The sequence below is a fragment of the Glycine soja genome, chromosome 1 (genome assembly GCF_004193775.1).
Source record: "Glycine soja cultivar W05 chromosome 1, ASM419377v2, whole genome shotgun sequence".
Taxonomy (NCBI): domain Eukaryota; kingdom Viridiplantae; phylum Streptophyta; class Magnoliopsida; order Fabales; family Fabaceae; genus Glycine; species Glycine soja.
This window is the reverse complement of record NC_041002.1, coordinates 41,366,456-41,438,544: the sequence shown is the minus strand read 5'-3', so window position 1 is coordinate 41,438,544 and position 72,089 is coordinate 41,366,456. Positions and strand designations below refer to the sequence as shown.

The 72,089-nt window shown below is 33.7% G+C and overlaps 3 protein-coding genes, 1 non-coding gene and 1 pseudogene across 4 annotated transcripts; 2 read left to right on the top strand and 3 right to left on the bottom strand.

The window, feature by feature from the left end:
* Nucleotides 1-6,227: 6,227 nt before the first annotated feature.
* On the top strand, nt 6,228-6,334 carry LOC114369050. The gene has a single exon (XR_003657517.1). It is a non-coding gene; the product is annotated as a small nucleolar RNA R71 (small nucleolar RNA).
* A 4,846-nt stretch (nt 6,335-11,180) lies between these two features.
* On the top strand, nt 11,181-17,197 carry LOC114377478. Its single transcript, XM_028336044.1, has 7 exons — nt 11,181-11,419; nt 11,504-11,643; nt 12,555-12,683; nt 12,901-13,038; nt 13,709-13,801; nt 16,202-16,264; nt 17,123-17,197. Exons 1-7 carry the CDS (start codon nt 11,242-11,244, stop codon nt 17,195-17,197), a joined length of 816 nt encoding a protein of 271 aa, XP_028191845.1. The 5' UTR covers nt 11,181-11,241.
* Nucleotides 17,198-22,230: 5,033 nt separating this feature from the next.
* Nucleotides 22,231-27,332, bottom strand: LOC114377402. The gene is made up of 6 exons (XM_028335922.1): nt 27,327-27,332; nt 26,705-26,833; nt 26,351-26,488; nt 25,587-25,679; nt 23,126-23,188; nt 22,231-22,266 (listed from the first exon to the last, which is right to left on the bottom strand). The coding sequence occupies exons 1-6, from the start codon at nt 27,330-27,332 to the stop codon at nt 22,231-22,233; spliced, it is 465 nt and encodes a 154-aa protein (XP_028191723.1).
* Nucleotides 27,333-27,622: 290 nt separating this feature from the next.
* LOC114405094 lies at nt 27,623-28,127 on the bottom strand (annotated as a pseudogene).
* Nucleotides 28,128-50,361: 22,234 nt separating this feature from the next.
* On the bottom strand, nt 50,362-52,449 carry LOC114416106. The gene is made up of 2 exons (XM_028380987.1): nt 51,380-52,449; nt 50,362-50,811 (listed from the first exon to the last, which is right to left on the bottom strand). Exons 1-2 carry the CDS (start codon nt 52,311-52,313, stop codon nt 50,501-50,503), a joined length of 1,245 nt encoding a protein of 414 aa, XP_028236788.1. The 5' UTR covers nt 52,314-52,449; the 3' UTR covers nt 50,362-50,500.
* Nucleotides 52,450-72,089: the final 19,640 nt, after the last annotated feature.

Here is a 72,089-nt window from a genome sequence, read left to right as displayed (position 1 = left end):
ACTTAATTATATGCATTTGCTTATTCTGATCATTGTGTGTTGTGTGATTATTTCTTCCATGCAGGTACATGATTCCTATTTGTTGTGAGAGTGAAATGATGGGCAGCAGCACCAAGTGAGGTGAGTTTATATTTCCTTTTTTTTGTCTTTATCTTTGTTAGTTTGTTATATATTTTTTATTTTATATGTTTGAGTTTTAAATGTGTAAAAAATAGAAATAGAAAGGTATGTTGATTGCTTATTAAATAGAAAGTAGGATATTTTGGTTGTAGAGTTAAATTATCCCCCAGCCACATAATAGATAGGCTTCTTTGCTTCCATGTTGCCCCCCATAGATAGTAAATAGATAGGTAAGGCTGATAAAACTGAATTAATGAGAGTGATTCTGCCTCCCATAGATAGGCTTCTTTCCTCGAATCAGGAAATGTGGGCCTTTTGCTGTCTACTTATCAAGAAAAACTGATTATATTTCTGCTGAAGAGTGTAATATACACAACTGGGATCAGCTTTCCAGACCATAATATCCTGCATATGAGCCTGGATTTGTATATCAGTAATTGCTTCCATAAATGCCATAGCTATATGTTGCTCATAATCAAATAGATTCCTTCTCCACTTTAAGCCCCAACACCAATTGCCTTGAGAGAAGCTTCCCATGTTCGAGATGGTACTATTCTGCTGACCACTAATCAAGAACAACTGATTATATTGCTGTTCAAGTTGACAATCATCCCCCAACCATTTATCTTTCCAGCATTTAATTTTTTCCCCTCCCCCTACCATCCATACCATCTGCTGATGAATAAGAGTGAACTCAGGCTGCTGATATAGCTTTCGGAGGTCCTTCCATCATTGAGAATGCCAAGCTTTGTCCCTTCCATTACTAAGATCTGACCAGCCTCCATATTTTGACATTAGTATTTTGGCCCACAACTGGATTGAATTTACAAATATCCTTGACCCCAAGGCCCCCATCCTCCTTGGGGAGACATATGACATCCCACTTCACCCAAGGGATTTTCTTATGCCCTTGATCACCCCCCCCCCCCCCCGCAGAAAGTTCCTTTGCAAGGACACAAGTTTGAGAGCTATTCTTCGTGGGAGCTTGAAAAAAGATAAAATATATATGGGTAGGGCAGTCAAGACAGAATTAATCAGAGTAACCTTCCCAACCATAGATAAAATTTTCTGATTCCATTTAGATAGCTTAGCTATATTTGCTGATCAGAGGTTCCCACACCAAGCTGTTGGTAGACTTTGCCCCAATGGGAAAGCCCAGATAATGGAAAGGAGTCTCCATATGTCTACAGTTCAGAAATTGTGCTACTTCATGAATCCAATTAGCCCCAGCTCCAAAAATCCCAAATTGGCTTTTTGCAATATTAATCTTCAATCCAGATGCCAATTCAAAACCCCTCAGCATAGGCTTCAAAACAATGACATTGTCCCATGAAGCATGCCACACAAATATTGTATCATCTGCATATTGCAGAATATTTACAGGCTGACTTTGCTTCCCTACCATGAAACTTCTGTACAGGTTCTTGGCTGTTGCTACCCGCATCATTCCTGTCAAACCTTCAGCCACTATATTAAAGAGCAAGGGGGCTAAAGGATCCCCTTGTCTCAAACCTCTAGTGGGAACAAATTCCTTTGTAGGGCTGCCATTTACTAGGATTGATATTGTGGCAGATTGCAAACAAGCCTTGATCCATTTTCTCCATGTAAGGTTGAAGCCCATCCTATCCAGCATGTAATCCAGGAAAGACCATGAAACAGAATCATACGCCTTCTCGAAGTCCACCTTGAATCCAAGAAACACACACTAAGCCACCAGCTGTGTTTATTGATGGCTGGAATTCCCATCCAATATCTGCATTCCCCTATAAGGCCTGGCACGTAGCCTTGTCAATCACCAGTTTCCCAACCTTTTTCTTATCATCAATTGTCTCTTTTTATTCTCACTTCCTTAACTCAGTATCTGCCAACTGAGATACATTAGGAATAGCAAAGGGAAAGTGGCCATGCATATGCAAGCACCCACAATCAGTCTTAACACTGCAAGGTCCCCAACATAGGGAAATAGGATACAGCTCTGCACTATTATCTTATGTAGTTTTCTTTCAGCTTGTATAATATCAAGGCTTGTTAGAGAATCAGCTATGATTCGTACTTATACAAATATGTATCAATTTAGTACGTCTGGTACTTATTAATGAATATATTATATTTTTGGCTGATAAAAAAAAACACACACACAACAATCTTATGCTCGTGTTGATAATGATGCAGGTATATTTACAATGACAGGACCCCCTTTGAGAAATTGGTTGATAAATTCTTTTGTCCTGGTAATTGATTACTTTTTTTTACTTCACCTCCAGTGTTACTAATATAGAAATTAAAGGAAATTCAATCCAAAAGAAAACTTGCTGTCATGCTTTACAAGTGATATAAATTATCAAAATCTAATGACAATGAGTGCACAGAGCTGCAACTTGGCAGTAGTTTCTGACTAATACATCAGCATTAGGATTCCCAAGCATACAATGAGCTAATCAAGATTTTCACGTATCATTTTTGCTGTTTCTGCTGCTATATGGAGAACAATGTTATCATCATCATCCTAAGACAAAATAAACAGCTTAGAACTTTAAATTAGAAACATAACACACAGAGACACACACACTCATGACACACACACACACACACACACACACACACACACACACACACACACACACACTCATCATAGAAACACACACAGACACACACACACACACAAGTTTGATAACAAATTTGTTCAATTATACATGTAGAAATTTCTTCAATTCTTACTTATTAGGTGTGACAAGGTAGCTGGCCTCTTCATAAGGTACTTATCTAAATTTAACTTAAATTCTACTGCAGTGGTGATGACCTACTAATATTAGTGAAAACAAATTTGCCAAGTGTACATATAGTAGGGAAGTAATTAGAGTGAGCCTTTGATTCAAATTTTCATGTAGTTCCATCCTATCCTCTTTCCAAGCTTGGGTATAATTTATGTATCTTGCTCTTAAACTATGAATTGCATGAATTGTTTTGGTAACTAAACCTCAAACCTGCCTTATTTCTGCATGCCATATTGTTTCAAGTGTCTCTACAATCTGTATTGATTATGCCCCAAATTTCCTGCTCATGAGCTGAGTAGTACTGTAGCTATGTTTGAAGCCGGTGCTAAATAGAAGGCTGTGAAATATGATTAGTCCTCGACTCTTAATTAATAGATCTGTAGAAAACATAGGGCCCTAGGAAAGCAAGTGTTTATAATAAGAACTAATAATCCAATGCCTCTGTTTGCATATAGCAAAGTGAACAAATAGAATCTACTCAATCTAGAGAAGGTGGTGTACCTGTAAATGTACACTGTGGGAATGGGCTTGTTGAAGATTGCCCATTTGGTGTTATAGAAACCAAAAAAGGAAAAGGTGAAAATTTAAGGAAGAAATTCTAATAATACAACTAATCACTAGCTATTCAAAGATGAAGAATGGTATAATATAAAATTATTACACACGACTATTTTTGCCATAAGAAGCAGGATTTTAATGTCCTTTTGAATGCTTAAGTATCTCATACCATCTTGTAACTGATTCTCATTTAAGGATGGATGGTTGACAGTGACATTTTATACAGGAATGCTCACCACAAAATAACATTAAATTTTTTTTACATATATAGTCATATAAAATTGTCAACAGGGTTCTCATCCCTACACGATCTTGTTTTGTTTTTAGCTATTCAAATCAGAAATTAGAAGCTCTAATATCTGGTTACCTGGTTCGGCCTCCTATAATCAATGCAAACTTGCTAGTTGTTCTGCACTCTTGTGGGGATAAGCTTATCCCTTTCATTCTTAATCACTATGAGGCCTGTCTTCTTAGGAACCACTTGGACTGGAATCACCCACTGGCTATCAGAAATGGGGTAGATGATTCCAGCTTGTAAGAGCTTGGTTACTTCCTTTTTCACCACATCTTGAATGACGGGGTTGAGTCGCCGTTGTGGCTGCCTCACTGGCTTAGCTCCATCCTCTAAAAGTATCCTATGCATGCAGGTAGATGGGCTAATGCCAGGAATGTCTGCTAAAGTCCATCCAATGACTTTCTTGTGCTTCTTGAGAACTAACAACAATTTCTCCTCTTGCTCAATAGCAAGGGAGGCAGAGATGATCACTGGAAATTTTTCCTTGTCCTCGAAGTAAGCATATTTGAGGGTTGCTGGTAAGGGCTTCAACTCTAGTGTGGGTGGTGGCTGAACAGTGGGAGGAACCATGGTAGGAGAAGAAGAAGGTTCCTCAGCCTGTACCTCATAAAGCAAGTCAGAAGTATATGTACTTCCTGCAACATGGTTAGTGCATTCTGACTCTAAAAAATCAACATCAAGAGGTACAACACCAGACTCAAATTCAAATTCACTCTTAGCATAAAAATCAGATACAGGATCAAATTCAAACTCAGGTTCAGAGTCAATGCATAAGGAATGACAAGTATACAAATCAGATAAAAATGGATGTTTCCTATCATGAAGAGGATCAAAATCAAACATATAATCATCGACAATCTGATCAATTATCCCAGCACGAAAAACAGAATGATCCTCAGATGGATGTTTCATGACATCAAGAATGTTAAAATGAACAACAATATCACCAAATTCCATAGACAATGTGCCAGCATAAACATCTATCTTGGTCCGGGTTGTTTTCATAAATGGCCTGCCTAAAATAATTGGAACTGAACCATGGGAAAATCCCTCTTCCATATTAAGAACATAAAAATCAACAGGAAAAATAAGTTCACCAACCCGAACAGCACATCCTCTATGAAACCTACGGGGTAAGCAACACTTCTATTTGCCAAATGAATCACCACATCTGTAGATTGCAAAGGTCAGAGAGATAAAGAATTGAAAATGGACAGAGGCATGACACTAACTGATGCTCCTAGATCTAGCATGGCATTCTCAAATTTATTGTTCCCAATAATGCAAGGTATATAGAAAGTACCTGGGTCCTTACATTTCTCAGGAATGTGAGGAACAGATTTACCTATCAATGATGACACATTTCTGCCCATGCTAATCCTTCCATTGCCTTTGAGCTTCCTTTTGTGGGTGCACAACTCCTTTAGAAACTTGGCATATCTTGAAATATGCTTGATGGCATCTAGCAGAGGTATGTTCACCTCTACTTTCCTGAAGGTCTTTAAGATCTCCTTTTCCACTTCTTCCATTTTTTTGTTTGGAATTGCTCTAGGTGGGAGTGGAAGAGGGATAGGAGGCTGCGGTAAGTCAGAATTACTAGAAGAAGGTCCACCTGCATGAAAAATTTTGTTAGGAAGCTTCCTCTTTTGTGCAACTGTCTCATCCTCTTTTTCAGGTGTAGAATGAAGCTTAACAGGTTCAGGTGCAGGTGCTGCTACTGGTGGAGGCACTTGAATTTGGTTGCCAGACCTCAAGGTGATGGCATTCACATTTTTCGGATTCTGCACAGTTTGTGAAGGCAATTTGTCAGAATTTTGGGACTGAGCTTGGTTCAACTGAGGAGCCATATGCCCCATCAGATTTTTCAGACTCTAAATGTAGGCTCTTGTCTCTTGCTAAAATTGCATATTCTGGATGGTCATTTGCCTCACTAACTCTTCTAAGGAAGGTTGAGGAGGAGCCTTAGTTGCTTGTTGTCTTTGTTGTGACTGCTGCTGTTGTTGCTGCATTGGAGGAGGAACATATGGCTTGCTTGGACCAACAGCATTCTGGAAAAGAGGGACATGATGTTGTTGTTGTGGAGGACTTGTCCATCTCAGATTTGGATGATTCCTCCAACCTGGATTGTATCTGTTGCTTGAAAGGTCATAATGATTTTGTTGTTGTTGGTTTTGCTGTTGAAGAGGTCTATTATAAATGTTTGCAGCATAAGCTTCAGGTTGCTCATTGACTCCAGATTGCTACAAAGAAGGACAAAGATCTATATGGTGATCTGTATGGCCACCTCATGGACTCCTCTAAGGACAATAGCATCATTTCTTGCACTGAATTGTTGGGAGTTGGAAACCATCTTCTCAATCAAATTCCTAGCCTCAGCGAGGGTCATATCACCAAGAGCTCCACCACTGGCAGCATCAATCATACTTCTCTCCATGTTGCTAAGTCCTTCATAGAAATATTGAAGAAGGAGTTGACCAGAAATCTGGTGGTGAGGGCAGCTTGCACACAATTTCTTGAATCTTTCCCAGTACTCATACAAGCTTTCTCCACTAAGTTGTCTGATGTCTGAAATGTCTTTTCTGATGGCAGTGGTCCTAGATGCATGGAAGAATTTCTCCAAGAACACCCTCTTAAGGTCATCCCAGCTGAAAATGGACCTGGGAGCAAGGTAGTATAGCCAATCTTTTGTCACTCCCTCCAGAGAAAGAGGAAAACCTTTAGAAAGATATGATCTTCTTGGACATCAGGGGACTTCATGGTGGAAAAAACAATATGGAACTCTTTAAGATGCTTATGAGAATCTTCACCTGCAAGACCATGAAACTTGGGCAACAAATGTATTTGTCCAGTCTTGAGAACATATGGAACACTCTCATCAGGATATTGAATGCATAAGCTTTCATAAGTGAAATCAGGTGTAGCCATCTCCCTAAGAGTCCTCTCACGAGGTGGAGGTTGAGCCATGTTCTCAATATGAAATTAGTAATGGAATGCTCAAAATCAAAATATTTAGAATCACCCTCAACAGAATGCTCAAAATGCTCAAAATGCACAGAATGACTAGGATGCACACTATGCCTAACTAATCTATGAAAGGTTCTATCTATTTCAGGATCAAAGGGTTGTAAATCACTTGGATTGCCCCTAGTCATGCACTATATGTAGCAAACAATGTGTTTCTCAACAAGCACCTAACAAGGGGGTAAAACTACAGCTATACTCAAACGATATCAAAATGAGCTGAAATTTTGTGAGGAACATCCTAAAATCATGAAAAGATATCACAAAAAATTTCAAACAAAAATTAAAAGTCTAACTATGAAAATTACCTAAGCAAAGTTTAGAAAAATAGGACAATAATACTTGAAAAATAAAAAAAAAAACAAACTTAGTAAACAACTGATTTTTCGAGTTTGGGAGACCCCAACCGGCTAAACCGGGTTGCCATAGTATGGGAAATTTTTTCTACCCCAAATGCATATATAATAATAGTCATTCTAATACCCAGAGCAAAAGTTATGGCCGTTTTAAGTTTTGCTAAAAACAAGTTGCCAAAATTTTTGTCTCTCTCAAATTCAACCACACCAAGTGCTCCTGGTATTTTTCACACAAAATATGGATCAAAAGAAACTACCACACAAAAAATTAGCCAAAAATAACAACTCTAACTATCAAAACAAAAATCGCTAATTAAATTGCAAAATCAATCGCTAACTCCCAATCGCTAATCACTGTTCACAGCAAAACACCAACTGAATCAGTCGCTAAACAGGGGACGCGATTGAAATGCAAAACAGAGCGCTACACAAAACAAAACAACTAAACACTATTATGAACCTTTGGCCCACTGCTCCCGGACAACGACGCAAAATTTGATCGAGGCCATACCCGAATCAAATAAACATTAAAAATGCAGTATCTAGGAAGTGATCCTAGGTCGTTTTCCAACGAGCAATAGTCAACCAAACGTTCATAACATATAGTAATAAAATAGTAATGAATTGGGGGGGGGGGGGGGTTGTTTGTTTTTGTAAATTAAAAAGCAAGCAAATTTGAATTAGAAAATAACAGAATTAAAACATGTTGTTTCCCCTTTGATTCACAAGAAAGTCTCTTATTCTAGGTTACGAGAATTTATCCTTAATCAGTTCAACCACTTAATCCAACCCTAAATTAAATTACTAAGCGAAAATTAACATAAGGTTGTCATTATGTGATTAAGCAACACATACACTAATTAATCATGAACGAAACTGATCATTAAGCATGAACGTAAATTAAGCGCAGAGACAATTAATCAAGAACTAAGCATGCATGGATTAATAGCAAAAAATACATAGTAATTGGTGAAGAGGAAAAATTGATTATTATTCAATAGTAATAACAAAACCTCAAATAGAGTTGTGCTTGATCCTCAAGAGAAAACAACGCTGGAGACTTAGCCTTCCATTAATCAGCAGAAAACGAAATTATAAATTGAAGCAGAAACGAAATTGCAAAAAACGAATTTTATTCTACGTGAACAGTGTGCATGAACAGTAATAAAAACTGGAATTGCAAAACCCTAAAATTATTCTCCTCTCCCAAAAAAAACTCCTAAACTAAAACCCTGGTGCTGTTATATATGTCCTCAACCCCAAAGCTTACAAATCTATTTTAAGTCCAAGCCCATAAACGAAATAAAATAAAATTTGGACAAGATAAGATAAGATTGGATGAAATAAAATCTAGACGAAATAAAATCTAGATGAAATAAAATCTAGATAAGATAAAATTGTCTGCTCTCTTCAAGTCCAAGCCCAATTCCGGATTCAAGCCCAATTGCTTATAATTCTCCTGAAATTAAATTAAAAACACAAAATTAGTCAAGTAGGCCCAAATGATAAAACTGCATAATTAATTTGACAATTAAGGCTAATCAGTAATTAAAATGATGACAAAAAAGGTTAAGAAATAGGAGAAAATAATGACACATCACAAGTACATCATGTTCACTATATCACAAGCATAAAAACCATATCAAGATAGCTACTTTTGTATCTAAGAGTTTTGAAATGGGACTGAGATCAATTGCAGCAAAAGGTCATGTGGGAATTAAGAGTTTTGATGTCGAACTAGTTGATCAAGAAGGGAACTCTATACCTTCATATGAAACTTACCTTCATCATGGGTTTGCAATAAAGTACCATGAAAATATTACTATGTCACCCAATCCTAAGAGTCACTGTCACGAGGATGTTGTTTACCAAAGAAATGAAGGCACATGTAATGATGGTATGCTCCCATTTTATTGGGATTTGGAGTTGAATCACAAGGAACTACCTCAAACATTCTCAAGCCTTATGCTATAGAACAAGGTAACCCTACAAAAATTAAAAATGGATATGAAGAGAAATGGTTGCTCAACATCATGGCCATTGATACACGTGGAGCACAAGATAAAAAACCTAGCACTGAATGTAGATGTGACCATATGAATCTCTCGAAGGACTTTCATAATGTCACAAGGGATATACATAAGCAACCATTGTCTACAAATTATAAAGGAGGTTTCTTTTGTTGTCATGAAAACTTACAATGCAAACAAATAGAGGATTTTCAAGGTTCAAAGAGAATGGTTTCCTTAAGATAAAAAATAAGTTGGGTTGATTGGAACAAATACCAAGTACCAGTTAAGGTTTACATACTAGATTCCATCGACCGAGTGAGATCAAATGCTTCCAAAATACTAATTCATGATTGTCAAGTGGAAAAGTTATTAAAGATAGTACTTTGTAGGAAAAAAATCAAGACTTTTCAATCTACATTAGAGTGAGTAACAAAAGTGAATTCCTAATTCCTTGTAGGTAGAGTATACCATTCCCACAAATGATGGTGGTGAATCTCTTCACGCCCAAAAGGCAAACATTGCAATAGAAAAAAGAGGTTATCTCATCTATGGCACTGCTAATATGCATTCAGGCGTTGTAAATGTAACTTTATATGGACAGGTTATGAACAATATTTGTCATCATTCTTATATGCTCCTTACAATTAGTTACATATAAACTTTTATGAAACATTTTTTGTATAATTTTTTTTATTCAATAAATTTTCTAATTCCATGTTATTGTAAGAAGTCATATATTGTAATGTATCTTGAATCTGAAATTTATACTCTCTTATCATTTAGAATGGAATGACATTATGCACTTCAACACCAAAATATGGAACAAGAAAGGAGGCAGGAAATGAAAAATGTAACACCTTAAAATCTGGATTTACAAATACACTTCAAATACCTTTTATTTATCTTTATAAACAAGTGAATTCAAAACCTTTTGATAAGTGTTGAAATAAATTTTTTCATGAAGGCTCCTCAACCCTCTTTTTTCTAATGAAAGTTATCAACTTGGAAAAAAAGTGATCTATTTTCGAAATTGTATGCAACATACATATTTACAAAATGTTGTTTCATTTAAAGCCATAAGTTGATATGTATAAATAATTAAACTTTAAATAAAGCACCTCAGATCTTTGAAATACCATCATGTATATGTATATATATACATATATACATACATAGATTTGAGATGAGTCTCTATGGCCACCATACATAAGTAAATAAGTATCGAAGGTAAATATTAAGTAAGATGACTAAACACATATAAAAGTTCCTAGGGATCCTCCTACACTCAAAGATGCTAACCCACAAACAGATACACTACTAGAAAAGTGGGATTTTACGACAACCATTTTACATCGGTTGATGAAAAACCGGCTTAGAAAGAACATAATGGCACTTTGGTAAATAAATGCAACACCTCTACTACGGTTTTCGGAAAAATGCCTTTAAAAGACCGTAATTCTAAGACGGTTTTTATAAAAACCGCCTTAGAATATGACTCTACATTTTTTAATATTTCATTTTCTCCCTCCAACCTCTCGCGTTCTCACACTTCAACTTCCCTCTCATTCTTCGACTCCGCTTCTAGGGTTTCGCCGTTATCGCTGGTGCCCTCCTTGATGCTCTTCCTCCTCTAGGGTTCCTTAGCCGTCATCGCTAACGCCATCATACCATACATGTAACGTGCTTCATCTTCACTTTTTTTTGTTCTTCTTCTTCTTCATTTTGCTTCTGCCAATTTCGATGTCGGCAATTCCTATTACCTCCAGCTATGCTTCCACCTTTTCTTATTCTGCTGCGTATACTCTTCATGAGAAAGACAAGACACGGTGATGAAGACGGAGAACAGTGGTGTTTGTGTATGTACACTTAATTGTATTTCTGTTTCTGCCCTTTGTCTAGTCTAGTACACTTGTATATGCAAAATCTAGTCTTGTATGCAGTGTCTGTTCTAGCAGTGCGTCTCTCTTTTCCATATATGTAGTTATTTACTTGTAAGTATAAATAGATGCTTATGAAACTAATATTATCTACAACATTTATTTTCTCCTGAATTCTGCAGTGAAGATGTAATTGTAGCTCTGACTGATATCTTGAAGCTACCTCTAATGGATAAAAGCAATGGCTGCAGCTTCTCTAGCATATCTTCAATTGCTGTCTTTTCAAGTGCTGTTTTTGTTGTCTCCTTGATTTTGGTTCGTCTCCTTTATGTCTTATACTGTAGCAGCAAGCCCTTGAGCAAAAGGGCTTCAAAACCTTTTAGTACCCTTATTATTTTAGGATCAGGTTTGCACTTTCTTTTCCTTCTTTTCCATCCATATCAAAACATTTCATGAGAATTCCACAAATTTATAGTTTTATCTGCTGTAGGTGGTCATATTGCTGAGATGCTTAATCTACTAGCAGTGTTACAGAAAGGTAGGTTTAATCCAAGATTCTACATTGTTGTTGCTACTGATAATATGAGTCTTCAAAAAGCTCAGTTGTTGGAGAATTCCCTGGCTGCTGAGGTTCTATTTTTTGCTATGTCTCTCAAAGTACCTTTTATTCAATGAACTATATTTTTCTTCTTTTTTCTTTGGTGTGTGTGTGGGTGTTTTGGTGGGGGTGAGGGGGAGTTCTAAAATATAAATTGGGTAGTTTTTAACTTGGTGCTCCTTTATTGCAACATATGGATCAATATGTTAATGGCTATAGAAATAGGTGTTCAACACTTTGTTTATGCTTTCATTTGATAATTATAGGAAAATTATGGAACTCTTTGTTTGGAGATAGTATATAGGCTGAAGTCCTGTATATTTAGATGTCACAATAATTGGCTTTGACTGATGATTATAAGCATGACTACTGCTAATGATTCAACCTGTTGCTTGAATAGGTAGATCCAAAGCAATGTTGTCTGGTGCTTTATAGTTTTGTTACATGACTGTATCTAGGAATCTAATAATAGCTTATTGCCACAAGAACTTTGTAGTCTTTAATTATCTGCCATTATCCTTGATGAAAATTATTTTTAAATACTAAATTAAAATATCTGTATTTTTTAAATGGTATCGATAATATGTTTTGTTGATTTCTGCCATTCTTTCTGGTTTGCTAATCTCAAACTTTTGCCAGTTGCAGATTTGGGGACAGGAAATAGACAATATATATCTATCTAACTTGTCCTTTTCTGTTTTCCATTTCTTCTATTAACATATATGTAGCTTATCAGTTTTGGAGAGCATCATTACCTGCCAAAATCAAACATGTTAACGAATTTGATTCAATTAAATAATTCTTATTTGACTCAATTAAATAACATGCTAACGAACATATAATGATAGCTATAAGTTTGAACTTAGAATTACATGCAGACTGTCTAAACCTTCACCACTAACACTAACCTATCCTAATGAGTTTAATCTCTTAATACATTTAGTACGTTCATGATGAATCAGAAACTTTATCTGATATTGATGATGAAGAAGTTGATTTGTACATTCATGATGAGGAGGGGAAGCATATCAAGAAGATACTGTGGGAAACAACATATAGGGAGTATCTTGAGGTACATATAACTTTATCTACTATTTTCTTTTTAATAGTGCTAGATCAAGTTGTCCGTTAAGTTTTTTTTTTCCTACTATCTATCGTGATTAGAAGTTCAAATTCAGAACTGGGTGCTTGTACTTTTGTTTGTTCCTGGTTTTCTGTTTAATTTTAGGCTTATTTGGGAGGTTAATCTGCACGGATCTCACTCAATCTTCCTTTTTTTTTTTTTTCAGGAGCAGGCAGCCAAGGAAGCAGCTGCAGCAGCTAGCAAGAAAGCTTTTGAGGCAAAATTTGAAAACTGTTCGGAGGATATACTAGCGGCAAGAGAGCTTGCTGCATCTTCTACTGAAGCTGTGGCAAAATCCAAAAAGGTACTTTCTGAATCTTGTGAGGTTCTTCGTGTGAAATTAGACCATAAGTAACTTAAGATAAATATTTCATTAAATCCACTATTAGATTTTTATCTCTCATTACATAAATTATGTCAAGAAGTGTCATGTCAACTTGATTTTAATCCTTTATTAGTACATCATTTAATTAACATAAATATGATTTCCATAATTTATAAAACTGACTACTAGATTTTGGCTTATCAATAACCAATTTATTTGAAATTTGATATTCACGAACACTATATTTCTCACAATTCAATGGTAAGATTGATGAAGATCACATAAAATAAGTTACTCAATTGTCGAAGTGTTTCAATTCTTTATAATGTCGTTCATGTTTTACTAACATGGGCATTAGTTTGGAATTAGTTGCTATGAAATAAAAAATTGGGACTTCATGGCTAGTGCAAGCAGAAAGTGCTAATTACCACTGAAAAATATATTTGTGATTGACAGAATTTTTTTTAACTGCTTTATTTTCAAATTGATGATACTCCTCGATATACTTTTCAATGGCTGTGCTTTCGTAGAGTGGATCCAATAGTTATGCACTGTTTTTTTTTGTTTACATAGTATCATTTATGCTGCATAAACTACTGCAAGACTTCAAGCGTATAATTTTTTTTGTTTGTTGAATACACTATTGCAGGAAATGAGACAGAAACGAGCTTATGAGGCAAAAAATACAAGGCCAGCTCAATCTGCTGCAGAGGCCTTTGGCCAAATGTCTAATAAAAAAAGGGTATTTATTCAACAAGAGACATACATTTTCTTTAGATATTCTTATAGCCCAATACATTGTATATTTGTAAAATGTCCTGTATATTCTACTTGGTTGTATGTATTTTTTAAATTCCTAGTTTCTTTTTTTAGGAGATTTTAACATTGATGTAGTTTAGTCTATATATTGACGTTATGTGCAGTCTTTTGAAATGAGGAATAAAGTTAAGTTGATCTATTTTGTCACTCCTACCCTTTATAACTAAATTATTGTAACAAAGTTCTATTTCATAAATTATATTTGGTTAAGATAATGATAAATATAAGATTTGAGTAAGACCTTAATTATTATGTTAAAACTTATCGTGAGAAAATTTATTTCTACGTCTACATTTAATATACATTGAGCTTATATGATCCTTCATAATAAAAGTATTGAATTATATTCCTTTAAATCAAGTTAGTTGATTAAATTATAGAACATAAATTGTAAGTACGTGTTTTGTTTTTTTTTATTCACTTATTCCTTTTTTTGGTTCTATATTTCCTTATTCTTTCTGATTCCCTCCATTCTTTCCTTTGCAAGACATTATGAGCCTCCTTTTTGAAAAAGAATATAAAATTGTATATATAAGTGTGCAACTTAGAAATAAATGGTATGAATGAATTGTGGCACAATAAATTACAATATTAAATGCAAAAATAAAACTGCATTCCCTTAAGCATATTAAATTGATTAAATTACAGAACATTAATTGTGACTATGCAATGTGCTTATCTTTTTTTTTTACTCCCTTATTTCTTCCCTCCTTCTTACAAGCCGAATTATGAGTCTTATTTATTTAATTTAAATATAATATAAAGGGAAGGAATGATGTCCAATTCAAAGCAAAGGAAAACCTGTAGACTCAAATATCAATTAGGAGGTAATCTTTTTATTCTAAAATAAATATTTTTTTAGGTTATTTTACACATATAAAAATTAATAAATAAATAAAAGAGAATAATATTAATATTAGATTAAAAACTGGGTGCTTGTACTTTTGTTTGTTCCTAGTTTTCTGTTTAATTTTAGGCTTATTTGGGAGGTTAATATGCACGGATCTCACTCAATCTTCCTTTTTTTTTTTCAGGAGCAGGCAGCCAAGGAAGCAACTGCAACAGCTAACAAGAAAGCTTTTGAGGCAAAATTTGGAAATTGTTCGGAGGATATACTAGCGGCAAGAGAGCTTGCTGCATCTTCTACTGAAGCTGTGGCAAAATCCAGAAAGGTTAGAGGTGTTCATGTTAGAGGTTATGGTGTTCATGTTCGATTTATAGTTATAGACCATTTTTTGGCTAGTACCTAGTAGCATAAGATTTTAGAAGAGTTGGTCCTCAACATGGTATATCAAAGTGCTTATGGCCAATAGGTTAGAGGTTTCCTGGCTTCAAGCCTAAAGATTTTACACGTGAGGGGGAATCTGAGGTATAAATTGTTCCTGACACAATAGCACTGCACTAGCTTAAACTCTTCAGATAGTTGCTGCTTGAGAGTTTGACTTAAACTTGTTCGATTGAGTCTGCAATTTTTGGGACCTACTTTAGGAAGGAAGGAAGGAAATGTTCGTAGGCATACATGCTCCAATAAGTCATGAGTCATGTTCCTTATTTTTCTTCCTCCCTTTTCTTTTTATTGGTCCGTCATCTGTCATCTCCTTACTTCTACTTCCTATGTTATTGGGGGTTGCTAAAGCTTTCTTCTACTTCTGTTCAATGCATTATGCATAACTCATCTTTGAATCAGTCATGCTTGTGTGTGTATACATAGTCTAAAAATCCCATGGGATTCCTTTGTAAAACCCCAGGATCAAGGGATTAGGTTAATCCAAAAATTACTAGGTTATGATACATTTGTAATTATTAAGAGAATATTTGTTTTTGTATTTTCTAGTAGGATCTTATTATTAAATTTTTCTGGAGTTTGTTCTCTTTTAATGCATATTTTCCTAGTTGATAGGGGATGTTGATGTGTGATTGGTTGGATTGTTGCTGGGTGGGTGCTTGGGTGACTTGGCCTGTTAAAGCTAATGGTATGTTTGATTAGCACGGTTTAGCCCAATCCACTGTTAGGTGGGTGGTTTGTAACTGTCTAGAACAGACGAGTAGAAAAGGAACTCAAAAGTGAACTTTTGCTCCCTAGGGTCCATATGGGCGATAGAACTATCATTTGGAACTCTAATTTCAAATCCTTGAGAATTCAGGTTTAAGGCTTCTTTGTTGACATCTTTTTAGATAAAGATGATCTTAGATTTTTTGTGATTTAGGGTTTTTTTATGTGTGTGCAGCTTTGTTGGTCAAATTTTTTAGATTCATTTTAATTATTCACATAAGATCTTCTGAAATTGTTAATAAATTACTGACAATACTTGTTTGCTTGTAGAATTTGCAGGGTCTCAAATCTAAAGTCAATTTTAAACTCCTGAATGAATTGTTTGATGAAATGGTAATTCTCTCTAGAACTGTTTTTTCTTTTTAATGCATGTAATAATATTGATACTTTTTGAGTTTCACCAACACAAGAAAATATCTCATATTAAAACCTTGTTTGGATAAACTTCTCATTAGCTACTTAAAAGAGAAGAAAATAAAAGGATAAAATGAATAAATTTCCTATAAGTTAAAAATTAGGTTATGCATATGCTAACTTATAGAAAGAAGGATATCCCATTTAGCTTCTCCTAAACCTGATTTTAACGGATACATAAGCTAATTTTAACTTATTAGAGACCTTCAATTCATTTTATCTTTTTTTTTTCACAAGTGTTTCTTAAGTCCAAAGAGGACCTAGGTTCTTGTTTGGATAAATTCTTCTTTAAGAACTTACAGGGGATGGAAATAAGAAGTTTAAATAAGTTTTTTCTCCTACGAATATTGCTAAGGGCATTGGTTAAGAAATTAAAAAGAGAAAGTATTTATTATGAAGAATCATAGGAGAGTGCAAAAAATATCATGGGTATTGTAATTTTATGCCTCCCAATAAAAATATTTCTATTTTTAGTTCCTTAACCAATAATATCCTTAGGACACTGGTTGACATTTGTCTTCTCCTACAATCTAAAATTAGCTTATGGGAGAAGTTTATTTCATTTTTTCTTCTTATTTTCCTCTATATCGAAAAACTTATGCAAATAGGCCTAAATGATTTTGCTTTACCTGCCTGACATTTCATTCTTGATTTACTGGATAGTTTGACATTGCTTTATCTCAACATGTTTAAAAGACAAATTTGGAAAATAGTACCTATATTATAGTTCTTTAAATCAAGATGTTGGACTTCATTTAAATGTTCTATCATACGCAGGATACGCAGGAAAATACCGATGGTCTCAAGAAACAGAAGAAAGTACCTATAATTTGTTTTCGGAGCATTCTTTAACACTGTTTAATTGCCTAAAAGGATTATAAAACTATATTATGTATATACATAGTTAATAGTAATAGAGTTTCCAGTTTTTTCATTATTCTACATCGGTTGAGTGATAAACGATGTAGAAACCTTGCCATTTCTACCCATTCTACATCGGTTCAGTAATAAACGATGTAGAAATCCTTCAAATTCTACATCGGTTAACTTATAACCGATGTAGAAACCTTGCCATTATTACCCATTCTACATCGGTTGATTGATAATCGATGTAGAAACCCTATCATTCAACATCGGTTTCAGTCTTAGAACCGATGTAGAAAGCTTACATTCTACATCGGTTGAGCTACACAACCGATGTAGAAAGGTCATCCTTCAAAGATGGTTCTTGAACCGATGTCGGTATTCAACGACACTGTGTTACCACCACGCATCATAACCGATGTAGAAAGTCCATTAGAACCGATGTAGAAGGCCTTTTTTTTAGTAGTGATAAGTCCTTCGCTCACTTAGAAGAAACAAACAAAGAATTATCACACACAACCTACACAACCACCATTTGTGGCTCACTAGCAAACAACATTCACGGTATCCTAGTCCGCACATCTATCTCATGCATTATCACATCTTGGGTCCACACTGCCAATAAGTTGCACTGGCATTAATGGTCTTTTGCAAACATTGCTACTAAGCCTCGTAGGCCTTAATGGTTTTACACAATATATGGATGACGATTAGGAGGACACGTCTGTTGTCGATACATAACATGACACTTTCACCAACCATGGATATAACTTCACTATAGTCAAGAATGCCAAATGAGGCCCGCAAGTCCCCCGAACTAACCAGAAATGCCCTTAGTCAGATTATCAGCACTCAACATTCCCACAGGTTCCTTTGAATCATTTGGATTGTCCCCCGGTGTACCTACTACATGTCATCCACCCATTCTTAACAAATGTTCACTCATTCTTCATGATGAGAGGTATCAATCCTCAAATGATGGTCGTGTTGGTACATAATGAGAAGTATCAATCCTCATTTTAGCAGTCCAAATCATCAGATTCTAACAGAATAATTCGTAGTGCCAAACAGAACCAAATACGAAATTTATCACAAACTAACAACACCATTGAGAAACTTAGCTTCACCCATTAGACCAATAGGTTCCAAGAGTAAGGAAATACTCTCCTGTAACTTGTAGGCTTCTATAAAAATGAGATCCAAAATTAAAATGAAAACCATCCTCGTGTAGCTCTTGATGCCCTCTACAACATACTTGAATTTGGTTGGATATGGTTAGTGGTTGTGAAAATATTCTAGAGAGAAGATTATGCATTATAGAGAGAAGGAGGAAGGAGGCTAGGTTGTTTGTAACATGAATGAAGAGGAGAGTAAAGTAGCTTTTATAAGGGCTCCAAATTAAGTCTAGGGGCTCTTCAGTCATTCCAAAAATGTGATTTGAAAAAAATGTTGCCAAGCATTAGGATCTAATGGGACACGCACCTGAGCCGACCTCCGACGCATACTCTCCAATTCAAGGTTCTAAGTAACAAATAATTGTAAAGTTACCAATCAGACCTCTAGTATTCATATCACCAAAAAGACCTCATGTAAATCAATATTAAAATTTAAAAACAAGAAAACTATGGAAAACAACAAGTTAAAAGTTATGCTAAATTTTTCATTTGAACGTATAGTCATTCTTTTTTGTGTTTAGCAAGTGACAATCCAAGAACATTAAGAATTCTCAATAAATATATTTATTCATTTGAGTTTAACAATGAAGTACATGAGCTTTGGAATAAAAAGTCTCCAGAGTAGCAGTTCAATTCACTGATTGGTGACAAAGTATTGTCATTTTCTTACCTACTGCCAATTTGTTACGGTGTCTTTCACATGGTCATGGTCACTTTTATCTAGAGTAATTTTTGTGAAAAAGAGACTTATTGATTCAGTAAGTAACTTCATAAAATCTAAAATTTATAAATCATTAAAAAATATCAGAGAAGGAATAGCATCCAACATTATAGCAAATAAAGGCTCAAATTGAAAATTTTGACAAACCATAATACCAAAAAAGCATTTTAATCAACAAAATTAACCAGATTCCTGCTACATTTAGCTTGAAGGATAGTAAGAAATTACACCAAAAAACTGTTGCTTGTTTATCAATTTTTTAAGGTTTCCAGCACAGTGAATGGCCTCAAAAGAGGGGGGGGGGGAGGGGATAACTTTCATAGAGGCGTTGTGTACATGAAGGAGCAGACATTTTATTCATTTCTACTATCATCATCCATCAATTATTTCTTGACTAACCAAACTCAAATCACATGAAACCTACAAAAATAAATTATACGATCACAAATTGCTCACTTCAATGATACCATTATATCCATACCCCTTGAACATAAAACTGAAGACTGAATTCCAGCAAAATAGACAGGACCATTCAACTCTAAAAACGAAGATTGACTTGATCAAAACAAACAAAGCCATATTAAATAAGATACAGCACAAAACACTGATACAAACATGACTATAACAGAACCCTACGAAAGTCAAACTCAAAACAAAATTCCAGTAAAACACACAGACTAATTCAACTTCTTAACGAAGAAGACTGTCTCAGATGAAAAATCTCAGGCATAAAAAACATGAACCCACACAAACAAATTGATACACAGCCATATTCATATGAATCAACACAATCCACGATCAGAGAATGAAAAAAGTAACAAAAAGATTATTAGAAAAAAAAACAGAAACAATATCAACAACAATAACGATGATCGGAAACCCCTCAATAACATTCATAGTTGCGGTGTGGTGTTTTTTCTCATTTCGAGCAGCAATGCCAACAACGGCGTTTAAAGGAACCCCTTTCCAATTCTTCTACTATACTACCTTCAATTGACCTAAAATTGAAGCAATTAAAAAATATTTGCGAAAGTTGAACTAATTTACTAAAGGAAGCAAATTAAGAATAAACTTCAAGCTTGTCATAACCTCAGGGAAACTGCACAGGATACCCCAAGCCAGAACAATAAATAAAAATAAAATTAATTAACAATTTTATAAATAAAAAAGTTTTCTTGTCCAATAAAATATTTAAGCTGTGATAATTTAGTGACTTTCCCTTTTTTTATGTTTTATATTAACGTAACAATTAATTTGATAGATAGTTAATTTGATGTAGAACAACGATTTAATTTTCTAAATTTTTTAAGTACTAATTAAAATTTTATTTTCATCTTTTTCTGAGAGAATATATGAGAAAGTGAGGTTAGTGTAGTAGGTATAATTTTGAAACATAGTTGTGAAACCAACCAAGTCGGACTGGTCCAACTGGGATCCGGTGTCTAACTGATAGGATTTAGTCAGGTTATCTTGGATCAATTGTGTGACTGATACAATAAGAGAATCGATCTAGTTAGGCTATCAGATCTCGATGGGACCGGTTCAACCGACCGGATCGAATCAGGTTTCACAACTATGCTTTGAATCTTTTTCTCTCTTAACACAAATTCCTAACTCATTTTTTTGAGTTAAAATCCCTCATTCATTAAGAAATTAATTATATTATTTAAATCTACCAGAACTTTTAACATAAATTGCAAATGGAATGGAATTGTAAAATAGGTAAATATCATAAATTATTGCATTTTATTATCCCATTTGTATTATCCACTCATGACATATTAATAAATTGTGGATATGTATTAAATGAGGAGTGATCAAATTACACCGATATAATTTTAACAATTATTACACCTTTTTTATAACTTGATATAGAATATGATTTTTATCGATCTAATAATTGAATATACCTTCATATTATCAACATCTTTTGTGTCAAAATTTAACAACAAGAATAAGATAATCAAATGATCCATATTTTAGTATATTTTAAAATATTTATATTAATATATATGAACAAGGTAACAAATGATTTAGATTAATATAAAATTTTGTATATGTGATATATGTGAAAGAGATTTTTAATCTAACGGTGAATTTTAAGAAAATATTATTAAGTTGAAAGTTATAAAATAGTACAATAGTTATCAAAGTTACATCGATGTAATTTGATCCAGCTTGTATTAAATATATACAAACTAATAAATCCAAGAAATGATATTATTCATCTTTTATATACCATAAACTTATGAGACTAAATAATATGAAAATAAAAAAGGTTACTATAATAATGAATTTTAAGTTTTACATAGAACTAAAATCAAAAGATCTTACCAAAAGAAAAACAGAAGCAAACCTTGGTACAAATATATAATCAAAAGTGATAGATAACATAACAACCTAAGGGGGTGTTTGTTTGACTGTATTCAGTTTTTATTTTCACTGAAAACAGAAAATGGTGATGAAAATGTGTTTGGTTGGATTTTTGAAAATATTTCCGGCGAAAATAAAAACAGGAAACACTACTAAAAAAAAGGCCTTCTACATCGGTTCTAATGGACTTTCTACATCGGTTATGACGCGTGGTGGTAACACAGTGTCGTTGAATACCGACATCGGTTCAAGAACCATCTTTGAAGGATGACCTTTCTACATCGGTTGTGTAGCTCAACCGATGTAGAATGTAAGCTTTCTACATCGATTCTAAGACTGAAACCGATGTTGAATGATAGGGTTTCTACATCGATTATCAATCAACCGATGTAGAATGGGTAATAATGGCAAGGTTTCTACATCGGTTATAAGTTAACTGATGTAGAATTTGAAGGATTTCTACATCGTTTATTACTGAACCGATGTAGAATTTGAAAGATTTCTACATCGTTTATTACTGAACCGATGTAGAATGGGTAGAAATGGCAAGGTTTCTACATCGGTTATAAGTCAACCGATGTAGAATTTGAAGGGTTTCTACATCGTTTATCACTCAACCGATGTAGAATAATGAAAAAACTGGAAACTCTATTACTATTAACTATGTGTATACATAATATAGTTTTATAATCCTTTTAGGCAATTAAACAGTGTTAAAGAATGCTCCGAAAACAAATTATAGGTACTTTCTTCTATTTCTTGAGACCATCGGTATTTTCCTGCGTATCCTGCGTATGATAGAACATTTAAATGAAGTCCAACATCTTGATTTAAAGAACTATAATATAGATACTATTTTCCAAATTTGTCTTTTAAACATGTTGAGATAAAGCAATGTCAAACTATCCAGTAAATCAAGAATGAAATGTCAGGCAGGTAAAGCAAAATCATTTAGGCCTATTTGCATAAGTTTTTCGATATAGAGGAAAATAAGAAGAAAAAATGAAATAAACTTCTCCCATAAGCTAATTTTAGATTGTAGGAGAAGACAAATGCCAGCCAGTGTCCTAAGGATATTATTGGTTAAGGAACTAAAAATAGAAATATTTTTATTGGGAGGCATAAAATTACAATACCCATGATATTTTTTGCACTCTCCTATGATTCTTCATAATAAATACTTTCTCTTTTTAATTTCTTAACCAATGCCCTTAGCAATATTCGTAGGAGAAAAAACTTATTTAAACTTCTTATTTCCATCCCCTGTAAGTTCTTAAAGAAGAATTTATCCAAACAAGAACCTAGGTCCTCTTTGGACTTAAGAAACACTTGTGAAAAAAAAAAAGATAAAATGAATTGAAGGTCTCTAATAAGTTAAAATTAGCTTATGTATCCGTTAAAATCAGGTTTAGGAGAAGCTAAATGGGATATCCTTCTTTCTATAAGTTAGCATATGCATAACCTAATTTTTAACTTATAGGAAATTTATTCATTTTATCCTTTTATTTTCTTCTCTTTTAAGTAGCTAATGAGAAGTTTATCCAAACAAGGTTTTAATATGAGATATTTTCTTGTGTTGGTGGAACTCAAAAAGTATCAATATTATTACATGCATTAAAAAGAAAAAACAGTTCTAGAGAGAATTACCATTTCATCAAACAATTCATTCAGGAGTTTAAAATTGACTTTAGATTTGAGACCCTGCAAATTCTACAAGCAAACAAGTATTGTCAGTAATTTATTAACAATTTCAGAAGATCTTATGTGAATAATTAAAATGAATCTAAAAAATTTGACCAACAAAGCTGCACACACATAAAAAAACCCTAAATCACAAAAAATCTAAGATCATCTTTATCTAAAAAGAAGTCAACAAAGAAGCCTTAAACCTGAATTCTCAAGGATTTGAAATTAGAGTTCCAAATGATAGTTCTATCGCCCATATGGACCCTAGGGAGCAAAAGTTCACTTTTGAGTTCCTTTTCTACTCGTCTGTTCTAGACAGTTACAAACCACCCACCTAACAGTGGATTGGGCTAAACCGTGCTAATCAAACATACCATCAGCTTTAACAGGCCAAGTCACCCAAGCACCCACCCAGCAACAATCCAACCAATCACACATCAACATCCCCTATCAACTAGGAAAATATGCATTAAAAGAGAACAAACTCCAGAAAAATTTAATAATCAGATCCTACTAGAAAATACAAAAACAAATATTCTCTTAATAATTACAAATGTATCATAACCTAGTAATTTTTGGATTAACCTAATCCCTTGATCCTGGGGTTTTACAAAGGAATCCCATGGGATTTTTAGACTATGTATACACACACAAGCATGACTGATTCAAAGATGAGTTATGCATAATGCATTGAACAGAAGTAGAAGAAAGCTTTAGCAACCCCCAATAACATAGGAAGTAGAAGCAAGGAGATGACAGATGACGGACCAATAAAAAGAAAAGGGAGGAAGAAAAATAAGGAACATGACTCATGACTTATTGGAGCATGTATGCCTACGAACATTTCCTTCCTTCCTTCCTAAAGTAGGTCCCAAAAATTGCAGACTCAATCGAACAAGTTTAAGTCAAACTCTCAAGCAGCAACTATCTGAAGAGTTTAAGCTAGTGCAGTGCTATTGTGTCAGGAACAATTTATACCTCAGATTCCCCCTCACGTGTAAAATCTTTAGGCTTGAAGCCAGGAAACCTCTAACCTATTGGCCATAAGCACTTTGATATACCATGTTGAGGACCAACTCTTCTAAAATCTTATGCTACTAGGTACTAGCCAAAAAATGGTCTATAACTATAAATCGAACATGAACACCATAACCTCTAACATGAACACCTCTAACCTTTCTGGATTTTGCCACAGCTTCAGTAGAAGATGCAGCAAGCTCTCTTGCTGCTAGTATATCCTCCGAACAGTTTCCAAATTTTGCCTCAAAAGCTTTCTTGTTAGCTGCTGCAGCTGCTTCCTTGGCTGCCTGCTCCTGAAAAAAAAAAGGAAGATTGAGTGAGATCCGTGCATATTAACCTCCCAAATAAGCCTAAAATTAAACAGAAAACTAGGAACAAACAAAAGTACAAGCACCCAGTTTTTAATCTAATATTAATATTATTCTCTTTTATTTATTTATTAATTTTTATATGTGTAAAATAACCTAAAAAAATATTTATTTTAGAATAAAAAGATTACCTCCTAATTGATATTTGAGTCTACAGGTTTTCCTTTGCTTTGAATTGGACATCATTCCTTCCCTTTATATTATATTTAAATTAAATAAATAAGACTCATAATTCGGCTTGTAAGAAGGAGGGAAGAAATAAGGGAGTAAAAAAAAAAGATAAGCACATTGCATAGTCACAATTAATGTTCTGTAATTTAATCAATTTAATATGCTTAAGGGAATGCAGTTTTATTTTGCATTTAATATTGTAATTTATTGTGCCACAATTCATTCATACCATTTATTTCTAAGTTGCACACTTATATATACAATTTTATATTCTTTTTCAAAAAGGAGGCTCATAATGTCTTGCAAAGGACAGAATGGAGGGAATCAGAAAGAATAAGGAAATATAGAACCAAAAAAAGGAATAAGTGAATAAAAAAAAACAAAACACGTACTTACAATTTATGTTCTATAATTTAATCAACTAACTTGATTTAAAGGAATATAATTCAATACTTTTATTATGAAGGATCATATAAGCTCAATGTATATTAAATGTAGACGTAGAAATAAATTTTCTCACGATAAGTTTTAACATAATAATTAAGGTCTTACTCAAATCTTATATTTATCATTATCTTAACCAAATATAATTTATGAAATAGAACTTTGTTACAATAATTTAGTTATAAAGGGTAGGAGTGACAAAATAGATCAACTTAACTTTATTCCTCATTTCAAAAGACTGCACATAACGTCAATATATAGACTAAACTACATCAATGTTAAAATCTCCTAAAAAAAGAAACTAGGAATTTAAAAAATACATACAACCAAGTAGAATATACAGGACATTTTACAAATATACAATGTATTGGGCTATAAGAATATCTAAAGAAAATGTATGTCTCTTGTTGAATAAATACCCTTTTTTTATTAGACATTTGGCCAAAGGCCTCTGCAGCAGATTGAGCTGGCCTTGTATTTTTTGCCTCATAAGCTCGTTTCTGTCTCATTTCCTGCAATAGTGTATTCAACAAACAAAAAAAATTATACGCTTGAAGTCTTGCAGTAGTTTATGCAGCATAAATGATACTATGTAAACAAAAAAAAAACAGTGCATAACTATTGGATCCACTCTACGAAAGCACAGCCATTGAAAAGTATATCGAGGAGTATAATCAATTTGAAAATAAAGCAGTTAAAAAAATTTTTGTCAATCACAAATATATTTTTCAGTGGTAATTAGCACTTTCTGCTTGCACTGGCCATGAAGTCCCAATTTTTTATTTCATAGCAACTAATTCCAAACTAATGCCCATGTTAGTAAAACATGAACGACATTATAAAGAATTGAAACACTTCGACAATTGAGTAACTTATTTTATGTGATCTTCATCAATCTTACCATTGAATTGTGAGAAATATAGTGTTCGTGAATATCAAATTTCAAATAAATTGGTTATTGATAAGCCAAAATCTAGTAGTCAATTTTATAAATTATGGAAATCATATTTATGTTAATTAAATGATGTACTAATAAAGGATTAAAATCAAGTTGACATGACACTTCTTGACATAATTTATGTAATGAGAGATAAAAATCTAACAGTGGATTTAATGAAATATTTATCTTAAGTTACTTATGGTCTAATTTCACACGAAGAACCTCACAAGATTCAGAAAGTACCTTTTTGGATTTTGCCACAGCTTCAGTAGAAGATGCAGCAAGCTCTCTTGCCGCTAGTATATCCTCCGAACAGTTTTCAAATTTTGCCTCAAAAGCTTTCTTGCTAGCTGCTGCAGCTGCTTCCTTGGCTGCCTGCTCCTGAAAAAAAAAAAAAGGAAGATTGAGTGAGATCCGTGCAGATTAACCTCCCAAATAAGCCTAAAATTAAACAGAAAACCAGGAACAAACAAAAGTACAAGCACCCAGTTCTGAATTTGAACTTCTAATCATGATAGATAGTAGGAAAAAAAAAACTTAACGGACAACTTGATCTAGCACTATTAAAAAGAAAATAGTAGATAAAGTTATATGTACCTCAAGATACTCCCTATATGTTGTTTCCCACAGTATCTTCTTGATATGCTTCCCCTCCTCATCATCAATGTACAAATCAACTTCTTCATCATCAATATCAGATAAAGTTTCTGATTCATCATGAACGTACTAAATGTATTAAGAGATTAAACTCATTAGGATAGGTTAGTGTTAGTGGTGAAGGTTTAGACAGTCTGCATGTAATTCTAAGTTCAAACTTATAGCTATCATTATATGTTCGTTAGCATGTTATTTAATTGAGTCAAATAAGAATTATTTAATTGAATCAAATTCGTTAACATGTTTGATTTTGGCAGGTAATGATGCTCTCCAAAACTGATAAGCTACATATATGTTAATAGAAGAAATGGAAAACAGAAAAGGACAAGTTAGATAGATATATATTGTCTATTTCCTGTCCCCAAATCTGCAACTGGCAAAAGTTTGAGATTAGCAAACCAGAAAGAATGGCAGAAATCAGCAAAACATATTATCGATACCATTTAAAAAATACAGATATTTTAATTTAGTATTTAAAAATAATTTTCATCAAGGATAATGGCAGATAATTAAAGACTACAAAGTTCTTGTGGCAATAAGCTATTATTAGATTCCTAGATACAGTCATGTAACAAAACTATAAAGCACCAGACAACATTGCTTTGGATCTACCTATTCAAGCAACAGGTTGAATCATTAGCAGTAGTCATGCTTATAATCATCAGTCAAAGCCAATTATTGTGACATCTAAATATACAGGACTTCAGCCTATATACTATCTCCAAACAAAGAGTTCCATAATTTTCCTATAATTATCAAATGAAAGCATAAACAAAGTGTTGAAGACCTATTTCTATAGCCATTAACATATTGATCCATATGTTGCAATAAAGGAGCACCAAGTTGAAAACTACCCAATTTATATTTTAGAACTCCCCCTCACCCCCACCAAAACACCCACACACACACCAAAGAAAAAAAAAGAAAAATATAGTTCATTGAATAAAAGGTACTTTGAGAGACATAGCAAAAAATAGAACCTCAGCAGCCAGGGAATTCTCCAACAACTGAGCTTTTTGAAGACTCATATTATCAGTAGCAACAACAATGTAGAATCTTGGATTAAACCTACCTTTCTGTAACACTGCTAGTAGATTAAGCATCTCAGCAATATGACCACCTACAGCAGATAAAACTATAAATTTGTGGAATTCTCATGAAATGTTTTGATATGGATGGAAAAGAAGGAAAAGAAAGTGCAAACCTGATCCTAAAATAATAAGGGTACTAAAAGGTTTTGAAGCCCTTTTGCTCAAGGGCTTGCTGCTACAGTATAAGACATAAAGGAGACAACAAAAACAGCACTTGAAAAGACAGCAATTGAAGATATGCTAGAGAAGCTGCAGCCATTGCTTTTATCCATTAGAGGTAGCTTCAAGATATCAGTCAGAGCTACAATTACATCTTCACTGCAGAATTTAGGAGAAAATAAATGTTGTAGATAATATTAGTTTCATAAGCATCTATTTATACTTACAAGTAAATAACTACATATATGGAAAAGAGAGACGCACTGCTAGAACAGACACTGCATACAAGACTAGATTTTGCATATACAAGTGTACTAGACTAGACAAAGGGCAGAAACAGAAATACAATTAAGTGTACATACACAAACACCACTGTTCTCCGTCTTCATCGCCGTGTCGTGTCTTTCTCATGAAGAGCATACGCAGCAGAATAAGAAAAGGTGGAAGCATAGCTGGAGGTAATAGGAATTGCCGACATCGAAATTGGCAGAAGCAAAATGAAGAAGAAGAAGAACAAAACAAAGTGAAGATGAAGCACGTTACATGTATGGTATGATGGCGTCAGCGATGACGGCTAAGGAACCCTAGAGGAGGAAGAGCATCGAGGAGGGCACCAGCGATGACGGCGAAACCCTAGAAGTGGAGTCGAAGAATGAGAGGGAAGTTGAAGAGAGAGAACGCGAGAGGCTGGAGGGAGAAAATGAAATATTAAAAAATGTAGAGTCATATTCTAAGGCGGTTTTTATAAAAAACGTCTTAGAATTACGGTCTTTTAAAGGCGTTTTTCCGAAAACCGTAGTAGAGGTGTTGCATTTATTTACCAAAATGCCATTATGTTCTTTCTAAGCCGGTTTTCCATCAACCGATGTAAAATGGCTGTCGTAAAATCCCACTTTTCTAGTAGTGAAACAACCAGAAAATGAAAACAATAAAATCTCATTTTTCAGTGTTTTCAGTTGAAAATAGGAACCTCATTTTGGGTAAAATGAAAATGCGATGACAAAGAATGTAATTTTAAACAAATCTAAAAATACACAAAAGCCAAGAAGTCAATATATCATAAATTTTCATGTTTTTATTTCCTGAAAACAGAAAATAAGAAGTCAAACCAAACTATGTTTTCTGAATTTTAATCTTTTAAAAATGAAAACAGTTTTTAGAAAACGAAAATAAAAAATGAAAACAAAAAATGAGAATGCAAACCAAACACCCCCTAAATTTTACAAAACATTAGTTGCAATGATCATACTAGAAACAACTTCGTGTGTTGTTCACTTGTTGGCAATTTTTATCTCGATTGGAACCTACATAGCCATAAAAATTAATCAGCAAATGAACATCATCAAGTATTTTAAAATATTCAGCCAGAAAAATTCAGAATATATTCGACCACAAATTTTTAAAAAGAAAGATAGTAAATATGTTTTACAAAAGGAAAATTAGAATATCTTCCTAATAAACACGACTTGTTTTTGTTTAGAAGTCAACTTAGATTTAAGACAATTTTATTTTTACATGAAGTTTTAAAACTCAATTATATTTAGCACACCTATACGGCTATAAGCCAAAAATATTTGAAGCTGAACACAAGTACACAACATTAATTCGACCAAACCCAAATATTTGGATTCATAATAAATGGTCATTCATCTGATTTAAAAACCCATTTCAGTTTTTTATGCAAAATTGTTAATTTAAAATTGAAACTGATTTTAAAACTGTTCATTTTAAATATGTCTTCACCAACTATCACGGTCAAATAATTATTAACAGTTCATTTTTAAAAATTTCCTCAAACAAAAAATAAGTTTTAAAATAAGAAACAAATATACCCTTCATTCCAAAGGCTTTGCAAAGTTTCACTCATACTTCAATCGTTATTCTCTTGTTCATTGCTTATTCTCCTCTGTAAAACCAAGAAAAAATTGTGAAGTAATGAACAAAGTTAAATGTTCCCACACACAAAAAAAAAAAAAAAAAGATAGATGAAATGTCATTACTTCTATGACAGACAGCTTTTTTAGGTTTTTTTATAAATGGGGTTATTTTTGAATTATTTACCTAAAAGGGTAAATTGTGTCACGACTTCTGCGTTAGAAGTCGTAACATATATTTTGACTTTAATTTTTTTAACGGAAGTAGTAAAATTATTTATTACTTCAGTGTAAATTTTTTTTATTTTACGACTTTAAAGTCGTAATCTTAAAAAAAAAACTGAAGTCATAAAATTATCTATGAATTTAGTGAATTTTTTTTAATTTACAATAGTTTTTTGTTTGATATTAGGACTTCAAAGTTGTGATACTTATTTTTTAATTTGGAGGTGCATAGAGGTGAAGTCGTGAGATTGGCTATTACTTCAGTATGTCCTTTTTTTCAAACTTTATAATATTATATATTATTTTATAATATTAAGAATGTTTTAGGCATTTTTTTATTTTATTTTTTTTGTTTTCAATTTTTTTTAAAATTGCTAACAAAGTTTATTTATTTAATTATTAAATAAATAATTTTAATTTTACTTATTATTAATTTTATTTAATATGCTATATATTTTTTATGTTTTTATTTTATATGTTATATATTTTTGTAATGCTTTATTATTTAGAATATATTATTTCTTGTCAATATTATTTTATTTTAATATTTTTGTGTATTTAAAATTTATATAATCTTTTATTTAAGATGCTATAACTTATTAACACATTAAACCCTAAAATAATAATATGAACTACAATATTCTAATATATAATATATAATATTATAAAATTTGAAAAAAAGGAGGATTTTACATAAAAAGTGGTTTTTTTTCTAGATGGTTATATTTGAATTATTTAACTAAAGAGATAAGTCGTAGCAGGTGTTACGATAAAAATATTTAGATAAAATAATATTAAAAAGATATAATATATTTTAAATAATAAAACATTACAAAAATATATAACATATTAAATAAAATTAATAATAAGTAAAATTAAAATTAGTTATTTAATAATTAAATAAATAAATTTTGTTAACAATTATAAAAAAATTGAAAACAAAACAAAATAAAATAAAAAAATGCCTAAAAAATTCTTAATGTTATAAAATAATATATAATATCATAAAGTTTGGAAAGAGGACACAGCGGAGTCAGCAAAGTCAGTGAAGTCGTAGCCAAGTTCAAGACTTCACCTCATGCACCTTCAAATTAAAAAATAAGTATTATGATTTTGAAGTTATAATAAAAAAAATTGATAAAATAAAAAAATTAAATTAAAATCATAAATAATTTTACAACTTTAATTTTTTAAAAATAAAAAGGTTATAACTTCAAAGTCGTAAAATAAAAAAAAGTTTATATTGAAGTCATAAATAATTTTACAACTTCAATTAAAAAAAATTAAAGTATGGTACGACTTCTAACTCAAGAGAAATTACTCGGTAAATAATTCAAAAACAATCTCATTTAAAAAAAAAATCCCTTTTCGTTAAAAAAAAAACCCCGTTACAGACAATGTCAATCTCCGATCTCATCCCATGAAATATTATATGAATGTTTTACTAACATGCCTGTAGAGTAAACAAAATATATTAATGTCAAGAGAGTGATTCGGATATGAATGGGAGGTGCGCTGATAGACAAAGGGGTGAGGAAGAAAGTTTGAGAAAGGAAATCAGTTTTAAGAATAATGTTGTACATGTTATAGGCTATGGCAGTTGTAGAACGTGTGAGAGTTGGGATTGGAACAATTGTTTTAAAGGTTATGCAACTTTGTGGTAGTTTTGAACGTGAGAGGTATCAATTTTTTAGTGTGCAGTTACTTTTATTGTTATAGATAATTCATTCAAAAAATCAAACTGCCCTTTTTTAAATAAAGTGAGTTACATGAGCAAATGAAAGACAATATATAAATAATAATTTTTTATTATTTTAAAGGTAAAAATGTGAAACAAAATAAATATCTACATAAAAAAGATATTTCATTTATATATTATTATAGACACACACACACTATATATATATATATATAAAGTTAAAAATATATTCAGATATTGATTAATAAGATGAGATAATAATTTATTTTATTTATTTGAAAATTTTTCTTATTTGTCTCAAAATGAATACCTCTTAATTATTATGTAATAATAATAATAATAATTTTTATTGACAAATGAAGTAATATGTTAACATTTTTACAAGGGGTATAGTACCCATGGAATTAATTTAATGAATAACTTTTTGTCATTGCTTTTAAAACGTCATTATTAGAAATTCTGAGAAAAAAGACATCCTTAACATATTCATAATAGGTAAAATAAAATGTCTCCATACACAAATTATCATTTTTAAAGAAATAGCTCGGTTTTCATTAAACTAAAATTCAAAGCAATGACTCAAAAAATAAAATCTGTATATACCCACTTGAAACTCATGAGGCATCCTCAAGGGATCCTTCTTCTTGAACAAGTTCCTCCACATACTTAGTGCTTGTTGTAGCCATTCCATCCCGTTTCCGATGGTCATTCAACCTTAATCATTCACCCTCATTTAAAAACATAAAGGTGTATGGAGTGGGTTACCCATCTCTTTTAAAACCACAAGCAAACAACCTTACACTACTAAAAAAAGGCTTTCTACATCACTTCATTAACATCGGTTATTCCGAAAACCGATGTTAAAGAAAGCACTGTGGCATTTTTGTAATTAAATGAAGTTACTTAACATCGGTTTTAGAAAAACCGATGTTAACTACTTCATGTTAACATCGGTTATTTAAAAAACCGATGTTAACATGATGTTAAGATGAATATGGTAACATCAGTTTTGGAAAAATCGATGTTAACTTCATAGAATTAACATCGGTTTTTGAGAAAACCAATGTTAAGGAGTTCATCCTAACATCGGTTTTATAACAAACCGATGTAACCTGTTTGATGTTAACATCGGTTTTGGCAAAACCGATGTTAACTATATTCAGTTAACATCGGTTATCCTTAAAAAACTGATGTTGTTATGTTTATAAGTTAAAACGTTGACATTTCACAACCCGCGCGCTCGGTCTTCTCTTTCTCTTCTTTTTCTCCTCCTGCTTGAAATCAGTCTTCTCTTTCTCTTCCCACCTGAAATCTGCCGGAAACCGCTCCCTTGACACCCACATTGTCCCACATTGTCTTCAATACTGTCGGAGACCTCTCGCTCGAAGCCATAGAACCCCCTACACTACTCTTGGAAGTGTGGCTCGAAGAAAACCCTATACACTCCTCCGCTAGGTACTAGGGTGCTGAAACACTCGTGGGTGCTCAAAGCTTAAAGCTTTCTCCGCGAGGTACGTAGGTGAACTTCGTGTTCTTTGTGGGTTGTTGTAGCTGTGTGCACGATGGTATAAGTATGCTAAGTTTTAGTGGGTGTTCATGTTTTATAGTTTTTTTTATGCTAAGTTGCTACTTTTATTGATTTGTGTTTTCTTTTTTTCTATGTGCATCCCATACCCAGCACAAGGCCACATAAACCCAATGCTGAAGCTAGCAAAACTGTTGATTTGAGTTACACTTAGATGCTCCTCATTCTCAATAAACTACCTAAGGTACTCTTCTCAATGGCATCCATGAGTAACTGATGACACATCACTCTGCACCTTTATTTCATTTTGATATTGGCATGTGAATCTTAATGGTTTACTTATCCAAAGCTATAGATATCTGTTAAATTCAACAAAAACAGATTTGTTTTCTTTGTTGTTGAACATTGAGGTTCTACATCTTACCTTTTGTCTTTTAGTTTCTGTGAATGAAGTTGGTTAGTGAAGCACTTTCTTGGTTTCCACTTCAGCTTAGTCTGTCATTTGGGATAATTTTTATGCCATTTTAAAAAGTTGAGGATAAGTTAAACCAAAACAAATAGATTTCAAATAAAATATAAATTTATAGGTTAAATATTCAATTGGTTATTTTTATATTGGGTTTCTCTGAATAAATTGATGGTTAATAGGCTCTTTTCTTGGGCTCCATACTAGTAAAGCTTGCGTTGCAATAGAATTAACAATTATTAGTTTTGGCCATAGGAAGTTCGATTGTCGTGATTTTTATTTCGATTTTGATTTCATTATGTTTCTTTAATTTTGTTTCTTAGGTAAACAAAGCAACTGCCAAATGCATTTCCCTGGACAGATTTAATTTGAATATGTCTTTGGGTTTGTTGAATCAATTTTTAACTTTTAGTAGACTTACACAAATATGTTATGTTATCCAATGGGCATATGTAGCGGGTCTAGAGATTAGACAACGTATATTCTTCATTAAGAAAAAGAAAAAGGCAATTATAATTTTGACTTAGGAAGTTGTTTTGATTCTATTTTCTGATTCAAAAGTTGGCTGATTGTTTTTTAGTTTTGTACTGATTTTTATTATCCTCGAGGAGACTTGTGGTGTCCTCACATAGTGTATTTTCTGCTTCTGATAAAATGGCCATTTGTGGAGAAGGGATGCTAAGGTTTACAAGATTACTACTTTATGTTATATAGAAACTTTTCTTAACTCATTGTATATGTAATCTTTTTTTTTTGAACTGCAAATATAATTTATATTAATATAAGAATAGTACCAGTGGTACTACAAGATAACACAGGATATTAACTCTCATGTAAGATAAAAAGGATCAGCAACCCAACAACAAACCCAGCCCTTCAAAACAAACTTTATAAAAAAACTAAAGACATTGCTGAGGACCAATGGTGAAAAGGAACATTGAAATCCCTTTCCCACCCCTTCAGCCAAGTCCACATGAGGAAGATTGTATTGTCTACCAGCTTAGAGATATGAAAAGACTGATTATGAAAGATCATGTCATTTCTAAGCTTCCAGTTTGACTTTGTAGCTACCAGCCACCAAATTTTCCATCTTCTATTAGTAGCCATTGATCCTGCTGTAGATGAATGCTGGAGGAAGTTATCCATCGGCCTACAGTGGCAGACTCAGCTTGTCTTTGGCTGAATGGGCATAGGTCACTGTCAGTCTGAATTTGTCTCCTAGATAGGTTATCCTTTGTAGGAAGTCTATCCCATAGCAATCTCCAGGAAAATGATAAGGCTCTAGGAGGGATTTTAATATCCCACAGCTGATGGAAACCCATACACTGGACTTCATAAGGCTACTCAGCTTTAATAACTTGTTATGCAGATTTGGTAGAAAAGATCCCATTAGATTATGCTTTCCACACCCAGTTGTGCTTCAGGTTGACATTTAAGCTGATTGTTGTGATTTGATCAATAAATTTTAAAGCTATCCCCATCTCGTTATCAAAGAAATTTCTTCTCCAACAGAGATTCCATTCCCACCCATTCTCATAGAAGGAGCCCATATCTGCCACAATGTGAAGTCTTCGGGAAGAGATTCCATATAATTCTGGAAATTGGTCTTTGAGGGGTATCCCACCATCAACCCAAGAATCTTCCCAGAAAAGAATCTGATCTCCCTTACCCACCTTCCAAGAAAATTGATTAGAGACATCAATCATACTCTGCTGTTGGTTAATAGCCCTTAGATCAGCCCACCACGGAGAGAAATAATGCTTTTGTGGCCCCTGATCCAATCCTCTTCATCCCTTGTACTTAGAGACCAAAATCCTGTTCCAAAGGTGATCTGGTTGATGAAACATCAGCCACTTCCATTTCATTTAGAGAGCATTATTGAGGATGTTAATATCTTTGATCCCCAAACCTCCCATTTATCTAGAAGCACAACACTGTCTCCAAGATATCCAAGCAATCTTCTTCCCTTCTCGATTACCACCCCAAAGAAATTGCCTTTGGATGGCAGTTAACCTATTGATCACTGCTGTAGAGGCCCTTAAAAAAGACAAATAAAACAAAGGCAATGCTGTTAGGACAGCATTGATTAGAGTGATTCTGCCAGCCAAGGAAATGCTTCTCTGGTTCCATTTGTTCAACCTAGCCTTGAACTTCGTGATTATAGGGTTCCCACACCACCTTTCTTTTCGGATTGACTCCAATTGGTATCCCTAGATAGCAGAAAGGAAATTGGAGCAGGGCACAGTTTAGGTAAGCAGCAGCATAGAGGCACCAATCATCAGATTGTATATGTAATCTGATTTGGGAAGCTATCAGATATGCTTGTGTTCAAAGGTGTCTCCTTTTTTCTTGTAACCGAAATGACATACTTTGTTGCATATGAAAACTTTCTTCTCTTGTTTGTGGAACACAAGGTTGCTCCTAAATTTGATGCAGTTAATTTTCAGTTCATAGAATTAGGTGGTGTTCTATTTCCTATTGATGTTCCCCCCTTGAAGGAGCATGGGGTCATCACATTGAATGAGACTGACCAAGGTTCTGACCATATTGTTGAATTGTAAATCTATAACTTCTGATTCTGAAATTTGGGAGTTAAAGTTGATTGGGTTAATTTTTTGACTTTTTTGTTTATGAAGAGAGGTTGCTTTGATGGCTTTACAACTTCTAAAAAATATTTAAACTAAGACTATGAAATAAAACACATAATGTGATTAGATAAAACAAGTATAATTGGAAATGGTTAAGACTAAAAAACCATGAAGCAGCTTATGAATCAGAAGATCATGGGAACATTGTTACTGTTAACTTAACTATGCATTTTGTTGTTTAATGCTTGCATGTGTCTCCAACATAAGTGTATCTTGGTACTTATAATATGACTAGACACAAAATTTGTGAGTGGGGGTTAATTTTATTTCGAAAAGATTAGTACTATGAATTGCTTGATGTAAATTTTAAATAATTCAAAAGGTTCTGTGTCCACGTTAGGTACTTTAGTCTATCTTCAAATCTATATATACAAAAATCTTTCAACAAGGTTAAAACAAGTTACAAATGGTAGTGTGCTTGCATGCACATGAGATCAACCCATGTGGGTTTGATTAAGTGCAAATTATTTGATTTGCCCCTTGCTTGCCCAATAATGAGACTTCTGAATTCATTGATTTATTGATTTATTGTTAATTAATTCACTACATGTCTTGGATTTAAGCAGAAACATCACTTCATTGATTCAATTGAAAGCACTGCAATTGAAAGCACTGCAAGTTTCCCTACTTTCAGCTGTGTGGTGAAGACTACAATTGGTGGTGGATCCAGTATCTGACTTCATGTTCCTCTGCACCCTACCTTTTCCTATATGGTATTTTTAACTTCTTTAGAAATGTTGAAGTGACCTTCTACTCTAAAAATTTGATGACTGAAATGAAACGACTAATGAATGGATTGAATCAACCTAAGAGCAGCCTAAATAATGAATGGACTGAAATGAAACGACTAATAATTTGAGTCTTGTATAGCGATCTGAACCTGCTGTATACCCATCCTTTTATGTACTTTAGTACCTTTGGTACTTATTTATAATATATCACTTATTTTTGCTGAGCAAAAAATAATAATAATTTGAGTCTTGATTCTGATGTAATCTGCAACTCAATTATTCAAACCAAATCCAACCTAAAACTATGCTCTTGGCAGGTCTGACTTCTTTGAAATATAGGAATGAAATGTAGCCTAAATTTGGAAGCCTAAATTCAATTATTATGGTTAAACTATATTAGCCTCAATAAATACAGCCACACACACACACACCCTCCATAAATAAAGAAATACGGCCCTTATAGTAAAGTCAAATGTAAATCTCGACATGGATTCCATGACCTGTCTAAGCCATCATTTAGGATACGTAACAGCTTATGCTAGTTAAAGTCACATCTGAATTAGACCAAGCCAAATCCAAGACATCATTGGAATGAACAAAGAATTGTTGCAATGGTGATTCCTCAATTTGAAAAACACTATTTCGAAGGAAAATGAAGGGTTGGCTTAAGTGTTTCTTTTGAGGAGAAGAGTTGTCACATTCCACTTTTCTTTTAGAAGTACTGTCTTGTGGGGTGAAACAAATACTGGATTTATCTAGTGATGTAACACACCAAATGCGAACAACACCATCTTCACCTCCACTCGCTAAATACTGACCAGATGAACTAAATTTCATGGTCCAGACTAGGCCTTTCTGTGCTCTAACCTCTTGTCCAAGGTATAGGCCATTGAACTCCAGGCACCTCTTTTTATTCTGCTTCACCTTTATTCTTCGAGTTTTATTTGTCCCTGCATTCAATTTGGACCTTACATTTCCTTCACTACTTTTCCTAAGGTTGACAAAGCACTTCCACAAGTTTTTCGTCTTTCTTTTACTCATATCAAAATCCTGAAATTCTTCTTGTGAAACACATTCTCTGGGTTTGTGGTCCTGAGGTGTATAAGACAACTCATGCTCTTTTCGTTCAATGTTTGCTTCTGCTTCATGTTGGGGACCCCCTTTGAATTCATCCAAAGAGATTTTTTCTGTAGAACCTGCTTTGCTTGCAGAGAGAATCAACTTCTCAGATACTACTTGATCAGTATGCAAAATGCAAGTATTTGAGATTGGCCCACTGCACTCCCTCATCCTCTCCAATCCCAAGCTGATAGATGGGTCGTCTAACCTCATTTTCTCTTGTGAACAAACCTTGGAAGAAGAATCAGCTAAGCCCAAACCCTATAGAAAACGTTCCCTCCTCTCCTTCACACTAACAGGCTCATTCACACTTAAAGCAATAGTGGATATATTTCCATAATCTGTAATCACACAAAATCGAACCCTGATCACTAATTTGCCCTCAAATTTTACTAGCATGACAACTACACACATCCTCATGATACACACACAGAGACACACCCTCATGACACACAAAGACACACACACCCTCATCTCACACAAAGACACACACACACACACACACACACACACACACACACATACCCAACTACAATAATAAAGCATAACCACCCTCCAAACCCAGAATTTGAAATTAGTTACATAAAGAAATGTTGATGTTGATATTTGTCTGTAATTGAAATTTACCTTTTGTATGTTCTTGTATGTCATCGATGTAATTTGCTATATAAACAACTGTTGTTCATGCTGAGTGAACCCTAGATTCCCATTTGAGACTGAATGCAATGATTCTTGCGGACAGTTTGCATTAGTCATTGTATTTAGTCTTGAATTGTCCGTTTGGACAGTTTGGGGAGACTGATATTTTTATGTTAGATTCATTCATTAAGGTTATTATTATTTTGATTAATTTGATGAAATTTCGGTACACTGCATTTCAAGTTGTTCTCTGGGTGCATACTTGATTATCGGGAAATTCATTTCACCGATGTCATGTCGTGTACTTGGAGACCAATGCGAAATGCTGCCGAAATTTTGTCAAAATTTTCAAAATAATGCTAACCCTGATGTTTGAAGCTAACATAAAAGACAGTCTTCCTAAATGGGATAGGGCCACACCTATAAATAAAAAACTGAGATTTTCATGCATGGAATTACTTAGATGGATTGAAGTTGGATGAATGAAAGTCGCATGAGCCCAGAATATGAGGATGGCATCGAGCAATTCTTGCAATTCGCTTTAGAAAGAGGTCGATCGAATGAAGGAAAATATTTTTGTCCTTGCATTGACTGTTTGAATGGAAGACGACAACTACTGGATGATGTACGGGACCATCTATTGTGTGATGGGATTAAGAAGAATTACACAACGTGGATATGGCATGGTGAAGTGACAGACATGCAGAGTAGGTCCCAATCTAAACCGTTTGATGTAGAAATGGGAGATCGCTTGGAGGACATGATTAGTGACCTTGGACAAGAGTCTTCCCAGCAAGCACATGCCCCTGTGTATGAAGGATTACAGAGTGATTCAAAGAAGCCTTTGTATACGGGGTGCAAGAATTCCTTAACCCTATTGTTTGTGGTGTTAAGTCTGGTTAATGTGAAGGCCAGGTATGGGTGGAGTGACAAAAGTTTCACCTCACTGCTTGAGGTAGTGCACAATTTGCTTCCAGAGGACAACACATTGCCTAAAAGTTACTATAAGGCGAAAAAGATATTGTGTCCGATGGGTATGGAGTATCGGAAGATTCATGCTTGCCCCAATGATTACATACTGTACAGGCATGAATTCCAAGAAATGTCTAAATGCCCTATCTGTGGGACTTCACGATACAAAATGAAGGATGAAGAGGAAAGCAGTTCTGATGAAAACTCCAACAGGGGCCCCCCAATGAAGGTTTTGTGGTATCTTCCAATCATTCCAAGGTTTAAGCGTCTTTTTTCTAATGAGGACGACGCAAAAGACCTTACATGGCATGCAAATGGAAGGATTTCTGATGGAATGGTCTGTCATCCAGCTGATTGCTCGCATTGGAAAAAGATTGATGGTTTGTATTCGGATTTTGGGAAAAAAGCCAAGAAATCTTAGACTTGGACTAGCCAGTGATGGAATGAATCCATATGGCACCTTAAGCACTCAACACAGTTCATGGCCAGTTCTACTAGTAATTTACAATTTGCCTCCTTGGTTGTGCATGAAGAAAAAATACATGATGTTGTCTATGATGATATCGGGCCCAAGACAGCCAGGAAATGACATTGATGTTTATCTAAGTCTATTGGTTGAAGATCTGAGAAAGTTGTGGGACGAGGGGGTTGTAGTGTTTGATGTGTTTCGCAAGGAGACGTTTGAAATGCGTGCAATGCTTTTTTGTACCATTAATTACTTTCCAGCATATGGGAATCTCAGCGGTTACAGTGTTAAGGGTCATCATGCATGCCCCATCTGTGAAGAAAACACAAGCTACACACAACTTAAACATGGGAGAAAAACTGTCTACAGTAGGCATCGCCGCTTTCTAACACCCAATCATCCTTACACACGACTGAAAAAAGCTTTTAATGGAAGTCAAGAGCATGATATTGCGCCGATACAGTTGACTGGTGAGCAGGTATATGAGCGGGTTGAACACCTGAATACTGCATTTGGGAAGACCCAAAAGAAGGATAAAAGTAAGAGTTGCATATGGAAGAAGAGGTCCATTTTCTTTGATCTTCCGTACTGGTCTGATCTTGACGTTAGACATTGTATTGATGTTATGCATGTGGAGAAAAATGTTTGTGACAGTGTGATTGGGACGCTCCTTAACATTCAAGGCAAGACGAAGGATGGCTTGAATACCCGTCAAGATCTAGCTGATATGGGCATACGATCACAGTTGCATCCAAGGTCTGATGGGAAGAAAATTTACTTGCCCCCAGCCTGCCATACTTTGTCCAAAAAGGAGAAGATAAGTTTTTGTCAGTGTCTTCGTCGGGTGAAGGTTTCACAAGGATACTCTTTAAATATTAAGAGCCTTATGTAGTTGAAGGAGCTTAAGCTTGTAGGGTTAAAGTCTCACGATTGTCACGTGCTCATGCAACAATTGTTAGTCGTGGCTATACGAGACATCTTGCCAAACAAAGTAAGGTTAGTGATAACTCGCCAGTGCTTTTTCTTTCATTCTATATGTAGAAAAGTCATTGATCTTGTCAAGTTTGATGAGTTGGAAAATGAGGCCGCAATTATACTGTGTCAGTTGGAGATGTATTTTCCCCCTGCTTTCTTTGACATCATGATTCACTTGATTGTGCATCTGGTCAGAGAAATCAAATGTCGTGGTCCTGTTTATCTACGGTGGATGTACCCGGTTGAGCGATACATGAAGATCTTAAAAAGGTATACAAAGAATCTATATCGTCTAGAAGCATCTATTGTTGAGAGGTACATTGCAGAAGAAGCCATTGAATTTTTTTCAGAATACATAGAGAAGGCTAAACCTGTTGGCCTTCCCGAGTCTCGGCATGATGACAAAGTGGGTGGTAAGGGTTCAAGAGGATTGCATGTGATCACTCCAAGTGTAGAACATTTGTTACAAGCTCACTTGTATGTCTTGAACAACAGTAATGAAGTTTTTCCATACATACTTAAGCATGAAGTTTTAGTTGAACAGAATAATCCAAAAATGTCAAAGAATTGGGTGTTGAAAAAACATAACAAGACTTTCTGTGATTGGTTTAAAGATACAATCTTTGCATATGAGAATGCTTCAGAAACATTAAGAAAGCTAGCAGATGGGCCTAAAAGAAATGTTATAACTTCGCAAGGATACGACATAAACAAGTATTCATTTTACACAAAAGCACAAGATGACAAAAGTACAATGTAGAACAGCGGGGTCACCCTAAGGGCTGAATCTCAACACTTTGCAAGTGTGAATGATGCCAATCCCTGTGTAGCTTCCATCCCTTACTTTGGGTTCATTGATGAAATTTGGGAGCTTAACTATGTGAAATTTACGGTATGTATTTTCAAATGTAAATGGGTTGACAACAACACCGGTGTGCGCACCGATGATATAGGATTTACGCTGGTAGACCTAAAGAAACTTGGTTACCACAATGACCCTTTCATCATGGCAGAACAAGCTAGACAAGTATTTTACGTGCAAGACCCTTGTGATGAAAGGTGGTGCATGGTTTTGCAGGGCAAAACAATTGGTGTTAATCTAGAAGATGATGATTCATACATGGACACCTATGTTAGTCCTTTGACCGCACAAATCACTCCTAACGTTATCGAAGAAGAAGAAGCTGACGACGTTCATGCTAATCGTAATGATCATGATGAAGGAGAATTGATTAACATTATCTAATGTAATTTTTTGCAGAGAGACAGGTCACCAAAGCAAGTAAGTGACAACTACATTTTTTTATGATTGAGGCATCGGTATTTTGTTTTAGATGGCATCATTAGGACTTCATACAACTCATGTTTGTCGCCAGTTTCATCATCCACCACCCTTACCTTCTCTTGCTTCTCACGTTTATTGTTGTTAAACCCATATTTATGCTTTCTTCCCTTCATGTCTTATTTTATCACAACTTTAGCCGACTCTCCTATCTTCAGCATAGTTGAATCTCCTGTCTTATTCTCCAATGACACACTTTGATAGCCTATATCTCTTTTTTTCATATGTTCTAGTGCTTCAGCTTCAGAATGCATAGAGCAATTTGAACTTTCCAGTGATCACCAAAGGCTTCTGCATCAGCATTGACACTCTCCACCCTCTTTGTTTTATGCTTATCTGTTGCATTCCCTGCTTCCTCCTTATAAACCTCAGATTTATTAGAGGTTGCACTAGAAGAATCAGCACCAATTCGTGTCTCTTCCTCCTCTACTAGCTCAATATCTTTCCTTTCAACTTTTGTTTTGTAAATTACAGTGTAGTTTACAAAAGCAAAGGTGAAAGGAAAAATATTGAGCTGGTAGAGGAGGAAGAGGCACGGATTGGTGCTGATTCTTCTAGTGCAACCTCTATTAAATCTGAGATTATAAGGAGGAAGCAGGGAATGCAGCATAGAAGCATAAAGCAAAGAGGGTGTAGAGTGTCAATGCTGATGCAGAAGCTTTTGGTGATCACTAGAAAGTTCAGATTGCTCTATGCATTCTGAAGCTGAAGCACTGGAACATATGAAGAAAAGAGATACAGGACATCAAAGTGTGTCATTGAAGAATAAGACAAGAGATTCAACTGTGCTGAAGGTAGGAGATTTGGCTAAAGTTGTGATAAAACAAGACATGAAGGGAAGAAAGCATAAATATGAGTTTGACAACAATAAACGTGAGAAGCCAGAGAAGGTAAGGGTGGTGGATGATGAAACTAGCAACGAACATCAGCTGTATGAAGTCCTAAGGATGCCATCTAGATGTGTATTTCTCAAGATATAGTATTTATATTCCATCACGCATCCATTGACTGCTGATTACATGTAATATACTTTTTTTAACATGTTTTCCCCAAATCAAATCATAATTCAATGTTTGCTGCACAACACGTCAGTAAAATTTGCTATGTACAAAATGACACCAACCCCAATCAATCCCTCCCCTGGTAACCCCCAATTTCATTCCTTCATCATTCAAGGTCTTCATGTCATTCCTTCCCCGAGAGTTTGAAGTACCGTTGTCAATGATTTCTCTACAATTCCAAAAATCTAAGAAAAGTTTGCTTGCATTGACCCCACTTTGACATCCTTTAAATCCCATGGAAATCTAGCTTTTTGTGCACACTATGTAATCTTCACATGTCTACGATTATTCTTATTTGTGCTACACAGTAATTTTCTTTCATGTCTTGAAACAAATTTAAAGCACATGTATCACAACACATCATCAACCTTAATTTGTTATCAGACTATTGATTTATCAGACTTTTTCACTACTATTACATCGTATCCTGTTTTGAATCACAATTAAAAAGCACAACTAAATCACTTATGACTTATCCTCTTTTGATTAATCCTATTTTGTATGTTGCTGTATGTTATTGTATAAAAGATCATGGCTTCTCCACCTGCCTCCCCTCCTCCTCCTCCTCCTCCCCCTTCTCCTCCTCCTCCTCCTCCTCCTCCTGCTCCTTCGGACGCATCGGCTTCGCCATCTGCCGTGTAGCGGGCACGCAAAGCCTCACGTCTACGATCGTTATCTACTAGACCACCTAGTGCTGAGAGACCAGTGGTCCATGTTGATCCTGCTACCGGCAAGGCCGACAGTCCCCATAGGAAGAAATTAAGAACATATTTCGGGATTGTGGCACGTGATAAGGTGGACGTCACCTTTGAGAACTGGAAGGAGGTCCCTACTGCTCAGAAGGACCTGATTTGGGAGGATATTCAGGTATTTTTCTTTTCTTATTTGATTTTGTTTAATTAATAGCCAAAAAATACATTATTGTAACAAATAAACTTTATTTGATGTTTTCAGGCAGAATTTGATATCCCAGAGGCTTCTGACAGTAGGACAAAAAGGAAGTTACTTCAGACCGTGGGCGAGAGATGGAGGCAGTTTGAATCAGGCTTCACAAGGAAATGGGCCCTTGCAGCCGATCAGGACGGTGTGGAGGACATTGTCTGTGAGAAATACGACATTAGCAAGGAAAAATGGGCCCAATTTTGCCTGACTCGCAAAGACCCTTCTTGGGAGGTATGTTCCTTGCCATTTAAGTTGTTTTTAGAAAAGCATTAACTTGTTATACTTCATTCTACCAATTTGAAAGATTATTGTTTTATTTTGGCAGGATGTGCGCAAAAAGGCATAGGCCATCCAGAAGCAGAACACTGCCCCACGTTTTGTCTCGTGGAGGTTATGACTATTTGGAGCAGAAGCTCCTGGCTGAGAAGACAAAGAAGAAGCTGGAGGAAGCTACACAATCAGGAAGCGTTGATGGCGTCATCGACCCTCCATCCCCCGTCAGACACCACGTGAAGTGGAAGATGGCCCGCACGAAGAAAACAGGGGAGATGATGACGACTGAGGCCGCAAAGGAAATCGCTGCGAAGATCGTAAGTCATTTTCAACTAACCATTAGAATTATATTTCAATCTTTTGTGAATGGCATGTACAACTGTGTGTTTTCTGTGCAGGATTCCCTTAAGGAGGAGGTGACACATGGATCCTTCGTCCCCCATGGACGTCAGGATGTTCTCACCACTGCTATTGGACGTCCAGAGCACCCTGGATGTGTCCATGATGTTGGAGCCGGTGTCACCATCAAGCAAAACTTTGGATCAGCTCCACGGACGTCCCACAGCTCTTCCTCCCTGCCTCCTAGAGAATTGTAGCAGTGGACCTAGCAAATCAGGGACCAGCTAGAGGAGTCCATCACGGAAAGAGTGATGCGGCAACTCATGGCATCCTTCTGCCAGATGCAGTCCCAGAGCCTCTGGTTGGTCCCTCCGGTCTTCGAGTAAGCACAAAGGGGAGTTGTGTTGATCCCTCAGGAAACGATCCTGAGACAGGTGACTTAGATAGGTGTGGCTTGTACATCGAAGTAGATCTTGCCCGCCTGGTTGTCTTGGGGAGAGTTTATGAGGGATCCACTGTTGTTCATAATACTCCTTTGTTGCTTGGCCAAGTAAAGGTGGGTGTGGAGGAGGTTACAGATGCAGATGCTCCAGTTCCTATACCCACTGATGAGGTTTCCTTAGTGGGGCAGACACTTCACACCTTCCTTGCTTGGCCAACACAGTAGGTACTTTACTCTTACTATATGTTTCTTATTTTTAAATTAATTCATTCAGCGTGCCTCAAATTAGGCCATTTAACTTTGTTTCATGAACAGGTAGCTGTGTCTCCGGCAAAACCACCTCCAAAGCCCGATCCAGAGGTCGATGATCCGCTTTATCTGACGACATTGACCATCTCAGAGCTTTTCTTGAGGCCTTATCAGGTTACATGGGATGCCACTGTGTTTGGGGTCTTTAATCCAGATTTCCCGCTCTACATAAAGCTCGAAGACCTCTCCGAAATCGCACACGGTGGTCAATGTCTCAACATATCAGTGTTACAGTTATGGATTCTGTAAGTCATTTTATATTACTTTTAATTACCTAAGTTATTGCTTTGAATTCATAAATATTTAACTTTGACTTAACATTAACAGGCATCTCACTGAAACATGTATGCGAGCGGGGAATTCTGATATCTATGGATTCCTCGAGCCACAGTCCATTCAGAGGTCTAGGCAATCGCAGTTTGAGTCTGAAAGTTACATAAAGACTTGGATGCAGAGTTCAAAACGCGATGTCTATCTTGGAGCCTACCTAAATGGGTAAGTCACACAAATTAACTGAATTTAATTAATGTTTACTAATATACTAACCCATATTCATCTCCACTACAGCGGACACTGGCAGATGATGGTCATCCTGCCCAAAGAACACCTAGTTGTCTGGTTTTGTTCATTGCATAACAGGCCAGACAACTACCTTAAGGGGATTATTAACAGGTTAGTGTTCTTTTCAATACATTTGCATTGAAATACCTCAACGTACAACACCAGTTTTTAATTGTTACTCATCTGGAACAATGTTTTAAAAGGTCTTGATGATGCTCCACAGCCTAAATCAAAGGCTCCTGCTAGGTGGATTGTCGTCAAGGTACGTCATTTACATAAAACTTCCACTTATATATATTTCTTTATGTGTCTGTACACTAGTTGTTTAATTAATATCCAAATTTCATTATGTATTTAGTGTAATAGACAAAAAGGAAGTACTGAGTGCAGCTACTATGTCATGCACTGGATGTCCACCATCATTTTAGGAACTTTTAGGAATAACTGGGAAGCGGTACGTTTATTTGAAACAAAATCGATTTTTTTATAATTTGTATTACATTATTTACTTATTATGATTTATTTCATCATGCAGTATTTTAACGATCCTAGAGCATTGGAGCCAGAGAGATTAAAGGCATTGCGGATCTAGTGGGCACAATATTATCTCCGAGTTAGAGATCAGACCTAGGATTTAGGGACATTAACTTTAGCTTAGTTTACTTTGGTTTAACATTTTTGACATTTCCTATGTAATTTCAACATTGAATTCATTTGATGATTGTTCTTTATGATAAATCAATTATTTAATGTTTATTATGATTAAAACTGCTTGAAAGCATAATAAAATGTTTATTTGCTGTGAATTGGGCTTGAAATTGCATTTTACAGGTACAATTTTGGATTTATTGTAAAAACAGAAAGTTTATATAAAAAAAAACTTGAAAACAACATCGTTTATTAACAAAAACCGATGTTAATATGATAAACAACATCGATTATTTACAAAAACCGATGTCAACATGAACCTTAACATCGATCATACAGAAAACCGATGTTAACTTTTGTACATTAACATCGGTTATTTATAGATAACCGATGTTACCGTTTGTATATTAACATCGGTTATTTATAAATAACCGATGTTAACATTTGTATATTAACATCGGTTATCTATTAATAACGGATGTTATATATAGAGAAGTACAACAAATAAGTATATGCATCATCAACGTTGACATTGGTTTTCTACTGAAACCGATGTTAATGTAATATATTAACATCGGTTTTGGTAGAAAATCGATGTTAATATATTACATTAACATCGGTTCTGCTACAGAACCGATGTCAACTTTCGTCATGCATACACTTTTTTTGTTGTAGTTCATTGTGTTTAACATCGGGTATTTAAAAAACCGATGTTATCGTATTTATGTTAACATCGGTTTTTCAAAACCGATGTTAACGATGATACATTCAACATCGACAGTTTCAACATCGATTTTAGAACCGATGTAGAATTCCCTAAATAACCGATGTTGAAAGTGTAATTTCTAATAGTGTTAAGATCTCAACACAATGCTAACCACCACTAAGTGGTCCTCTCATGATCTTACACGTAATCTTATTCACATCTTCAAGTCAAAGTCCATATATTAGAAGCTATATATGGTTAAGGCTGAATCAAACATAACTTTTTGCATGAACAAGGGAAACTAATGCAACATTTGAATTCAACCATCAACGACCACAGACAATTGTAAAGAATATTGCCAAAGTAGTGGGCAAAGGTCAATTGAAAAACTCCTATCTAAAGGAGCTCCCTTAGCTCGAAGCAGTCTAGGGGAAAGACATTATGTCTAAATCAAGAGTGTTTTGTTCACCACTTCGTTAGTGTGAAGGGACCACAATAGGTTGTTGTGTGTAGCCAGTTGCAGGTTCTATTGAAGATAGCTTGGAAAGGTAGTCGGGTGACTATTGCTTCTAAAGTTCTAAGAGCACATCATGTTGTTGTGTGTGTCTAGTAAAGGTGCTTTTAAAGAGGACTAGGAAAGGTAGCCATGTGATTGTGGCTTCTTAGGGCTTAGGGAATACAATAGGATATTGTGTGTGTTTGGTAATAGGTGCTACTAAGGATGAATCTAGAGAGACTTTTTGAAAGAATACTTGGGTGAGTCTGTAGAGGCTTAGAAAATACTGGTTGTAGGAACCTAAGGAGGCTTCGAGAAAAAAAGAATACCCCAATTGTAGAAGCCTGTGGAGGTTTAAGGAAAGAAAGAACACCACAAAATGTTTGGTCTTAGTGGAAAACATATCGTTGTAGGGAATGGATGTAGCACATGTTGGGTGAACCAATATCAATCATGGTGTATTTTTTCCTCTCTTACTGCTCCTTATTTATTGTTGTTGTGCACTTAAAATTTGTTTTTACAAAAGGCTATCTTATAACTTAAACTTGATTTTGATCAAGGGTTTTTATAAAAACTATTTTATCATTAAGAAGCAATTCCTACTCAGCACAACTAAGTGAGAATCTAAAATTGTGGTTAACAAATTCTATATCATTTATGAATAGGTTCAAAAGCAGCAACCAACAAATTTACTTGGTGATTTTCATGGCACTCATCATTATACCCAAGTACTTGTAAGGAAATTGGTTACTCCTACTAGTCTTTTGATTTCCAAAGCATAATAGCTTGAAAAACAATTCAAAAGCTAGTGTGCTGGTGCAGAAAAAGTCAAGTCTGTAAATGATCACTATTCAACTCCCTTCTAGTGATTGACTGATTCACTTTAAACTATGGTGATTGTGATAGTGATGGTAACAACAACAATAGTTATGATCACAATAATGATAATTATTGTAGTGACAATAATAATAATAGTGACAATAATAACAACAATGATTTAGTCATGACAATGATGACTATTATAAAAGTAATAACAATTTTTAGTGGTAGTTGTAGTAGAGGTGGGAATTAAATTGTGGTGGTGATAATAATTATGGCAATGATGGTAATAGTTGTTATATGTCCTTTGAAAACATATTAATACCCATTCATTGACTTTGACATCAGACGTTCCTAAATTGTAATGTATGTTATCAATATAAGTGATCTTTCAATTAAGAATATCCATCTATATGAGACCAATAGAAAGAAATGTCTATCTACTTTTTTTAGTTATTTAGTTAAATCAATAATGATTCACTATTAGAGCATATAGCAACAACCATCTCATATGAAAAAAAAGTCATTTTTTCTCAAAAATGTCTTTGCCATTTGATCTAATCACACTTCATTAGATAGGAACATGTTGGATAAATATTGATTACTCTCAAATAGAGTGTTAGAATATGAAAGTCCACTAGATAATGAACTATTCATAAACCAATACTTATATATAGGCATAGGAAGATTTGTCTCGGAAGTAAGAAGTTCCCTTAACATCTTTTCATCATCTGTAAAGGATTATCGATGTGAAAAAGAGGCAAAAGGTTGATCGATGAATAATATGTTTTTGCAACTAAAAAAATTGTTTTGAAAGTACAGATAAAAATGTTTCGAAATTAAATTAAAAAATAATTCATGTTTATAAAATTTTCATTTAAAAATTTAAAACACTGATCCAAACTGGTTTTGAAGTAACTGATACAATTCTAAGAATTAGTTGAGAGTTTACTCTATATGAGAATATGACCAAGAAAAAGAATATGATATCATTGATCAAGACCAGACCTAACAAAACGAACAAAATCTAAAGAACATGAATTGTCTTTGTTCTTTATCTTCAGGAAAAATTGAGAAAAATAACATCCTTCATTCAACACTTAAAGTTAGTACTATTTATCATGTAGCAAGCAGAAGCGTTCATTTGCAAAATCATCACATAATATCCTACATCTATTTAATCTTTTACACACCAAAATGACAAAATTCTCAACAATAAAGTTCTATAACTTCATTGACGACCTCATATAATAAGTGGTCGAAAATTTTATGCTCAAACATCAAACAAATATCCCCAAAGCTTTCAATATCGCGTACACGTTTTGAGGTACAATCTGATTCTCTTATATCCTGTTCAGTCAAAGTACGAAGCTTCAACATCAATTCTGAGTAATACTCTGCTTCCTTGTTGACATCAATGAAGGTATAACCTTCATTAGTACTTGCATTGTCTTCAACATCATCACCCAAGGACAATAGTGATGGAGATTCCCACTTTGACGTAAGGGAGCTTGAACCATCTGCAATCATAATCATATATTAAGGTAGATAAAATTAAAATTAAAAAGTAGCTACAATAGCATGTGAATAATGCATAGTGTAGCCACTTTAAAGGACCTGTTTGTTGTACAAATCTAAACAAAATGAAATCTGATTAAAACTTAGATGCAGTTCCATATATATATTTTTGGTGTTGTTCTTCAATTAAAATTAGAATTTCATTTTAGTAATCCGCATAATAAAAATTTATATTAAAAGTCAACATAGATTAAAGATGTGCAACTCTAATTCTGACAAGAGAAGAGCCCCAAAAACACGAGACTACATGTAAACTTTGTTCTTTTTTTAAAGTAGAAAAGGAAAGGTGATATTTTCAGCATTATTTATAAAAATCAAAATCAAAATAAAATAAAGCAAATTGTTCAGTTAGACCAAACAACCCATTTTATGAGGGAGCAAGAGTTTGATAACAAATCAGTGACAATGGCATTGCAACAAATATTCAATTCCAATTCAACCACTACCAAAAAAGTATATTTGAAACAAATAAAAACAATAATAAAAAGGGATTAAGTTGAGAAAACATACCTAGAAAATCAGCTCCATACAGGAAAAGATAGTCATTGCTCTCTACAACTGAAACAGGACTGTGGTTTTCCAAGCTGCATTCACTTTCTTCCTTCAACACTGACTGCTGGTTTCTATTCCTGATATTTGGTTCCACAACCCCCTTTTTGTTCTTATTTGGCAAAGAAGTGTTGAACCTTGTTCTTGAACTAGCACCATTGTGTCTGCTACTACAAGAACTACTACACTTAGAGGGGTTTGAGGACACAGAAGAAAAATCTCTAACCTCACCATGATGATTTCGACCCCTTGAACCATTCTTAGAAGAAGAAGGGACCCTCCTTGGTTCATTCTTCAGCTTGGAAATCTTCTTGTTCTTCTTCCCTTGATTCCTCTCTTTCTTCACACTCACACTCTCCTTCTGCCTCTTCCTCTGCCTCAACTTTTCCACTTCCCTCATCTCATTTCTACCCTCTTGCTCTTCCCTCATGTTATTGTCACCAGCCATGCAAAACACAAAGAGATTATTACCATTACCATAACCATTACCCTTTTGGTTCTGAACCAAACTAGGAACCTCTCTGAACGATGCCGAGGTCTTCACCCTCCTATGGCTACTAACATGGCTTGCATCAAACTCAAGCAAGTAATCCACAAAGTTCACTGACCTGCTTCTAGGAACCGAATCTGGGGTGCCACATTTCACTACCCATTTGGGGTTTGGAAATGAATCCAGCCCCATTAGCCTTGCCACCACTCCAGGGGCAGAAGCAATATCATCATTATCATTCACCACCATTTTTTCTTTGGTGAAATGTGCATTTTCTGATTCTTCTGATTCTGTAATGTGATAAGGGTGCACTGGTGGAGTAGTTCCATTTCCAGCACATAGAAACACGCGTAGGAAGCTTGAGAAAGAGAAACACCCGGGTTTTGTATTTTGTGGCTTGGCCATGAATGATATGAAGTTTTTGACACACTGCTGCTGAAGAAGGCAGAAAGTTGCAATGTGGAAAGAGGGTTTAATGCTTGACAAAAGAGAATGATATAGGTTGCAAGGGTGGGAACGTGGGGGAGAAGTTTCTTTGGGGAATTAAAAGGGTAAACTTTTTAGTCTTTTAAAGTCTACTCCTTAACAAGTAAAGAAAATGGGTTTAATAATTATTTTTTTTGGAACGAAATCATAAATATCCTCTAGGGAGGTAGGCACGTAATTTTGATCGAGTTGTGTTATTTATATGGTAAAATTCTTCTTTTAAATACTAAATGCAAATGATCTTCGACCATAATATAATTATGATCTCAACAAATTTTTATATCATACATAACTGATTTTTAATTTACAAACAAATAAGTTACTAAAACTCATTTAGGTGTAATTTATTAAGAACTACGGTGGTCATCAACAACAATAACTTTAGAGCATTTAATAATTTGTAATACTATTAAATAAGTAGAAGGGATATAAGAGAAAAAATAATTAATATTACATTAAAAAAATTAAAATAATAATTATTTTGAGATAATTTTTCACTACAATGAATATGTTGCTAGCATTTATGTAGCTTAATATATGGTTTTAATGATACAACTAAATGGAATAAAGGTTTTGCAAGATAAAAAACAATACCTTTCCAATGTGTGTGAATATTTTTTTATCAACAAATATTAATTATTAGTATTATTAAACCCAAGATTTGTGCCTCCTTTCCTTCTCTTATCTGATAAAGTAACCTTATATCTCAATAGTGGAAACGTGAATAAAAAGGGTCTATTATTACAAGGGGGTGGATGAGAAAAGGTAGTACTATTGGTAAATACAAAAAAGATTAGGATGCTAATATATTACCGGGATAGGGTGTACGAAAGGGTACTTAAAAGACGAATATTGGATGAAAGAGCATTGACTCACGTCTATGCATTCTGGCATAGGAATTTTGTATTTTACTAATGCATCATGTGGGTGCAGTCCAAGTCTGTCAAACCGTGTGAATGTTGTTGTGCCAATTAAAAACAAAACGCTGCCGAAGTTGCTGACTTTTGAGGTCGGAGATATCGATGTGGTCCCCCACCCTAAGGACAATGGGGGGGATCTTGTTAGTGCTATTCCTATGAAGAATTGCACCGACTTTGTTGACTCCTTTGTAAGGTTTTTGGGATTGTGAATTGGCCCAATTTTTGTTAGTTCTGTTATGGCAAGCCTATTTATGATGGGCCATAATAATTTGGAAGCTTAAAGTAATTTGCAATATTTTAAAATGTGCAGACACCAAGGCTTTGAGAATGTTTCCAACTTTCCTGTTGAAGTTGTGAGATCAATAATCTTGGATCTTAATCTTCCCAAAAGGAAGTCCACTTTTGGGGGTGTTGTAGGTCCTCAATGATATTGTGTGCTTAAACAATTAATTAGAATCATGTGACTTTGATTACTAATGTTGACTCACCCACCTCTATTGAATAATTTAGACTAATTAGCCTCTTTAAGGTTGTTTCTATTACTATGAAAAAGTTTATGACTTTGTTTCAGTGGTATTGTTATACTTTTCCAAAATGCTTTGGGCATAACAAAAGTATCCATCTTTAATTCTTCACTCAACAAATAAAATAGGGGACAAAATGAGTTTTTGTGGTCATCAATCAATCTCAAATGAGCCTATGATACACTGAATAATCCTTTACTTGAGATACTATTCTTACTTTTCAACGATTATTTCATTTTGGATTTGATCTCATTGTATTTCTTTTTAGTATTACCTCGCCAAAAAATATGGTTAATAGTAAACTTAAAAAAAGAATACCATTCAATTACTAAACGATACAATCACAAGGCTAACACGAAGAATCTATTTTGCCCCTACATTTTCACATGTGTGCATATATATAACTGGACATGCTTGTAAGCTTTGAGCAGAGGAAAAGAAATATCACCAGTTGTGTACATTATCTCATACAGTTAGAGTAGTTAGCAACTTAGCTACAGTTAGTTGTGTTAGTGTTATTCTGTTATGTGAATATCATTAGCTGGAAGACATTAGCTCATACTACGTATATGGGTGGGGTATCCCTTGTTCCACATTTTACATTATATGTTTATTTTGCCGATTAAAAAATTTGTTATCTGAATATCATTAGCTATGCGTGTAGCTTCCATATACATATCTTTGTCTACAAATATATTATTGAATCATAATGGAAATATATTCCTTATCTCGAAAGAGTTTTTCGCTCTTTTCCCATTCTCTCCTTTTGCATACCTTTCTAACTAAATAAGTGACCTCTTTTTCATTTCTAGTGTATAATTTTCCATCGCTGCACTAAGTTATGGAGATGTCTGTTTATCATTTTAATGGTCTTTGCACACAATGCAAAAGCTCTGAAAACCATTTTACACCGAATCTTTTTTTCCCCAACCTTTTTCCACCAAATCTTTAAGCTTCCTGGATATTTTATCATGTATAAACTGTGTCATTCTAACATCATTTTCTCGCAACTGTTTCAGTGATTTATACGAGGATACTAAGCATGTTTATGGTGCGATTTCGTTCGTTTCTTAGACAAAAAATTATCCGAATCAAACAAATAATAAAGATGTGATTTATTTTTATTCGACTTAAATATAGTATTAATTTTGAATCAAACCAAATCAATTTTTTGAGGTTTGGTACATTTTAATTTTGCAGTTTTTTAAATTTGAAATCTATTATCATAATTTAAATCTATCAACTAAACTTAAATAATTATTATATATGTTATATTATTTTTAAATAAATTTTACTTTTATTAAATTTTTTTAACATATTTTAGTTAAAAATTATTATTTTCACATCTATTTAGCATTAATATAAAATGTTATTATCAAATCTTTTTATAAGATAATAGTAATTTGTACATTACTTAATATTTAACATTATTTTTTAACAATATTAATATATCTTTTTTAACAAATAAAAATAAAATATACATTATAAAACAAAAAAAACTTATTTAATACTTATTATTAATTATCATGATAAAATAGATATAATTATAATATACAATTTATTTTGGTTCTATTTACCATTACAATGCCCAAAAGTCAAATAAAAAAATAGACAACTTTTTAGATTTTCAATTTTCATGATTTTTAATTTAAGTGATTTTCGATTTTTTTTTTTTTATTTGGTTTACCAATTTACAAACGGTATGGGTCTGTTTTGAACACCCCTGGAGGATACCGGTTGGTCACTTTATAGTCCTATGTCTATTGAAATGGTAAAATATGTTGCCACTATTTTTAAAATGGAAAAATATCTCTTTCTGGAAGTTAGTTAATTTTCACAATAAATTTTCTGAAAATTTGAAGACTGTAAATACACCTTTTAATATATTTCACATATGTTATGAATAATTTATAATTTCCCTTGTACAAAGATGTTTACTTTTAAATTACCAAGCAATATTGCTCTAATCATTACAAAAGATCTTCCACCATTTTTTCATGGGCCAATGGAAACTCTTTGAAGACGATTCGTACGGAGGGATTTAAAAAAGTGGTGAGACCTTTAAATAAGTGATATAATTTTCAAAATGAAGCTACTGAAAAGGCAAAAATGGCAAAAAAAAAAAAAAAAAAAAAAAACAGGTTATATGGGTAGGTCCAAAATATTTAGCTTGTAAAAAAATATGGCAACTTACTTTTTGCTGCACCCATTTTTCTAAACGCATCACTTATGTCTTATTTTTATTTCTCTAAGAATATCCCTAATGAGTGCTTATTCTCAAGATTAAATATATTTCTTATTTTATAGTTAGAGTTCTCAAAATCTATTTGTATATTTGGGAATTATAATTTTGGAAGTCTATTTGTTAGATATTACCAAAACAAATTTTCGGAAGTCCATTTGTATAGATCCAAAATTTTATTTTGGAAATGTATAATAAATAGACTTCCAGAATTATAATTTCAAAAATATATAAAGAAACTTCCAAAGGTTTAATTTTGAAATATAAATAGACTTCCAAAAGTTTGATTTTGAAATATAAAAATATATTATTAGAATTTTCTTTATTTGATCTATTATTAATTGGTGTGTTTTTGTTTTATTAAAATATGAGTTTGATGTATGACATAATATATTTGTTTCCTATTGACTCAATTTTAATTATTATTAAGTGATCAAATTTGGGTTTTGGAAATCATAATGTGTCTATTATCAATGTTGTGTTAAGCTCAATAGGTAGGAAAATGTATTGATCGAGTTTGTGTAGGACTTAGGATATGTTTGAATGCACTACTGTAGAAGATCTTGTATGAAAATAATTTATTCAAGAAACTCTTATCTGAAAAGTTATTTTTACATAAGCTAATTTGATATTTGGATGATAATTTTTAAATGTTTATTTAAAATAATATGATGGTTAGATGAAATTGTAACATGTCTTTTACATAACTAAAATTACTAAAAAGGGTATTATATGCTTTGACATTATTAAAATTAATAATTAAATACTTTAAATAATTAAATATTATTAAAAAAATAATAAAAATTACTCTTTTTCTATTTCATTTATAAAACTATTTTAACTTTATCATTTTATTTAAAATATTGTTGTATATTTTCTAGAAATTTTGATAAAAAATAATTATTTTTATAAAAATAAAATAAATGTATCTTGTAAAAATATAATTATACGACTTTTTACATAATTAATTTTCATATTTAAAATTTAATTAATACATTATTGTTTTAGTAATGCTATCACTTACATTCTAATTTTTAATTTAATTATTATCTATATAATTATAATTTATAACATATAAATTATAAAATGTCATTAACCTGAAAATATTATCATCAATAATGTCATCCAATATAAAATTGTTCAAATGTACTCATACCATAAACATACAATCTTGTATTCTTAAAAAACAGAGAAATTAAATGTGTTGAAAATATATTTTTTAGAGATTCTCTAAATCGTTCCATTTGTAAAGTACTTCGAGCATTCAGTTCTTCCTATGTTGTAGTACTAGGGCAACCTTCACTTTCCTCCTCATCACTATCTTTATATTCATTATCCTCATCTAGTGAATCAAATTCTCCATCACTCTTGTCATTTCATTGAATGAAGTTATGTATAGTCATGCAAGCAACAATGATTTGGTTATGTGTCTTCAAAGTAAAAGGTTGCATATCATCCAATATCTTCCATCTTGCTTTACATAAATCAAATGCACGTTCAATTGTACTTCAAAGACTAGAATGATAATAATTAAAAACTTCAACTCTCCCTCTGATTGTTGGCCCAATTCTAAATTACAAGAGATGGTACCTAGTTTTCTTGTACAGCCCTAGAAAACCCGTTAAAGTAGGGTAACCAGAATCAACAAGATAATATTTACCTAAAGAGTAAAACAATAATGCATGTTAGAACATTATATATATATATATATGTTAAGTACCTTGAGGAGGATGTGGAAAATGCAATGCATGCTTACGTAAAGCCTCCATAAATATCTTAGTATCATGTCCAGGACCTTTCCAACCTACTCAAACAAATGTGAAACAAATGCTAAAGTCATAGAAAGCCATGACATGACATTAGTGCGAGTGTAACCTTTCTGACCAATATAGACTCCTTGTAGATGAGAAAGAACGGAAGCTCATATATAAGTACCATCTATTACACCAATACAATCCCTAAAATAAGGGTGATATCTGACATCTTTCATAATCTCATCAGGAGTGTCTCTAAATGATGGATCAACAGGCTTAATTATGTTCTTTGCAAACATACACATAGCTTCTAAGACACTATGGAAATTTCTAAATATTCTTTCCTCATAATTACTAACAGAACCTGGTTAACTCAACATGTATAAAAACTAGCCAACTTGTTCATAAATATTGACATTTCGAGTTTTTTTTTTAAGTTGTACTTGATTTTTAAGATATCACATAATTCAAGAAAGACAAGTTTATTCATTCTAAACATGTGATAACAATGTATTGGATGACCATTAAGAATTTCAGATACCCAATGATGGTTTGTTATGCTTGAATCTCTACATAAATTTTTCACAACATGTATAATTCATGAAGTAATTGATAACATTAACTACAACAAACATCAATACTTTATAATGTAATGTAATCGTCATCATTAGCTACAACAAACTCATTTGATGACAATTAATTTCCTGCCAACTCAACATTTAATATAACTAATTTGAGGAGAACAATAAGTACCACATCCAAAAAGGCAAAAAAGAGTTTTTCCTACTCGTGAACAAATTAACCAAATTGTATTATATTAATTAATTCATAATTAAGAAACCATTAATCAATAGACATAATGTTTAGTAACACTTCACCAAACCAGGTACACACTTTTACGTTTTAAGAACAAAAATAATTAACCCAAAAGCAAAGAGTTACAATTACAAAAGAAAAAGACATTATTTTCTCTCTCTCTTTGTGTTTTTCTTTATCCAAGTTTGATTGCAATTTACAAATAGAGATGGCGAAATCGAGCAAAGATTCGAATAAAGCACAACATCTCACATTAACTAGCACGATGTTGTAGCTTAAAATCCTATATTATATGATGATTGATAGATCAATTAAAAAAGGGTTTGTGTATGAATAAATTCTAGAAAACACTCCAAGAAATGATTAAAAAATATTGCAGAGCAGGGATACACAACACAAGAATTAAAAATTCAACACAATACAAGTACTGAAGTTCTAAACCCCTACAACTTGCAATTCTAATATAATGTCGATTGATAGTGACATTGTTATTAGACTATAATTGGTTGCAAAATGAATGCAATTATAATTCTCTTAGCCTGTGTTTGGATGATGCAATCTAAGCGGATAATGTAATTGTCGGTATTTCAATTTAAAACTATAAAACTAGAATTTAAATGCTTAGTTGGGATACTATAAAACTAGAATTTAAAGAATTCTCGGCATTTTAATTCTTTGTAAAATTCAGAATTTGAAATTCCACTAAAATAGGTGGAATTTGTGAAATTCCACATTCTTTATCTCTCCATCTTCACCTAAACAGAATCCTAACCCTCCATTGTTCATTTGTCACTTGCTTCTCTTCAACAAAAACTTTCTCACCAGAGTTTTGATCCCTGGCAAAGCATTTTAGTGATTAATAATTAAAATACCTTAAAAATTACGTTACCCACTTAGATTGCATCATCCAAACACAGGGTTAAACTATATGGCCTGGCTAGTGAAGCTTCGCATAATAAACATGCCTGATAAACCAATTTAGGTTTTAGGGAAGTATTAGGTTTAACTAACAGTGGTAATGAGTTAATTGAATAATAGGTTATCTTAAGATCAAGGAGACTTGCTAAAATTGAATGCTCTTTTAGTTTCTATGATATTCTAGGACTCTTAAATAATCACACGTTCTTACATCTTTCGTCTTACTTAGAAAATATTTTCATTATATGGTTATTTTCTACTATTTTTAATATTTTTTTGTCTTTTACCTGGAGGACTTGGATATATATGGTTAAGTATGAATCATGAATATGCTGCAACAACATAAAAGCTTTGAAGAAATTAGCAGAAAAGAAAAATTCCAATAAAATTATGAAGTGAATAGCTTTGTCCCACCATGCTCGGCATATGCAGTCCTCCTTAGATCCTGGGTCAATCATTTATGGCTATGCAACATTATGAAAGGCTTTAATATTAATTTATAAGAGTTTTGGGAGAATCGCACCTCAAAAAACTAGTTGTTTTAGAGGGTACAAAACCTAATAAAACAATCTCAGTGTAGCTTATAATTTTTCAATTCATCAGCTATTTTTATAGAGAGAAAAAGTTGCAGAAAAAATAATGATTCTAATTCTCAAGTCATATACTTTGAAATTATATCCTAAGCTCCCAACCGTTTTATCAACCAAGGAAAAATCCCCATGAACAGCTTATACCCTGAGATTCCTTATAAAAACATTAGAAGGAAGCGGAGAAAATAATTTTTAGGCAATTTGAGACTTGGATAGAAGAACATACATTGGTTATTTCAATACATCAAAGAGTTGATCTCTCTATCCAGAAAGATGGTATGTAAAACAAAAACTTAACCAGTGAAAATGTTTTTACCCCAAGCCCAAATTTTAGGAGACACAAAATAGAGACTGTTAAAATCTTAGATTCCAGAAATTAAAAGGAGCAGCACGTGGTTGATAAATAAATTTGTTTCTTTTCAATTCAACATATGATACAAAATGATAAGTTGCCCATGAAATTAACTACAAAATTTGTGCTTCTAGAACAAGTGAACATGGCAACGTTAATGACAAGGAATGTATCAAATTATGGACGGACAAATATTGAGACAATTAAAGAGATGCATTTGTTGAAATTAAAGAGAGTTTTACATAAGACTCTACCATCTAGCAACTAGTAAAAACTGCTAGTGTATCAACCTGCATAATATATTAGCAAAACAACAACACCAAAAAAATACTACCACCATCAACAGAAAGTCATTTTCAAAACACAAACCCCCAACAATTGTAGCATAATCTACTCTATAAACTGTGCAATGAGATCAAGGGATGTAAGGACCAATTGTACAACTAGCACTAACTTTATTTTAGTTGAATAGTACACACCTAAGAATGATACTAAGAGAAATTGAAAATCGGAAGAGAGATTGAGGAATGAAGGAGGGAGACGCGTAACTTGTGAGGAACAAGAGAGAGAAACCAAGACTTTGAGGGTTTAGAAAATGTGGAGGGCATGCTTTATCATTTTGAAATTTTTTAAGGACATCATTATCTAAGCATAATTTAGGGAATAGATTCTCAAAAGGTAATAATTTCATAAGCTAAAAATTTGAGCTTTAAGAAAAGGTTTGGTGAGAGCTTTTACTTTTGTAAAAGTTAAAAAAATTAATAATCAATCACTCTTAAAAAATAAAAAACCTTTTTCTAGTAGATAAGATACTAGAAGGTCTTTTGGGCTGCATCCAAACAGGCCCTTAATAAGTCTAATATATATCCATAATGAACATTAAATTACCTATTTATTTATAGAAGAGCGAGAATCCACTTAGCTTCAATGCTCTCTAACAGCTTATTGCTCCATCCAAGAATTGGTGAGAAAGGAGAAATTAAGAGGAAACTCTAGTTCTTGACATATACGCCTCTATGTGCATTTTTGTGATATCAAGTAATTGTTCTAAAGAATGATGCCCTTGAGAGGTATGTAAGTTATGAGCAATTGATAATTAATTTTTAGTGTTCCAAATACCGGTATAGATCCTAATAATTTCCACAGTGATTTCTAGAAGTTTAATTGTAGATTGTGTAACAAAATAACTTCCTAAAAGTAAAATTCCAAAATATATAAATGGACTTCCAAAAGATGTGGGCATTTGCTCCAACATCTAGGATTCACATTCAACACACAGATTCACCTTTAAAACAACACAAAAATTTTCGGATCCACATCCAATGGCATAAATTCACGCATTACTAAGAAAGATATATGATTATGTTGATCGATGGTCAATGATTTCACAAAAGAGGTATTAGGAGTACTTTTGGAGTAATTTTTTTTTTTTAAAAAAAAGGAACATGGAGTGGTATGGCAAGAAGAAGAAAAAAGTGTAAGAATTAATTTAAAAATATTTAAAGCACCATTTTTTTTAAGGATCTAGATCCTCTATCATCCAAGGTAATTGGAGATTCTCCAATTAGAGAAAGAAGCACCGCCAAATTAGATGTGTGGTGAGATCTGTTCACTTAAAGTCATTGTTTCACTAAAGGCTAGCTCTCTCAAACATGGCTCTTCTTTTTTTCCCGTTGAAGCTTGCGTTGTTTTCCCGCCAACTCAATGTGCGGACTACAGACTGTGATACTGATAGCAAGCGTACATGGGTTGTGACACTTGATGAATTATTTTTCTTCAACCTCTCTTTGATGATTAAGGTGTAGTTGGCCACACAAAAGAAGGGGATTTACACGCTAAAATGGAAGCAATAAAATGCAACACGGAGGAAGGAGGTGTCTACGCTAGAAAAGGGCAGAGTTTTCCATTTAAGGTATTGTAAGTTTGTGCATTTTAAAAGAAACTACTAATTTTACTGATTACTATTATGATCATGCTAAGTTTTTTTTCTTATTTCTTATTTTTTATTTTGAATGAGCGTACTAAATATGACATTTGAAAATGTTGATTGGAAGCCAAGAGTTGGTTTAGAGTTTTAAAATGTAGAAGAAACATGGGAATTTTTTAATGAATAGTAAGAAAGTAGGTTTTGTAGTTACAAGAAAATTCCAAAACAAGTGAAAGGAAGATGGTGCTATAACCTTTTGTAGATATGTTTGATGTAAAGAGGGACTTGGAAGCCAGACAAAAGAGATGGATAAGTTACCAAACATAGAGTCGAGACCCGAACTAATTGTTATGCAAGAATTAGAGTGACACTGGGGAAGAATGGAAAATATGCAATACATAACTTTGTAGAAGAGCATAATCACGCATTACAACTTTCAGAGACAATGCAAGGGCTTTTTGCATCGTAAAATAATGGAAGTTCAAGCTTATGAGATTGATGTAGCTAAAGATGTTGGACTACAACAAAAAGGAATCATTTTCACTTATGAGCATACAAGCGGGACATGTATCTCATGTTGAATATACTAAGTTAGATGCAAAGAATTACCTTAAATAAAAAGGACAAAGTATGGTGCATAGGGAAGTTGGTAGTTTGATGTAATACTTCCAGCAACAGTTATTAAAGAATTCATCATTTTTCTATGCATGGTAGATGGACATCAATGAGCGAATGACATATGTATTCTGGGTAGATGCAAAGATGGTGTTTGATTATGGGTATTTTAGTGATGTTGTCTGTCTAGATACTACATATTGTACTGTTAACTTATTGGCAAGTGCATCAAATTGTCTCAAGTAGTAAAGTACTCGGAAGTTCGAGTGTTGAATCCACATGAAATTTATTTGTACTTAGATCAATGCAATCCCAATTTACAAGCAAGAGATAAGAAGGATAAGAAATTAAAAATAGAAGATTAGGAGATAAGATAAAAAAAAATTAAAGAGATAATAGATTAAAGTAAAAGATAAGAAATATAGAAGATAAAAATAATGATGCTTAAAGATAAATTCAGAATTTGAAATATGTTGGGGCCTAACATGTCTAACTACCCTTGATGCAATATTAATATGTTTCTCTATTTAATATTATTCTCATTTTCACCCACATCTACTAAGATACTCAACCCTGATCTCTCATGATGAAGAGCCTAATTTATCTATTCTCTCTCCCAAATCCCTTTGCAGAGATAAAATAGTGAATTGCATGAATATTGGAGATGCATGCATAGGAAAAATAAGATCATTCTATCCCTAGCAATGAGTTGTTTAGATGCCCCTTCTCAATTCTTTAAAAATTACTATTTCCCAATTTATAACCCCTAAAATAAATACATGGATGATCAGGCCATACAATAACAATAAAGCACAGGAAAGAAACAATAAAAATTGGTATTGCATTAAAATTCATAGTGCATTAAAATTGATAGTTAGGAAAGATTACATTACAAGGAAATTTATTTGCTAGGCTCCCAACAATGAGGTTTTAGCCTCTCATTGTCATGAGAGACTTTACACTTTAGGGGAAAATGTGAATAGAAGAAGAGAGATGGATAAAGGAAGAGAAGGAGATAATAGACATAGAAAGAAGGTTTCCCCTATTAGAGATGTTCAGGCTTAGAATGTATTCATTGGAGAGCTTTGAGTCTCAGTGTCTTGGTGTATTTTTCTCATTTGTTTCCTGCTCCTTTTATAGGCTTAAGGTAGCTTAAAATTCACTCGACCACATACTAAGCAGATATTTTGGGCTTAGCAAATATGGCGATGATCACGTGCTTGGTGTGGGATTCGTGCTAAGGACACCTTTGGGCTTCTTTCTGGGCCTTCTTTGCGCTAAGCGTGAGGTGGCCGCTAAGCGAGGAGACGCGTTGGGCCTGTCTTGTGCGTTAAGTGAGTTGTCTCAATGTCCAACTTTTCTTCCAGTTTTTGCATCAATTTTCCTCAAAAACACTTGAAATTTTCTTCTTTTGACTTCTGCTGATAAAAAATTACAATGATATTAATTTCTTCATTATTCATCAAAAACAACGTTAGAGTAAAGAAATTGTAATTATTCTTAGCCAAAATTGACTATCAATTTAACTCAAATTTCAGTTGTCAACTCCCCCATATTAAAATTTTTGTTTGTCCTCAAGCAAAAGATAAGTTCTGAATGTATCGACACATGAGATAACTGCGAAATCTTGTCAAACCTTTCAATAAATGACCCTTGAGCTTGCATTTTTCTTGATCTTGTGATGAAAGCATGAAGAAATTCACATGGAGATGGAAAATGTTAGCAAATAAAAATTTCATCAAGGTAAAATTACCACACTTCATTCCTCACTAGGCTAGTGTTTCCCTTAGCGCATGAGTTTCTCAGCTAAGAGTGTTTTTAAATTCAACAACTGAACTAATGTTCCCAACTTTTCACTTCTTCTCAGTTAAGATAATTATACATACATACTGTGAATCACTAAGGGCTTTTTAGGCTTGTAATGTGGCTAGCCTAATAAGGAACTCATGGTTGTTCTTTGGATTCAAAGTTAGGTTCTAAGAGAGCACCCTACCTCATATTTTTCTAATAACCCATGACTTTATATTTTATAGCCCCAACATTCATGTCTTGCATTCTTAATTGCACACAAATCTCTTTGGCACATAGTTGCTATCAACTCTTTATTTGAAGCATAATTTATTTTAGTAATAGAAACTATAGAAATTGAATTACATTGTCACTGTAGCAACTAATCACATAATGCAATTTCATCTGGATGTGTGTTGTTATTAGTGTTTCTGAAACAAAAATTTTCACCCAAGAATCCTCCTCCCCCAAATTAGAACTAATTTTTTCTTAACCCGTGCTCACCTACAACCTAAGATGAGATCATTATTAATTTCATTTGGCTCAGGTTTCAAAGACAATTTGTTCATATTAGGCTCAATAAGGTGCAAGGGATTCATTCTAGTAACAGGTTAGTTATTTGGCTCAGTGGCTAAAAAAATTTAAAAAAAAACAAGGCATTGATCATTTCAACCTTATGTATGTACTCAAACAATCTAAGAATCATGCAAAATCAAGAAATTAGGGACAATCGTTCTCTCACAATTATAAGGTCACACATCTCACCGGACATTTATGAAGTGCTCGGCTTACCATACCATGATTTCCATCCAGACATGCTAACCTTTTCACTCTTGTGTTTTTTGATTCATACTTCATCACTCACAATAACGCCTGCTCACAAGAATCAGAATTTTCACAATCATCTCATCAGTATACAATATATATCATTCATCAATTTATCCAGAACAAGTTGCAACCAATCAATCATTTCCTACATCTCTATCATGCAATTTTTATTCAATGATTGAAATTAAACTACTGAAATTAAACTACACGAAATCAAAATAAAATAAAGAAACAAAATAACACAACTATCCTAAAAAACACACAATGCAATTAACCAAAAGAGAGATAGGGTAAGAAATCTTGTGTTGCCTCCCAGTAAACGTTTCTTTAACGTCATTAGCTTGACGGGTCCAATGCCTTCAAGGTGGCATGAAGGTCACATAGAACACATCTTCCTTGCATTTTCGCCTCTTAACTAAAGACTCAATGAAACTCATGTATGCCAAAAACGCCTTCCATATCATTGCAAGAGAAGCGCTAGTGATCAAGGAGAGAATGACACTTAAAAGATTTATCATGTTCTTCATGCCTTTCTTCCTTGACAATCAGTTGATGAGGATGGGTATTGACTTGGAGAATACTTTCTTGTTGAATTTCTACTTATGAGCACTTTTCCCATTGTTGTTGTGCTCTCTCCTCATTTTTTATTCATCTTTTTCTCTTAAATCATGCTCTTCTACAAGACTTTTCTCATGAGCTTCAACCTCTACAAAGTTTTCTTCCATTTTGACCAAAAAGGGTAATTTAGCCACTTCTTTTGCTAGCTTACCAACTTGAGTTTCTAGATTTTGAATTGTGTGTTGATAAGCTTTAGATGTCTCCATGAATTGCATCAACATATTCTTAGGATTATAAATTCTTTCTTCTTCATATTGGTGGTAAGGTTGTAACTTTTGCTCCCACCAACAATTTTCCATGGAGTAACTCTGGCCAACCTGAATCTCTAGATTTTGAATTGATTTTTCATTGGCATTGAAGCTAGCTTGGGACATTTCCATGAATTACATAAACACATTCTCCATATTAGAAATTCTTTTTTTTTCATATTGATTGTAAGGGTGTAACTCTTGTTCCCACCAAGAATTTTCCATGGAGTAGAGATGCCAATTATTATTGAAATGCTTTCCTCCACAAAAATCACAATTTACTAGTGGTGGGTGAATGACCTTAATTGTATGCTTTCAACATGCTCAAACTATCTCTTTAAAATATCTTCCATGGACCAAGTTTTTCTGAGGTTCCACCCTGCAACCATCAACTCACAAGAAAAAGATACTTCTTTTTTTTAAAAAAAAAATAAAAAGTTAAAAGATTAAAATTGATTGTTTTAAAATTGGAATATGCAGACAACCAAGTACAAAGGACAAAGACTCTGAAAACGGCACCAAAAACTTATTAACTCATTGGCAAGTGCACCAAATTGTCTCAAGTAGTAAAGTACTCGGAAGTCTGAGTGTCGAATCTACAAGAACTTTGTTTGTACTTATACTGATACAAACCCAATTTACAAGCAAGAGATAAGAAATTTAAATGTAAAATTTAAAGAAAGTAAGAGATAAGAAGGATAAGAAATTTAAAATAGAAGGTTAGGAGCTAAGATAAATTTTTTAAAGAGATAAGATATTAAAGTAAAAGATAAAAAATGTAGAAGATAAAAATAATGATGCTTAAAGATAAATTCAGAATTTAAAATATGTTGGGGCCTAACATGTCTAACTACTCTTGATGCAATATTAGTGTGTTTCTCTATTTAATACTAAAATACTCAAATCACTCATAATGAAGAGTCCAATTTATCTATTCTTTCTCCCAAATCCCTTTGCAGTGATAAAACAATAAATTGCATGAAGTTTGGAGATGTATGCATAGGCAAAACAAGATTACTCTATCCCTGGAAATGAGTTGATTAGATGTCATTTCCCAGTTCTTTAGAAATTATCATTTCCCAATGTATAACCCCTAAAACAAATGCATGAATGATCTGGTCATACAATAACAATTAAAGTGCAGGAAAGAAACATTAAAAATTGGTATTGCATTAAATAAATTGTAAGGAAAGATTACATTACAAGGAAATTTGGTTGTAAGGCTCCCAACTATGGGGTTCCAAGAAAGAGATGAATAAAAGGAAAGATGTGGATTACACTTTAGGGACTGATGTGGATAGAAGAAAAGGGATGAATAAAGGAAGAGAAGGAGATAATGGACATAGAAAGAGGTTTCCGCTATAATAGATGCTTAGGCTTAGGATGTATTTATTAGAAAGCTCTGAGTCTTGGTGTTTTGATGTCTCGGTGTATGTTTCTCTTTTGTTTCCTACTCCTTTTATAGGCCCCAAGGTAGCTTAAAATTCATGTGACCGCGTTCTAAGCGAGCCTTTTGGGCTTAGCAAATATGGCGGTTATCACACGTTTGGCACGAGATTCACGCTAAGCGTGCCTTTGGGCTTCTTCATGGGTCTTCTTCTTGCTAAGAATGAGCTAGCCGCTAAGTGAGAAGACACGCTAGACCTGTCTTGTGCGCTAAGCGAGCTGTCCCAATGTCCAACTTTTTTTCAAGGCTTTCTTCCAGTTTTTGCATCAATTTTCCTCCAACGCACTTGAAATTTTCTTCTTTTGACTTCTGTTGATAAAAAAATACAATGGTATTAATTTCTTCATCATTTCATTAAAAACAACGTTAAAGTAAAGAAATTGTAATCATTCTTAGCCAAAATTGATTATCAATTTAACTTAAATTTTGCAATTATCATGTACCAATCAAGCAAATAGTTCGCTTGCCTTATTTTCGAGTCTTAACCATTATAGGAGTTCAGTGATCTTTGTGCAACTTTGTTATATGATAAAATAGCAAAATATTTTGTAAGGTTATTTAAGACATTCCTAGAAGCACACAGTCAAAAGAAGACATAGACTATTTCCACCGACCAAGACCAAGCCATGGCTAAGGCACTTGTTGAAATGATGTCCAAGACACACCATGGGTTATGTGTATGGCACTTGCATCAAAATGGAGTTAAACACCTCGACAATTTGATGAAAGCAGGAAGTCATTTCTTAAAAGAATTCAACAAATGCATGAATGACTTTGACATTGATGTTGAGTTTGAGGAGGCTTGGACCAAGTTGATTGCAAACTACAATGTCCAAGAAAATAATGGGTTAAAATAAACTTATGCCTTAAAAGCAAAATAGGCCTCTTGCTACACGAAGGTAGCATTGACTCTTGTGATACGAAGCACCCAACTAAGTGAGAGCTTAAATTCTAATTTCAAAGCACGTATAAAGTTAGATCTTGATATAAAGCAATTCTTTAAACGCTTTGAACAAGTTGTTGGGGTGAACAATGAGCTACATTGTGCGTATAACTCTCACCATAAGCTAGTGACGTTGCGATATGAGATGTCTCCAATATTGATACGAATGGGGGAAGTTCACACACACACACACACCATGTTTTTTTGTTTCAAAAATAGTTTGCATCATTCTTAGTTTGTTGCATATCACAGAAAAATGAATCTCTCCCTTTGTTTGAATATAGCATCACAATGAAGGTATCGACAAATGGCTTTTAAAATACTAAGGGTGACAATTGATGTATCTCCCAGTGAAGAAGAACGTGACAAAGTATATCAAAGTATATATGTCGAATGCAAGAAAACAAAAAGCTTTGCTTACAAGGACAAAATATTGACAAGCACAATGATAATGGTCCTACATTAGTGGTTAATGATGCTACACAACCCAAGGGGTTCAAGCACCGACCTAGCCTGAAAAGGAACAATCAAACATGACATAGAAGTTGGGTGGAGTTGCAATCAAAGAAAAAAAATATATTCAACCAGACGTCAATCACAAAGCCATACCTCCTATGTATATAACTTTATACATGTCTTAATAATTTTCGTTCCCTTATATAATCATATCTAAACTAATTGTGAATATTTTAGGTGCATGAATCAAGAAATAATGAGCCATGTGAAATCCTTTCTTCGGCACCTCCATGTTTGAATCCCCCGCAAGCAATTGAAAATCAATTTAATTTCACTATATTGTTGACAGTAAAATCACTTAATATTTTTACTTTTTTTTGCCTTGTAATGTTGGATATTTTGTCTTGTTATGCTGCAATCACTTCTTGATCATGGAGACAGTTCTGCATTAGATGACATGCATTATAGCAATCTGTGATTAGACTTCATTGATGGATTACTATTATCATTTTTGGGTGAAAATGTATATATGATCAATTTTTGATGAGATGTATTTCTGATCATATTAACTAATGAATTGTAGTGACCATTTCTTAACTAAAATATAGATAATATCAACAATGTCTTGTATTTTCAACTACTACTTTCATTTAAGGAAAATAAGAAATCATTGCAAATATAAAGACAAAGGGATAAAGTGACACAAATTTCAAAACAGGTTTCTCATTCTCATTGCAATTGTCATTGACTAGTACAAAGTTACAAGATTAGCTAGTTTTGTTTATGTTTTATCACTTAGCAAATACAGATTTTGTTCTTGATATTTATTTTGTAGTTATACAAGTTGATTCAAATTCTAATTTTGCTCTATTACATAGTAGATACAAGATTCCAAATCTCATTTCAATACTAACTTTAGCTGAAAATTACAAGATTACAAAAATTTCCCAATTTCAATGTCACTGCTTTATGATTTTTCTTTCTGATTTCATTGTTATTTTTACTACTATTGCAAATGCACCTCTCTGATTGTTGTGCTTGAATCTTTCCTCCTAAGCAGTTTTATTCCTGATTTTTTATGCAGATTTTGTTCTAAATGTATCACTTATTTGATGTAGATTCTATCCAGTTACAGCCATTTTGCAGATGGCTTGTGAGAGTTCTTTGTTACCAATTTCCTGGCAGGTTTTTTAAAAAATTACTAACTTGAAGATAATAGCAAGTCATAACATAGCTATCATATATTATTAATAAAATAGTTTTGAGATCAACATAAGGTGTGTTAACCCCAAACAGAAATAATTACAAGGTTGGAACCATAAAGCACTCAACACCTCTCTCAAAACGCAACATCCACCCTTGGTAGCCCAAACCTATAGCAGAATATCAATTACATAAAAAAAAAAGCTTTGATAATCTGACATAGAATGCAAAAAATGTTTCATAATCTGGCACAATAGTATATGGTCCCTTTGATGAAAATAATAACCCCAAAGTAGGCAATCAGGCATAACTTGATACAGAAACAGATTAAACAACAACTCCCTAAGCCTAAACCTCAACATAATGCCCTAGAAAAAATAACCGTCAATGCCAGTCTTGAAATAGATTTCACCTTATACAAATGAATGGATCCTTTAATAGAACTGCACCTTTTTCCCAAAACTAAAAAAACAAATGTTTAATTATTCATTATGGTCCTAACGGGGAAACATATAGCTTCAAAAATAAAACATACAACACAAGCCCCTCCACCAAACCATAACAAAAATGTAATTTAAGAAACCATATCATATCAGAAACAAGCACTCCCAACACAAACCCCTCCAACAAACTATAGCAAAAAGGTAATTGACGAAACCATATCATATCATAAACAAGCACGTATGCTCCCAACACAAACCCCTCCACCAATCCAATTTCAACTAGTAGAATAAGAATTGTTAAAGAAAGAGATAAGCCAACTCCACCTGATCATTTGTAGGCTCATAGAGATGAAGCAAAAGATCACCAATGTGCTTTTACCTCTACCACTAAGTCCAACCTATGCCACAAATCAAAGGAAACAACAGATTAGTTAGTTATCTAGAGTGCAGATAAATGGTATCGTCGCCACCACCGTAGATGTTGGTATCTTCGTCACCTCCGTCATAGACATCTGGTGTTATTATCGCTGTCGTGGATAGCTAGTGTCGTCATCGATGCCACGGATGGTGGTGTTGTCTTCGTGATTTAGAAAGAACAGGGAAGTTGGACTCATGATCAGGAATTGAAGAAATTAGGGTTCAAACCATTAGGAATTTAAATGATGAATTAATGGAAAGAATGGGAGTCACATTTGAGAAAGCCTTTAGTGAAAAGGTGAATTCAAGTGAATAGATCTCAGTCCCACATCTGATTTGACAGTGCTCATTTATGTAATTAGAGAATCTCCAATTACTTTGGATGGGAGAATATCCAAATCCAAATTTTTATCGCCGCACACACAAAAAAAAAAAAAAACCCCCATCAATTTGGAGTCTAGACTTAGTTTCCAGTAGAATGGTAGGTCACATTGATCAAATCAATTTTAGTACGAATACGGGTTATTTCTATTGGACATGTGACCTTAATAGCTTATGAGGGGGTGAATTAAGTTTCAAAATTTCTCACTAATAAACTTTTAACTCCCTTCTAAATGATAGGCTCAGAATGCAGAAAAAGAAGCAA

What these genes read in the sequence shown, in the direction of transcription:
- LOC114377478 (XM_028336044.1), top strand. Translation starts at nt 11,242, where the DNA reads ATGGATAAAAGCAATGGCTGCAGCTTCTCTAGCATATCTTCAATTGCT. An exon ending in CCTTATTATTTTAGGATCAG is followed by an intron (nt 11,420 to 11,503) that starts GTTTGCACTTTC and finishes TATCTGCTGTAG; the next exon opens with GTGGTCATATTGCTGAGATG. An exon ending in AAATGTCTAATAAAAAAAGG is followed by an intron (nt 13,802 to 16,201) that starts GTATTTATTCAA and finishes GTTTGCTTGTAG; the next exon opens with AATTTGCAGGGTCTCAAATC.
- LOC114377402 (XM_028335922.1), bottom strand. An exon ending in CATATAGGGAGTATCTTGAG is followed by an intron (nt 26,489 to 26,704) that starts GTACATATAACT and finishes TTTTTTTTTCAG; the next exon opens with GAGCAGGCAGCCAAGGAAGC. An exon ending in ATGAATTGTTTGATGAAATG is followed by an intron (nt 22,267 to 23,125) that starts GTAATTCTCTCT and finishes TATCATACGCAG; the next exon opens with GATACGCAGGAAAATACCGA.
- LOC114416106 (XM_028380987.1), bottom strand. Translation starts at nt 52,313, where the DNA reads ATGGCCAAGCCACAAAATACAAAACCCGGGTGTTTCTCTTTCTCAAGC. An exon ending in GTATGGAGCTGATTTTCTAG is followed by an intron (nt 50,812 to 51,379) that starts GTATGTTTTCTC and finishes TTATGATTGCAG; the next exon opens with ATGGTTCAAGCTCCCTTACG.